At 40.6% G+C, this 72,089-nt stretch overlaps 1 protein-coding gene and 3 long non-coding RNA genes across 5 annotated transcripts in view; 1 reads left to right on the forward strand and 3 right to left on the reverse strand.

The window, feature by feature from the left end:
• Positions 1-1,723: 1,723 nt before the first annotated feature.
• LOC145449467 (uncharacterized) lies at positions 1,724-5,680 on the reverse strand. Its single transcript, XR_013918266.1, has 2 exons — positions 2,794-5,680; positions 1,724-1,995 (listed from the first exon to the last, which is right to left on the reverse strand). It is a non-coding gene; the product is annotated as an uncharacterized LOC145449467 (long non-coding RNA).
• A 9,253-nt stretch (positions 5,681-14,933) lies between these two features.
• Positions 14,934-16,016, reverse strand: LOC145449468 (uncharacterized). Its single transcript, XR_013918267.1, has 2 exons — positions 15,430-16,016; positions 14,934-15,328 (listed from the first exon to the last, which is right to left on the reverse strand). It is a non-coding gene; the product is annotated as an uncharacterized LOC145449468 (long non-coding RNA).
• A 23,962-nt stretch (positions 16,017-39,978) lies between these two features.
• On the reverse strand, positions 39,979-59,571 carry LOC145450138 (uncharacterized). 2 transcript variants are annotated; one of them, XR_013918430.1, is made up of 5 exons: positions 58,592-59,571; positions 57,987-58,121; positions 52,921-53,019; positions 42,678-49,506; positions 39,979-42,644 (listed from the first exon to the last, which is right to left on the reverse strand). It is a non-coding gene; the product is annotated as an uncharacterized LOC145450138 (long non-coding RNA). The 2 variants fall into 2 exon arrangements; XR_013918429.1 differs by lacking the exons at positions 39,979-42,644; positions 58,592-59,571 and having other exon boundaries at positions 49,314-49,506.
• Positions 59,572-65,031: 5,460 nt separating this feature from the next.
• The window catches only part of LOC145450508 (uncharacterized), a 12,209-nt gene continuing 5,151 nt past the window's right edge, over positions 65,032-72,089 (forward strand). The window contains exons 1-3 of the mRNA XM_080329026.1: positions 65,032-69,847; positions 69,904-69,969; positions 72,037-72,089. The exon at positions 72,037-72,089 is cut by the window's right edge and continues 4 nt beyond it. Of these exons, the coding sequence (XP_080185152.1) occupies positions 69,830-69,847; positions 69,904-69,969; positions 72,037-72,089 (137 nt within the window). The 5' untranslated portion in view covers positions 65,032-69,829. The remainder of the gene's footprint in view (positions 69,848-69,903; positions 69,970-72,036) is intronic.

The raw sequence follows: 72,089 nt of genomic DNA on the forward strand, positions 1-72,089 counted from the left end.
CATATGCATACCATGAGTGCATGATGTGCATATGCCGCTGGACAAGGAAGTGCAGATATAGCTTTTTACGGCTTTCTAAGTCATGCACCCCCCCTCCATGCTATCCCAGTAATGCATGAGCGCCAAGCAGGGAAGTCATGGATACCAGTGTTACTAATCAGGTCTTTGGTCTGACCCGGCCGGGAATCGAACCCACGACCTACCGATCAAGAAGCCGGACGCTTAACCATTACGCTATCTACTGGGATACTTGGTTACTTCAGCACTTCCAGTTATTATATACTCGAAATTATTTTAATTGCCGTTAGCCGTAGGTTGTCATAGCCAGTGGAAAAGCCGCCGTTTCTCCCTCCCATTTTCGACTTGAATATGCAGACTCTATACGTGCCACTACGTCTCATCAGAGTCAGATGAAAAGCTTTACGTAGCCTACGTGTCATTAGATAATAGGAATTTTTAGTGAGTAATATAACACATATAATTAAACTAACATTAATTCTAAAATTCTTTAAATAGGTTTGTGGCCCATCCTCAAATGCTCATGTGGCCCACCCTTTGAGAACCCCTGCTCTGGACTGAGGCAAGCAGTGATGATTTTAACGCATTTGCCGAGCAAGACACTTTAGATATTTTTATGGGAGGTAAAGGTATTTAAAGTAAATTTATGGCCAAATTCCCTCTGGTGGCAGACAGGCAGGATGAATGTAGATTACTGATTAGAACTTAACACTTAAAGGTCAACTGCATCTTATAAACAACTTCGCCTAATCATGTTCAGAATTTTTTTTCATACCGAAATTGCCGACTTTCCGTATTTCAAACTAATCGGAAATTGCCGTAATTTGGACTGAAAGTCCCAATATTGGTATGTTTACAGAAAAAGCGAAATGTTCATTGTGACGTCATGTAGTTGACATCTCTTCTGGCCGCTGCGGATGTATGCTATAGGGCTGTTGCTTTTTCAGTAGCAGGGCGATTATATTAGTTAGTTATCGCGGAGGTTTCGCTTGTAATGGATTCACCAAGTGAGTGCGATTACTCAGATGACGAATGTAAGTATGCATTTTGCCCTTGCTTACGAAAGTAATGTTTAAACTGAACAGTGAACACGTATCAAGTGTTGATGAGCTCAATCCCGTATCAGTGGAACTCCTTACTGCTCCGAAAACGAGTGGTCGTCTGAGTATGATTATTGATGAATAACCTAAGGAGGTTAGTAATATATAGTATGATCAGCCTAGCTTATTCAGCTGAAGCCGCTTGTCTATACCAAATGAAACACACCGGTATGTGTAATTTGGTGGAGTACCCTACCTCTTTTCAGTTATTAATCTTGGTATTATCAATTACAGGATAGAGGATGGAGGTTATTGCCAACTTATGCAAACTATTAGTGGGAGAGCAACTAACGAATTATTAGTGCATCACAGCATTACCAGGATTTCAATCAGTAGCTCAATCAGAGAGATATCTCACTATAGATATCATCAGGAATATTGTCATATAATTATACCATATAGTTCGATGCATGAGCGAATGAGTCTCATTCACATGAAACGTTGAGTCGGGTGCCAAGTAATTACCCGTCAGTAACACAATAATTATGCTTTTCAGGAAGCTGAGAAAAACTGTGTACGGAAGTTTTGTTTGCTGGCCATTGGGATTCTGCAACACAAACGAACGAGAAATCCTGTCTGTACATTCGATCAAAATTCACATTTAGTATTTTCAAACGATTTCAATTTTGCAATGCTTCGCGAAAGAATAATTGTATTGAAAATAATAAATGCAACAACCAATCCATCAACAGTACTACTGTGTCAGGGAGAGAAATATAGTTTTGTGTCCAACAATAGCTTCTTTTGTCCAGCAATGGCTTCAACTAATTTTCACGATGCCGCTAGTTGAATGAGGAAGCCATCGCAATTGACTTGGTCGACTCCGCCGTATCTGATCTTGCTTGAATACATGCGTCGACTTCTTCATTGCAGGAATCTAAAGCAGGTGTAAAAACATTGCAGATTTTTATAATAAAGTCGAATCAAAGGCAGTATACCAAATGCTGTTCCGAAGTATCATAAAAATGAAGGATTTCCAACTGCATCCTACCCAACTTTTGGACTGCTATGGTGATAGTGATACGTTTTAATCTTTTACTGAGTTGTCGATATCTTGAGAGATTTAGTCACTGATATCTGACAGTCTTCATTCAGTAACTTAAGTAACTAATATGATTATATGACTACACATGTACACAAACAGAAGTTTATTTTCAAAAGTAATAGCAACTCTTCCAATAAAATGAGCTCTGCGACATAACCATTATAGATCATGAAGTCAGCAGGTTACAGACTCCTATTAACTAATGCCTTTATACATCTTTTTTCTTGATTGATTTTTAAGTGGCTTTATTTCAGACTACGTACACTTCTACTCAAAGTTTTTCAAGGCATACTTATTTTAGTTATTTGCCTATATACAGTCCATCCTCAAGATTACCGGACCACGACTGATCTATCGATCTCGCTTCCCATGTCATGCCGCCCTAGTTCTTCCATAGACTACTCCTTGTTGCTTAGACATCTTCCTGACTTTTCATTGTATCGCATTTTTTGTGGTGTATTGAACTGATAAAATTGCTTATAAACGAATGATGATGATGATGATGATTGCACATGCACATGAGTGTAAACAATAACTATACTTTGATGACTACTGTACCACAGTCAATACTACTATAAACGGTTAGTTACACTCTTACAATACCAGCTAACACAGTACATTTTCACTAACCGATTTTGGACACTTTGCATGGCTTTAGAAGTGCGATCCTCTGCCATTACCACAATTTCACTGGTGCGTGAAAATAAAGTATGAACGGCACTACTGCAGTACGTCGGCACTAAGTGTGAGAGTTTCCGTGGTCAGCAGTCAACTTTATTGCGCGTTTCGTATCTCGGATACGTCATTGAAAATGTCTCTGCCTTTGGTTGTCTATTAAGTCCGCACTTTTGGTCGCGGCGGGGTGTCGTTGATTTGTACATGTCGCCAATGTCGACGTCTATCTATTTTGTCAATGTCGCCAATGTCGCCAATGTCACCAATGTCACCAATGTCACCAATGTCGGCTATGTCACCAATGTCGCCAATGCCGACATTGCCGACAATGCCGCCATTGCCGACAATTCCGACATTGCCGACGATGCCGCTCGGGGGCCGAAACTAGGGTAATGTAATGACAGGATTTTTGGTGACTCGACTTGAATCAATCTTATTGGTATTGACTTGACCTGCACTCGGCTACTCAAGCACTTCGACTATCTCGCTACATACTACGCGATTCTTGACGGGAAGACCTGCATGGCCACAAACGCAAATTATTTATAACTAATCATATTATTTATATTATTAGGCCTACGTTGAATTGAATGAACGTCGAAGTCTTTATACATTCCAGTGTAGGATTCGCGAGGAAAATACACGACCGGGCGTGGGTACGCTGGCAAAAAAGTACACCATTTCGCAGTGGCGGCTCGTGACAATATCGGGTGGTGGGGCAAGGGCTGCAAGCGACTTTTTATCAAGATGACGTCACAAGGGCGTTTTCCAACGTAAACAAGTAACTTAATGATGGTACGGTAACATGAATTTCCCGGCAACAGTGATTTTAACGTATGTGCCACGAGAGGTCCGCTGGTGAGCTGTAACTTGAAGTGTGGTAACTGCGTAAACGGCGTACGGAACAAAGATTCAACACGGTTCATGTTCGCATTAGACCTGACTAATTATCTGCAGAAATGGAAATGACTATAACTCGAGAGATAGCGTAAGCCTAATTGGAAAGGTCAACGAATTCGGACAGATACGCAATTGTTATCTCATAGATTGGGCCTGTCCTATTGAATCCAAAACATCATTCTAAAGAACTAAGAATAGCAGCCTCGGAAATTTGGTCTCGGTAGTCGGTACAGCATAAGAGATTTTGGCCTTGAAACTGGAGACTGTAACACGACACATACGTTTTTATTACTGTCTTATAGGTCTGCTGCGAAATCGCCTTTGGAAAATATATTACCGAATAAATACGTGGATGAAAGCCTTAAACTTGGTACACTGTTACATGACATTATCGAGAAGTGGCCTCATGGCCCTTTTCGGTATGGTACACTGTCAAAATTAATGCGAACAGACCAACACCGAATTCTGCGTAAAATTTACTGAGGAATAGGCTGATCAAGTAATCAGCTGTTAGCCGCCATCGAAAACCAAATAACTATCGCGCTTGACAGGGGGTTGTAAGCAAAGGGCTTGAAGACCACAATTTCACGGTGAAATTGACATTGGAGAATATAATATCAAAGTAAATATTTGAATGCAAACTGAGAATGATATCATCATCTCAGTTAACGTTACCGCAGATACACCGGCTTTTGGGTGAAATCCGCAATGTGTTGTAGGCTAAAGTGTCAGATCGGAGCACATCTTTACCATACTCGACCTTGATAACGAAATTACTGCCCTAATCATTGAGTGTCAACCTTGAGACTTGGCACAGCGTTCGATACTAAAATCAAGACATACCGTGCAAAAGCTTATGACGGATCTAGGTAAGGAGCATCGTTAAAATCAATAGAGACCAATACCGGCTTTGCGTATAATCTGTTAGCGATAAATGACGAGTCAGCTCTCACTCGAATTAGGAAACGAAATTACCACTAACACAGTTCAGTGACAAACTTAAAACTTGGTACAGCGTTCGATACTAACATTAAGACTTACCGTGCCAAATGTCATAACCGATCTCAGTATTGAACATCGTCAAAACCAATGGATACCATTACCGGCTTTTGAGTAAAATCTGTTTGCGATACATGACGGATCAGCACACACTCAACTTCGGAAACGGAATTACTACCCTAAACTTTAAGTAGAAACCCTGAAACTTGGGGCAGTGTTAAATACCACCATCACGACATGACATAACAAGTTTCAAGAGTTTTCATGGTGTGAAACCCCATTAAAATCGACCTATACCAGCAAAGGTCGACTAAACTCATATGACGGTAACAGAGTTTAGCTATAGATACGATTGTTACATCACACCTTAAGGGCACAGAGCTATCGTGCCCCGGTTGCTCGGTAATTTTATGAATAGGAGAGAGTAAATCACCGTTTCTTTATTGGGCGCGGCTTTGAGAGAATAGATAGTGAAAGCTTGTTATGAGCGCTACCGGGGCAAGCCCCGGCTAGGCATTCGCAAAGCGAAAACACAGAAGAGAATTCGATTTTCGCAGAGACTTCGCTATATATGGGCGTTTACAAGCGAAAGGACAAGAAGTATACGATTTTCGCTGTGATTTCGGTTTATATAGATAGGTGTGCGTTAGGGTTGTCCAAAATTTGGAAAATCTCAAAAAAGATGCGTATCCATGTCTCATTCTGTAGATTATTGAAAAAAAAACGTCAATGAACCTGCAATAAGCTTACAGGAAAGTCGTTAACATTTGTCTAAATGCGTTTGAAAGTAGTTGCCATAGAGTGGGCGTGTTAGCGACCATAGAACGGCGAAAAGAATAGTAATCACGAAATCACGTCTCTTGATTGTTTAATCAGCTATGCTTCAATGATCACGACCACGGCGGTTTGCTGATTATGTGCTTCTACTAGTTCAAGAAGTACGCTAACGTAGGCTTACCATATTTTGGAAATCTAAAAAGAGGACACTTTTTCAGAAATTTGCAACCTGCAAAACCGGAGTAGAATTCTCAAAAACCGGTGAATTTTTCCCACTTTGCGATCGGTTGACTAAAAAAAAAAGGTCATCTTTTCCGCTCAGAGCTCAAAATACCGTTTTTCTCTCCACATTGCCAGGTGGATGACTAAAAAAAAAAGGTCATCTTTTCGCTCAGAGCTAAAATCACCGTTTTTCACTCCGAAATACCCGCCGGAGCGTCACTTCTGTGCTAATTTGCGGCATATCACTCGCAATTTGCTCTAAATCTGGCCTAAATTTTCAAAAAAGAGGACAAAATCTTAAAAAAGAGGACAAAGGGGCGTCCTCCGAGGACACTTTCAAAAAAGTCAAAAAAGAGGACAAATCCTCTTAAAAGAGGACGTATGGTAAGCCTACGCTAACGGCAATGATGATTCTGTAAGCGCATTGTACGTTGGTTTTGTTTGTTTGTTTTTTGGGGTATTCATGGTGTTTGTCGACTACTATGGTCATTTACACCAGGCCGATATTCTTCTTATTTTCCGTAACTGCCGACTTATAGCACGGCCCACCTCTAGACTTTTGTAAGACACCGCTGACGCGGATGAGGTGGCGAGGATTGTACGTTGGTGATTAAATACTAAAATGAGACACTTGGTCATTGAATTTTACTGTTAAAACTAGATAACGATATGGTTCAGAACAATACCCTCCTTCAGGCATAACAGAGGTGAAACAGCGAATGCTTGTGAACTTATAGATCCCAGAAATACCTATCTGACATGATTGAGATTACGTCAAGTGTTCCTGCTTTTCTGGGTGCAGTGCAGGTATATTACTTATCGCCAAACTGGTGCAGCACACCATGTGTGTTGGATTCTGGACACAATCCCGTATGCTCAGAAGATATATGGGCCGATCAGGTAGCTTACATTGGGACTCTAAAGAAATGTAACTACCGCACCGCTTCAATACATTCTTTTTTACGTCCATGTCTGGTTTGATTCAAGCATTAGTCGTGATGCAGCCGGTAATGATCTATGATTCATTATGGACATGCTAAACAATGCATGAACGGTCTTCTTGCTGGTCCTACCTACATAGTCTATGCTTGCCTTTAGACCTTTTTCCGGGGCATCATTGAGGACTTAGACAGCACTCGCGGGTATGATTCATTATGCTGCAAGAATGTGACAAGTGCCAAGCGTAAATGGCTGATTCATACAGCCCGTACAGCTTTTAAGACTTCAACTATATAGGCTACTACGACAAGATAAGATCAGACACAGTAGTGTCAATGTCAAGTTTTATATTTGTATTCAATCATGGAACATCCCCTCTGAAACTAGAAGCTCGTTCGCCACTTGCATTTTAAGCGCCTTTGCAATATTTATTCTCGTGTTTTTGTGCTTCCCTCGATGAAAACAAGGCATACAGGCTACAACGGTTGCCTTCACAATAAGCCATCACGTCATGTATTTAAAGTTTTTGCGAAGCAGCTGTTCTTTGTTCATCATGTATCTCGTCACTCAACATGTTCTGAATTAATCTTAAATCATTATCTGCGGACCAACCTACAATGCGCTTACAGAATCACCGCCGTTAGCCGACTCCTTGACCAGCTGATCAGCAAGCCGCCACCGTCGTGATCATTGAAGCATAGCAGATTAGCCAATCAAGCGCCGTGATTTCGTGATTACTAGTCTGCTTGCCGTTCTATGGTCGCTGACACGCCCACTCTGCGGCAGCTACTTTCAAACGCATTTAGACAAATGTTAACGACTTTCCTGTGAGCTTATTGCAGGTTCATTGACGTTTTTTATCTATAATCTATAAAATGAGACATGGATACGCATAAATTTTGAGATTTTCCAAATTTTGGACAACCCTAGTGTGCGTCTATACATGGTAAAGAATTGTTATTTAACAGAATTTTAGGTGGGGCAATGCCCCAGTTGCCCTATAGGACGAGCCGCCACTGCCATTTCGCATTCCATTGGTGTCAGATAGTGCTCTGTCTGTGAACTTATCATTTGACTCCAAGGCCCCCAAATGAAGTGTGGACTGCGTCTCCCGAAGACAAGAAACCTGTCACCTCGATTATTTTCGAGCAAGCAAGATTATCTAACAAATGTTTATGGCATTTGCCTGTTGTGAGCGCGAAAAGACGAAAGATTTCGTGTTGACGGTTGAAACGCATTCAAGTCGAAATACAAGCAATTTCTTCTAAATCAATACTAGCCAGTCTTCAGGATTACCGGACCACGACCTAACATCGACCTCGCCCTCCGCCACATGCCACCCCATTTTGTCGCTTGCGTCTTATATTCTCTGCATTACTTTTCATTCAGTGTGCATGCCTCTTATTTACTTTGCCTAGGCTAAGGTGGGTGTCTGATCTTAATGGCTAATCCAAGTTGTTTCGACACCTTCCTATCTTTTCATTGTATCGCAGTCTTGTGATGTTTTGAAACGATGAAAATAATAATAAACCTGATTGATTGAGGGTAGAGGCCGACTTTTATCAAAATGACGAGTGTCAGCTGAAAATATTCGGGTTCATTTCAATATCAATATACTATTCACTTGGGAAGGTAGGCCTACTTAATTTGAAATTTCCATTCGTGTAAACCAGGGGTGGCCAACCAGCGGCCATAGAAGGAAATTTGTGCGGCCGTGGACACGTCATTCACTTGCCCTCTCCATCAACTCTACCGTTGAATAAGTTGAGTGACATCTTGAAACTGAATAACATCGAATCTGCGCGGTTCGCCTCAAACCGTAATTGGCGTAGGCCTAGCCCAGGGGTTCTCAAAGGGTGGGCCATGGCCCACTGGTGGGCCACAGGAGCATTTGAGGTGGGCCACAGAGCTATTTGGGATATTGTAGAACTAGTGAAAAGTTGGTTATATTTGTTCTGTTATTCGCTCAAAAATATATTCATATTATCAAATTTTACGTAGGCTGCCGTAAGTTTTTCATCCGACTCTGAAGGGACGTAAAGGCGTTTATCCCCCGGTTACGACAACCTACGGCTAAAGTCAACGAAAATAATTTCAATTATATATTAACTTGAACTTAGTGCTGAAGTGACCAAGTATACCAGCAGTGTCGTATGTCGTATGCCGTTGAAAGGGGTGTTCATTAAACTCGGACAGAAGTGCTGTATTTGATATAGATTGACGGTACTTTGGCAGGTCGTATTATTGTAATATAAGAATAGCCATAATCGCAATTTATTATTAATTCAACTTCCTATCGAAGTATACCGCACCACCGCAACGAATCGTGATGCGTTGAGGATTTAGAGCAGCACATTAATGTTTGGAGTCGGTTCAAAATTTTCGGCCTTGAAATCATAGTACATAATGTAAGAGTCACATGAAATGATTCTACCATTGGACTGATCGACTTCGCAACTTCAGTAGATACAGGACATATATGTAGGCTACATTGTACAGCTTGAACATTGAAATATTCTTTCTCTACATCTGTGCTGCAGTATCACCAAAGAATTGTTTGAGGCTGGCCCAGCCCCAATCCGCACCATAGTGGAACTAAAACCCCAATCACACCGTGGATACGGGGATTAGATTATTGAGTTTCGCGACGTGAGTGGAACAGCGGCCATATTAATGTACGCAAGAGTTATACGATCTACCAGGACCGCAACTGCCGCACCTAAAACTCCCAATTGGGGGAGCTCAAAGGGGCCCAAATTTCTTTGGTCGTTTGTTTGTTGGAGGAGATTTATTCAACTTTAAAATTTTCGTCGCGCTGGGCGCGATTTCATTGCTTTGAAGATCTACATTTGTAATGATCAGTAAGAGAAAAATGCGCATATTTTAGAGAAATATGCATATCGGCGCCAGCGATGACCACGCCTTGAACGGGACTATGAATCTAGGATAAGAGGTGGGCCACAGAACATTTTCAAACCGGAAAATGGGCCACGGGCAAAGATCGGCTGAGAACCCCTGGCCTAGCCTAATTGATATATCCGCTAATGCTAAAACATAACGTTCAGAAGATGTGTGTCAAGGCTCGAGTTATCAAAAGATAAGAAAGGGCTGACTTGAAACTTGAAATCGCTGTCTTATACAAAGCAGATTCCAATATAATCACTTCGATATTTTGATTTGCGAACATAGTTCGTCGTCGCCGAGATTGCGCCAAATGTGGCCCGCGACGCGATTTTGAACGGTATTATGTCTTTCTAACCAAGACGTACGCCATCATTGACTGCTTTTCATTTCTACTTACGCCATTATTGTCCGTGGTGTAAAAGACCAACAGGTGGTAAGTGCCAAATTTTTCTTTAAATAAAAAAAAGACCTTTGGAATCGTGTGTGTCTCACAATTTTTTTCGTGCGATTTAATATTTTCATGTGTCTTGATGTTGGCGGCCCCGTCACCCAACAAAATACGCATGATTTATGGAAATGGGAGACTTCGGCGTCGGTCAGTACTGCGCCACGACGCACCAAGACATATGAAGTTAGAAGCAATGTAACATGCGACTCCGTGAAGTGTGCCAGAACGATCAGCAGCGAGAAGACCTTGGCCGAAAAGGAATGCCCTTGTGCTGACCGAATACTTCGATATATATACATACATACATATTTGTTTAATTGTCCATAGGCGCCTCAATGGCTGGCGTCGAATGTTCCTGCCCTGGCGACCTTAACCCTACAGGACAAATGCCATCCCGCAAGGAAAAAATTATTTGCCAGTAAAGAAATACCAATATGAAATCATGTGCGTCTTTTAGTTTGGTACGTTTTGACGATTTCCATATCTTCTGTCATAGCAGATATAGGAGGTCACGAAATAGCATCATATAAAGAAGTCAATATAACAACGATTCCGCCCGAAGATGTTTAATTATTATTCTCAACTGGTATCAAAATGATTCTTTTCTTGGAGCGGGTCATTCGAAGACCATATACGTTCAAATATAGTGCAGCTTACACGCTATAACGTGACTAGAGAGTGTCGAGTAAGGCAGCGACACACATGCTGTATCGATGTGTTTTTTAAGCTTTTTGAGATATTTCAAAACCGATCGAGAAATTTTCAGTCGCCTGGCTTGTCTACTTCTGTTGGCGATAATTGTCGCCCAACTGCTCAAAAATATAGGACTGTCCACCAAAGTAGTCTAATATGAAGTGCCATTATGTTGGCAATGACATAACTATGTTAAATTGTTCATAATATGTTGATTCCTACTATTTTCGCAACACTCTCAACGGCAATGGAGTCACAGTGCTGTCGAATGAATAATCGTGAAGCTCAAACAACGCAGAATCTGAACGGCCATATACTGATAACTGGGTTAATACATTTAGTGCCTTATGCACCATTGTCAGCCCAGAGTTGATCGTGACCTGCGTTACCGTGATCAATGATCAAGTTCATTGTTGATCGCTTTGCACCATTGTCGCGTATGAAATGATCTCGCTCCGAAAGTTCATCATTTAACAATTTTTCGCGTCGACCTTGATTTGAACCACCGACACTGGCGGTTCAAATATCACCCAAAACCGAGAGAACTTGAACTTGCTTTACCTATCGTAAGACAATGATGAAAGCCGATCAGGCGATTTTGATCATTGTCAAGGTTCAACTCTCTCGGTGCATAAGGCCCCAAGTCATGGTTGCTCCCAGCAGCGATTATATATTTAGGTAAGCTATCAAAGGCACTGTGTAGAATATAAACAAGAGCTTAACAATTTTTCAGCCGTATCGAAAGTAGAACAGGGTGAATACTTTGAGACTGAGAACAGGGTGAATACTTAGCTTGGAATTAAAATGGATAGATCGAGTGTTAGCAGGACCCAAAATGACAGGATGTGCGTCTAAGGCCGTAGAACAGACCACGTGCCTGTTATAATTTGGAGTTTAACTACTGTGGTCAAAGTATAGTCAGCGTTGGTACTCGAGTAGAAGTAGAAGTACAATTTCAAGTAGTGATAGCGATTTCCAAAGATATGTCGAAACAACTTCAAGTATAAGAAGAAAATAAAATGTCTGAAAACTGCTCAGTCTATTATAGTCTCCTACAGTAGATTTGGTCGATGGGACGCATATCAGATGATTTCTACTTCTGAAAAAAATATTAGTTGCCGAAAATAAATTTAGTTATAACGTGGTATGCATACTACATTTTCACGCTATAGATCTCTAGGATAGAATAGCGAATTGTATACAACAATCTGAATTCCCGGATGAATGTTCACACCAGGCGTACGCAGCAATGTATCGTTTGCACAAATATTTGCTTGGACGAATGCATTGAATGCGACAATTGCAAGTTATGGGTTCATTCTTCGTGCACCAAAATAGTCAATTTACGCAAATGGGAAAAGCTGCTATATGTTTGTTCAAAGTGTATTCTTATCAAAGATGAAGATTTTAATTACGAATTGGCATTGAAATATTTGGAACAATCACCGAACAATTCGAAATCCATCAGACAACTTCTAGAACTGTATTCGGCGACGGAGCCGGATCTTGCTCCGGTTGACGTTGAGAGCACTCCTGCTGATGAAGTTGCTATGAAAATACTGGACTTGTATCACCCTGCAGCCAGCATGAATTCGAAAGCTTTGCCCGTCGTTGGAGACGGCAATTGCTTTTATCGAGCAATATCCTTGACGATTTACGGTACAGAGCAATATCATCTGCGGCTTAGGTTACTGACCGCCCTAGAGATAATAGAAAACAGGAAATACTATGACGAGAGTTGTAGAGGTTTCGTAGATCTTATTAGAGATCATCGTGTGATCGTGTCTGAATACACCAGTCTCGTCGAGAAAACTTGCAAACCAGGAAAATATTCAGAACTTCTGCATTTTTATGCATTGAGCGCTGCCATCCGCAAGCGAATTCGTTCTTACTTGCCCCCGGCTATGTTCAACGAATACTTGAGTCAGCCATTTTCAAGAATATGTTGTGGACGAGGAGTCAAGTCCTCCCAGTGTTGCTCCATAACTGTGATGTGGAGTCGGATGACTGTACCATCATATAACGAACTGTTTCAGCCTGACCATATTATTCCGATTTTTGAAAAGAATGCGGAAAAAAATATGGGTTTCAATGAAATTACGATTATATCGGACCCGTCAGATATTCATTCTGAAGAACAATGCCAGGAGATGCCAGAGTCAATCGATACTGCGGAAAAGTCAGAAAGCTTCAATCCGGTAATAATTGATTCGGAGGTAGGCCTACAACAGCAGAAGATACCAGATTCAATAGACACTGTCGAAAAGTCGGGCAACTTTGGCCCGACAAAAATTAAATGCGAAGAGGAACAAATTGAAGATTCTACAATACCTAGCGCAAAAGCATGCGGATCTCCGGAAAAATTTCCCATTGGTGGTAATCAGTTGCGGTTTGGGGAATATCTGGGGATAGACGACGTAGTAACTCTCCTGCTGGATGACTGCAGCACACCGGTAAAATGTATACCGTTAGGTAGAAAGAGCAACGTTTACTTTTTAGTGGACAATTCCCAAAACATAGATAGAAGGAGAACCAACAAGCTACGCATATTTTGGGACGACATGGGAGCTTGGAATGAAACAAAGCAAAATTACTCCCAATACGTCAAGTCGGAGAAAGCCTATACCATGGTCTACACCCCAAAAATAAAAAATGGGGCTTTTTGCACCAGAAAAAAGATGCCCGACTCAGACCAGCGAGGATATCACGAGCTCTCGCCCCAACCAGATCCTAAAAGCGTTATTAAAGTTGGAAGGTATTACGCAACCCTGAAAGGAAACAAATTAAAAAAAAGAATTTCCTGGATCGAAGATGAAAATGCGCCCCCCGTAGCTCTTGTTGAATATAAAGGTGAGACACAGGAATGCCAAGCTCACGGAAACAGCCGTAAAAATAAGGAAACCTATATTCGGACGCATCCTAACATTATGGCTGAAATAAAAGAGAAATGCCCCTATATTCCCGCAAATATACTTTACGGCAAGTTGCAAACGGAGGCGACAGACTGCACGAACAGGCCACGAAACCCATATCAAATCCACCATACCAAATATCGGACAAAACATGAGCAATCTGACAAGAAGATTTATACTAAGGGAGGGTTTGCTGACGAAATGCTGCAAGTGTTCAACATGGCACAGACATCCAGTTTTGTTAAAAAGGTAATCCATTCTGAAGACAGTCCCCCTAGCACAGTGGTTCTCAACCGGGGGTCCGCGGACCCCTGGGGGTCCGTGAAGCATTTTCAGGGGGTCCGCGAAGCCTCAAAATAATTGATAACCAAACTTGTATTTTTATTAATTAGAAAAATCACGAGGCAGTCTCGCTTCATTACTAGTAAAACTCCAGAGCTCACATCAACAGAATGCCGATCTGAGGTGAAATATCCTGCTGTGCAGACTCATTTTAATTCGTAAATTGCCAATTGCCCACCGATACAAAGATTTTGCTGTATAGAGATGTTTTGTTCGGGATCGGCGAAAAAAGTGGGATGGGTAACGTCAATCACGGTGACTTCGAAATGTTTATAAAATCCATTTTCTCCTGGAATATACACAACGGTCTTTCCATCATGAATTCACGATAAGCTGCTATATAGAAACGACCAGGCTTGACGTTATATGTTCATTAAAAATCTTTTTGGTCCCATATTTGTTGCGATCATACCCAAATGTGTCATCGGAAGCGTTACACGTTATTGCCACATTCACCACACATATTTGTGGTATTGGATTTTCGGCACTCGTTCATATCAAATCGAAGGCGCGTATTTTCAAGACACGGCCACGATTTCAAGAATTGTGGTTGCAGAATTAGCTTTGAAATAATAGAAGTGAGCCCAATTTATACACGAATAATGTGATCTTATTTTCAAGAACGGTCATTTTGTTGCTGTTTATCACTAAGCCTACAGCTGTCGTTTGCACAAGACAGAAGACAGTTGCAATTGAGCTAAATCTGAACTTAAACTTCGTGGGGTCCGCGGGGGTCCGTGACGATCCGAAAGGGGTCCGCGAAGACAAAAAGGTTGAGAACCACTGCCCTAGCATAATTTTGAACACTGACGAACAAATGATAGATCTGAAAAATCAATGCGTTACAGGTAATGCGGTTCTCGGCTTTGACAAAACATACAACTTGGGAAACGTCTACGTGACTGCTGCAGTATTTAAAAACATGAAACTAATCAGTGGCAGAACCACTGATCACCCCATCTTTATTGGTCCATTGTATTTGCACCACAAATCGGATACTGGAACGTATAAAGACTTTTTTAACCAGCTCGCAACATCTCTTGGTCCAGACTTCACTCGGTTAACCGTTGGTACTGATAACGAAATTGCTCTTCATACAGCCATCGAGAGCTCGTTTCCCAGGTGTACGCATATACTTTGCCTGAAGCATTTGAAGGAAAATCTTAATGAGAAGCTGCAAAATGGCATTGGAGTCAGCAAAGATCTGAGACTGAGTTTAGTCAAAAATGTTTTGAGTCTTCTCGACAGTGCCACGGAAGATGAGTTCGAACAACGTCAAAGTCAAGTGATTTCACGCTGCCATTCGGACTGTCCAAAGTTGATTCCATACCTTCAGAAACGAATGTTCAATTTGCTAAAAAACAAAGTTTGGAAAACTGGCAAGATATCTCCCGGAAACGCATATTGGACAAATAACAACAACGAAAGTATGAACCATGTATTCAAACGACTTACTGGTTGGAAACTTGAAAAGATTCCAGAACTGATTGACACCTTGCACACGGCAGTTTCGACGCAATATGTTGATGCTCGGAGAAGCATAACTGGGCCCTATCGTATGATCGGTTGCTGCGATAAATTTCTTGTCCCGCAGTGGGATTGGAGCGTTTTGCCCGATGAGCAACAGGAAAAGATTTACCATGATTTCCTGAAGTACATTCCCCGAAAAAATTTTCATGCTGATTAAAAGACGTCTGTTTCGAGCGATTCGAAGATGATCACAAGAACTCCACCAAAACGTAGTGGAAGTAAGCCTGGCCAATATCCCAGATCAGCCATCAAGCAAAAAACGAAGAAAAAACACTCGTGATCATTGATTGTTGTTAGTTGCTGTACAGACACAGCTACCACTTGATGTGTGTTGTTGAATAAAATCAGTTTCGTTTGGCTATATGGAATTGTATTATTTTTGAACAAGCTAGGGGTTCATATAAAACAGGGCTGGTTCTAGTTCTATAGTGCGCTTTTTGAAAATCCAGTAGTTTATACAAGTCTGATGGCAACAAGGAAGGTTTGTCACTACAGGGCACTTATAGCTACACTGACTTCATTTTAAATCTGGATTACTCATACGACGCACGTTGGCCATTTATATCAGAATTTCGTCAATAATATTGATATAGTTGCACATTTTATATCATACATTTATCGTTTCTCCAACCATTTGATCGATTTACAGATAGAGCTTATGGGAGGGGTGTCTTTGAACATTTAGCGCAAGTAATTGATATAATGATGAATCGGGTGGGCGCAGCATTGTTATCACTTTGTTGCAAGTTGTTATTACTTGACCTCCCATCAGGTTTGTCACAAAAGTCAAAATATATTGGAATTCTCTAAACGTACGAAAAAATTTGTGAGACACACACGATTCCAAAGGTCTTTTTTTTATTTAAAGAAAAATTTGGCACTTACCACCTGTTGGTCTTTTACACCACGGACAATAATGGCGTAAGTAGAAATGAAAAGCAGTCAATGATGGCGTACGTCTTGGTTAGAAAGACATAATACCGTTCAAAATCGCGTCGCGGGCCACATTTGGCGCAATCTCGGCGACGACGAACTATGTTCGCAAATCAAAATATCGAAGTGATTATATTGGAATCTGCTTTGTATAAGACAGCGATTTCAAGTTTCAAGTCAGCCCTTTCTTATCTTTTGATAACTCGAGCCTTGACACACATCTTCTGAACGTTATGTTTTAGCATTAGCGGATATATCAATTAGGCTAGGCCTACGCCAATTACGGTTTGAGGCGAACCGCGCAGATTCGATGTTATTCAGTTTCAAGATGTCACTCAACTTATTCAACGGTAGAGTTGATGGAGAGGGCAAGTGAATGACGTGTCCACGGCCGCACAAATTTCCTTCTATGGCCGCTGGTTGGCCACCCCTGGTTTACACGAACGAAAATTTCAAATTAAGTAGGCCTACCTTCCCAAGTGAATAGTATATTGATATTGAAATGAACCCGAATATTTTCAGCTGACACTCGTCATTTTGATAAAAGTCGGCCTCTACCGTCAATCAATCAGGTTTATTATTATTTTCATCGTTTCAAAACATCACAAGACTGCGATACAATGAAAAGATAGGAAGGTGTCGAAACAACTTGGATTAGCCATTAAGATCAGACACCCACCTTAGCCTAGGCGAAGTAAATAAGAGGCATGCACACTGAATGAAAAGTAATGCAGAGAATATAAGACGCAAGCGACAAAATGGGGTGGCATGTGGCGGAGGGCGAGGTCGATGTTAGGTCGTGGTCCGGTAATCCTGAAGACTGGCTAGTATTGATTTAGGAGAAATTGCTTGTATTTCGACTTGAATGCGTTTCAACCGTCAACACGAAATCTTTCGTCTTTTCGCGCTCACAACAGGCAAATGCCATAAACATTTGTTAGATAATCTTGCTTGCTCGAAAATAATCGAGGTGACAGGTTTCTTGTCTTCGGGAGACGCAGTCCACACTTCATTTGGGGGCCTTGGAGTCAAATGATAAGTTCACTGACAGAGCACTATCTGACACCAATGGAATGCGAAATGGTGTACTTTTTTGCCAGCGTACCCACGCCCGGTCGTGTATTTTCCTCGCGAATCCTACACTGGAATGTATAAAGACTTCGACGTTCATTCAATTCAACGTAGGCCTAATAATATACATAATATGATTAGTTATAAATAATTTGCGTTTGTGGCCATGCAGGTCTTCCCGTCAAGAATCGCGTAGTAGGTAGCGAGATAGTCGAAGTGCTTGAGTAGCCGAGTGCAGGTCAAGTCAATACCAATAAGATTGATTCAAGTCGAGTCACCAAAAATCCTGTCATTACATTACCCTAGTTTCGGTCCCCGAGCGGCATCGTCGGCAATGTCGGAATTGTCGGCAATGGCGGCATTGTCGGCAATGTCGGCATTGGCGACATTGGTGACATAGCCGACATTGGTGACATTGGCGACATTGACAAAATAGATAGACGTCGACATTGGTGACATTGGCGACATGTACAAATCAACGACACCCGTCGCGGCGTCCGGTCACCTGACGGTATACGGATGGATTTTGGCAGCGATGTAAAGACATTGTAGGCACGGCATATTGCGTATTGGAGCAACCATACGCGACATAACATCTGACTCTATGAATCACCTCCTTCACAGCCTTCATGATCTCACTCAATGACTCAAATCCACAGCAAATCTATGCAACTAATCCCACCTAACAGCCAACAGGAATAACAAGAATTTTTGTTGTGTCAACTACTTGACGTCATTTCACGGCTGGATGATTTCGGGTCCGTTTTTCGGAATTTCGATTTGTAATTTAAATTACTTGAAAACTATCACGTATTTTTCCTTTTCATTATTTTTTTCTTATTCCTAACCACATAATCTACGAAATAAGCAAAAGTCTTTTCCGACATGCAGTTGACCTTTAACCTTACGTTAGTAAAATATATTTGATTGTATTTTTTGCAAGAGCTTGCATTATTATTCTATTTAGCACTCCCTTAAATATTACTGCTGAATAAAAATTTTGCTGTCCTAGGTCTATTTATTCTCTGAGATTCTCTTAGATTACTGACTACACACGACACAGGTGTGACGCTGAGAATCGCCTTGGCACACCAAAGATATTACGCTAAACGTACCGGGATTCCAACCCGGTTTATGACGGAGACGTGATGAAACTGGTATCGAAATCTTAAGACACCCAATGTCCAATGTCACTGCAAGGTTTCCGATTGGATGTGTTTCATACCGTTTTATTACAAAGCATATGAAGGTTATTGGATAAGCTTGCCCCAATGATATAAATACATTTATATTTATATCATTGGCTTGCCCCAATAAGAGACCTTTTGAAATATTTCTAGACAATTGTAAGAAAAACTATTCACAATCTGAGTTTGTGCCAGTTGATAAGATACTTGCGACCTTCATTGGCAGATGTTCATTCAGAAAATGTATCACCAACAATCCAGCTAAGTATGGAATAAAAATTCAGGCATATCGTCCATATAGCAGAATGAAAACAAATCATAAATAATAACACTGTACTTTTATAAGACGTTGCCCATCAAAGAGGACAGCTGGAAGTTATGGCACCCTGATTTTAGTAGCCTACCGTACTCGAAATGGTATGGCTTCATGTAGACTGTATTAATATGTAAACACATTCTGAACAAAATCAGCTGGCCTGGAACTTGAATAGGCCTACTTGTCGTGCGATTTGTGAAATCTTGTTATTGCCATCTTGTGTATTGGCTAGCAGAATCAAGTGATCTGGGAAAGTGGGCCATTACCGATTTGAAGAATAAAACAGACATAGCATTTGATTTCGATCGAGAACAATGCGCAATGCGCATCCACCAGAGTGGAATTGGTGGCAAACGTCACGCGCAACTTTTCATTCAATTCTTTAATTATTCTATGGAAGAAACCCTTCTGTCACGCGCAACTTATTGACGAAAACAACCACTGATTCCAGTCTGGCGCATCCACAGGTTGAGAACAGTATATCAGTAAAATATGGCCGTCTCAGTATTATTACTTTTTTGTATATGTAGTCTATTCATATTTGCACGATCTGTTACTGTGGAAAGCCTGTCATTATCATGTTGTCAGAAGGTTAGAGTTTACTAAAATTTTTGAGTGCATATACAAGTTTTTGACGAAATATCTTAGTAATTTACAATGTTGTCTTTATCATACAGATTGTGAATAAAAGTAAGTCAGTTGCAGAGCTATCATACCGGTATTCAGAATGTCAACGTTTGCTCGAAGAATGATGAATAACCTGAAAAGTAAAGAATTTCGACAGTACTTGATGAGTACCCACTTTTGGGGGCCAGTAGCAAACTGGGGAATACCTATTGCGGCTATGGCTGACATGAAGAGATCCCCTGAAATTATCAGTCCAAGAATGACCTTTGCTCTCTGTGTATATTCCGGACTTTTTATGAGATTCGCATGGATGGTGCAGCCACGCAATCTGTTACTTTTTGCTTGTCATTTCACAAATGAAACGTGCCAAATAATGCAACTTGGTCGATGGACTCAATATGAGTATTTTTCTAAGAAAACAGTGGCAGAAAACGATGATTAATTCAGTATTTACCACCACTATGATTGCAAAATTGGTTTGTGAATAATATTTTGTTGTATGAAAATTGAAGACAAGGCATTTGGTTTACCTAACACAATGCTTTGATGTATTATTCTTATAATGGTAATTAAGAATTATATCTATATTGAACGTAATTGAGGCCAGCTTCACGGCACTCTCATTACTTCGTACAGATAAAGGAAGCCATTTTGTGAATCGACTATGACAGTGTTGAATTATATTTACTGTTGTGTGATTGACAAGATGTTCATTTCTACAGATTCACCAGCAATTGTTGTAATGAAATACAGCTCCTAGAATTGATTTATTGAATTCGTTATGTCGAATTAGAGCATGGTCGTGTCAATAGTGTAATATACATTATCATACTGAATCTTCCATGGTTTTTCCAACACCACTGTGTCTGTGATTTGACTAAGAAACAGGATGCCATTGCATTGTTGAATTATGTTATTATCTGGCCTTGTCTTACACTGTGGAGCTTTTACAGTGTCACCAGTATAAGTATGTGTATTTTTTGATTTAATGGATCCTTATGATTGTCTTGTGATAGTTTTGATGACAGATTCATTACATAACTGCAAGACATCATCAATTTACCCATCCTCCGAGTCCAACGGTCATATCATGCTAATATGAAGTGTCAGTATATTGACTTATAAATGAATCTAAATTTTTGTTGATATATTTCTGACACTGATCTGTAGCTGAGCATTAGGGCTGTTCAAAAATAACCTTTTTTCCCGGATTCCAGCCATTCACTGATTAAATTGTCAGGTTACCCTAAAAAACGCTGCACACCAAATTTGATTCGATTCTGACAAGTATAGGACTCCGCAGATCCAATTAAAATTTTTAATTTATTATGGAAAATTGAAAAAAAAAATTTTCCAAATTTTTCTGCCAACCCCATGAAATTGTTGAGCTGTCTTCAAAGACGTTGCAAAACAAATTTGAGTCAATTCCGACCAGTAGAAGCGGAGTTATGTGAGTTTTTCGTTGATAAATTGCGGATTATCCATCGATCAAGGATAATCCGAGAATTCTCATCGAAAAACTCACATAACTCCGCTTCTACTGGTCGGAATTGACTCAAATTTGTTTTGCAACGTCTTTGAAGACAGCTCAACAATTTCATGGGGTTGGCAGAAAAATTTGGAAATTTTTTTTTTTCAATTTTCCATAATAAATTAAAAATTTTAATTGGATCTGCGGAGTCCTATACTTGTTAGAATCGAATCAAATTTGGTGTGCAGCGTTTTTTAGGGTAACCTGACAATTTAATCAGTGAATGGCTGGAATCCGGTAAAAAAAGTTATTTTTGAACAGCCCTACTGAGCATGTTGCAATTGATTCTCAAATTTGGTAAATGACGCAAAATGTTTTCATTGACAGTCCCCACTGGTATATATCCATATTGTGTAATTTTCTGCTTATTGCATTTCCTGAAAACCGGTAAAAAAGAACATAGAATCATGTCGGAGACGGAGAGAACCAAAGTTGGCAAAGATATGGAGTTCTGCACCGCAAGAATTGGAATATTCAAGATTGCAACATGCGCACTCAGTTTGATATGCTTGATAGTGTTGGCTGCGACTCAGTTCTGGGCGACAACGGGTCTCGGTGCCCTGCAAGCTGCCAATTTCACCTTCAGTTTCATAACTGTGACGCAGCTGATAAGTTTGACGCTCTATTTCTTGAAGCTGTATAACATGCCGCTGTGCCAGAGACTTCCTTGGAAAATGATGGAAGTTGGATACGCAATAGTATGCGCTGTTTTACTATTCATATCTATGTGCATCTGTGCATGGGCTGCTGACCAGCAGACGCGATTTGTAGGGAATTTGGAGGCTAGTTTTATCTGCTGCGCTATTTTTGCAGCCGTGCTCATGGTGGGATTTGGCGCTGCTGCGTTCATCACATTGAGGTCTGACAAAATCAGAAGTCAACCCACTCATGTCAACACTTGAGGCGACAGATGATACCGTGACAAGATAGAAAGATACGGTATAATTCTGGGCCATTTCTGGAGATATCCTGTCTGGGAAATCTGCTATTAAATATGTAACCTGCCCATTAATTAACCTCAACCAGAATTCCAAGTTTACCTGTGGAGGTGATTATTTATACTTTGCCATAAGTAATATTGCTGCCTAGATGTTATTATTCATGTAACAACTTCTGGCTGTAAGTTACCGGTTGATCACAGTATTGGCGACCTTATTATGACCAGAAGTTCCTACTTTCTTGCTGACAATATTGCAAAACTCATCTCTAGACTTGAATTTTTAGAATCCTATTTTTCAGTTCGCTGAGTAGCTTCATATTCCAATATCATATCCAGAGGTGGTCAGGAACGACATACATGGTTTGGTAGGTTTTGCCATTTCTGTCTAACTAGTAACTACTTTGCGTTTACACTTTGGGTTTTGAAAATCGCAAAGTAATTTTGTGTTGGTTTGCAAATTCTAAAATTGTCATGATAACCCCGTGAAATAGGCCCGATTTCAGCGTATCGCAACTGAATATTTTTTTTCAAGATTACACTTATTCATAATGTCTTTAGTCACTTTCCGTCAGTCTCGAATTCAAAGACAGCCCCTCCTATCAACTGCAAACAGTATGTGACCCTTCAACCAAATCAATTTTTTAAAATTTGTTGTGTAGTTTTCAGCTTTCAATTTATACTTTCACTTCAATTAGTTTTGGCAGGTCTGTGAAGTTATCGCTTGTAATTGAGTAAAATTCACGGCGTTACTTCTATTTCTAATCGAGTAGCAACACTGACTATACTTTGACCACCTCTGATCATGTACAGGAAATGTGGTCCACAAGCGCAACTATTGCATTAAGCACAGTCATCTATTGCGTTTTTTGAACTATGAGTTCCATGTGTCTTTGCTTTTACTGCCAATATGTGGTAGGCCTTGTCTATGATCGCACAACTCTTTGAATGCTATGCCCCATTCCCGTTGTCCTGATTGATATGTGTTTGCATTACGATAGCACGGACTCTTGAGAGAAACGTGCCTTGTCATTCATATATGAACATGAACATTGAACAATGAACATTCTTCATTTAGCAACTAAAGCCACTGAATCAATAAAACTAGTAATATCAAGTATTCCTTGATTTTTTGCGTTTATCGAGTCCAAACAGCAGGTGCGTTGGAATGTTTACAGCAGGGGTGTCAAACAATGGCCCGCAGGCCTCGTCCGACTTGTTCCCGCTACTGCTACTGTTTCGGGGATTTATAACTGTTTTCCATCGTCCAATCATCTTGTTTTTGGTAATTACGTAGTTTGCGAATACAGGTGTTGTTAGAATAGAATTGAGCCCCTATGATCCGTAACACAATACACAGGATTGCAGAAGGATAATGTAGCTTGAGCGAGCGGCTACGCTACGAGGTAGCTAAGAAATGGTAAATACTAACCACTAACCCAGGGGCGGGCAACTTCTCCAAGTCGGCGGGCCGGATATAGGAAAATTAAGTACTTGGCGGGCCGGATTGCTGAATCGATACATTATTCGCCCATTTATCCACGTATACAAGGAATAAATCGTATTAAATGAATGTATTTTAACGACAGCAATGCAACTTCAAAGCCATTTCTCGCCAATAACGACGAAGACAGTGAGGATTTGAGAACAGCACTGTCATACAGCAGGGGTGGCCAATCTTTTTGCCAGTCACGGCCGCATTTCGACTACTCATGTAGCGTACGGCCGCATTCCAGGGAGTAGTCGTAATGAACTAGTAGGACGCCAAATACTCATGTTAAAGTGTCTATGTCCATTTCTGGCGAACTCCGTACTAATCTATAAAATAATGTAGGCTGTTCAGTGTTCATAGTCGCGCAAAGCGCGAAAATTTTTTCAGATTCATTCATGAATTTCGTCATTAAAATTAGTAGTTCTACATATTATTTCTCATCCCATGTGATCAGATTCACCGGTAGAGTTGGTGGAGGGTCGGTCAGGGCAGGCCAATTATTATTAGTCACTTTGTTGCATGCTGTTCTTTGCATGTCTTGACCTCCCGTCAGGATTGTCGATATAGTGAGGAGAACACGATTCCGAGTTGGTATTTCTATATGTGGCGCAGCTGTTCGCAACTGTACTGTGGGGCTCTGATTGCAAAGTGCGCAACTATATTAAAATCGAAAAATAAAGTCACATTGAATCGCGCGCTTCTGCGCGAAGAAACTTTCAAGAAAAATTAAAATCTTTCAAGAAATCGGGAGTCAATTCGTAAATTCAAATTATACGTCCACGGCCGCCAACACCTACTAATTGAATTACGTGTCCACGGCCGCACAAATTTGCTTCTACGGCCGCAGGTTGGCCACCCCTGTCATACAGGTACCACCATGTCTGCTTTTCTCTGATCAATCAACACACGGTGCAATCGTTCATTAAGATTTCAAGGCGTTCAATAAGCCCGGTACCCCAAATTTACCAAGATATCAATGCATTAGGGTTAAGTAGGTGACGAGATAGCGTGGTTGTTAAACTGTGCGAGTGTGCGGCCTGTGTCTATCTCGATATTGAATTCATGCGGGCCGCGGCCTTGAAATTTGAAATTGGCCCGCGACCCGTTTTCAGTTGGCGACACCTGGCATAATCGGTGTCTTACAAAAGCCTAGAAGTGTGCGCCGTGCTACAAGTCGGCGGTTACGGAATCAAAAATAAGAAATATCGGCCTGGTGTATATGACCATTGTCGTCGACAAACACCATTATTACCACAAATGACATTAGGGTTCAGTACATCGTAAATGCCGATAATGCAAGTCTTCTCGCTTCGACGAACTTGCGCGTAAGCTCCACCCTCGCTCGCTGTACGTACATACATATGTATAAAAACATACAATCACTAAAATGTATGTGAGCAAGTATAGTGGGGAATCTCGGAAGACTGGGCCGGCGGGCCACATTATCATGTAAGACGAAAAACTGTCCGCGGGCCGGACAAAATCTCTTCGCGGGCCGTATGTTGCCCACCCCTGCACTAATCAGATGCTTGAGGTTACCAAACCACCATCTGATACAGTGGTTCTCAAACTAAATAATCACGCAACGGTATCCTGGCATTTTTTAAATAGCTCACGACCCTTTGAAAGTCAGCTTAAAACAACACGTTAATTTTATGATATCAATGTACACACGTGACGGGTGTAGTAGATACTTTACTCCAAGCTCGGCCATGTTTGGATGCGTTTTTGACAACGCAACCCTAGTTGAAAAAGTATATCATAACAAAACAATCATCGCTATATTATCAGCAAAAATCGAACGATATTGGAGAGACGAGAGGCTTGCTGCAGACGAGATAGTTGAGGCCAGCGATGATAGCGGGTGCATCAGATTGCTGCGCACCATGCCTTCTGCAGGTGCAATTGATAGTCATGATAGCGCGCGCACATGAGATGTCAATCGCTCCATTTCGCGTACAAATGAGGAACAACCCCAGCAGCAGATCACGTGACGTTGTGCGTGTGTGTGTGTGTGTAGTAGTAGTCAATTTTCGCCAATTCGCAGTTTCACTGGTAATACGAAATTTCAAATGAGTTTTGAAATATTCAATATAAATCGGAATTTCAAATTGGCAGGGTTACGAGTTCGAAATTGTAGCTGATTCGACCCCCTTGGCTGCGCTACTGCAATTATGCGCTATGAATCAAGTCTGACATGAAGTACCAATTACCAATTCTAAATGTCTGCGCAATCGCGGCCCGAGAATCACGATGGACAGATATCGCAAACTGAACATATGTTAACTCCATCCGGTTCTAGTCCAGAATGAACAAATAAGGTCACATTTCCAACTATTAAATCAGAGGTCTCAAACACGCGGCATTTTGTGTGGCCCGCGATGGCATTTTGGATTTCGAATATATTTGACAATATTTAACTGCCAGGTATCTTCTTATTTAATTTCAGAACTGGAAATTCGCTCCAACACTACTCAAGAAGCCTGAAACTATACTGATCAAACTTCACTATTACATATCACTTTCAAAAGTTACCACGCAGTTAAAGATCAACTCTTACGTCACATTACTTGTTTATGATGATAAAACATGATCCGTTGATGATTCGTAACTGAAAATTGTGATTTGGACTTGGGCGCGACCTTTTGTAGAATTACTCGAACTCGGACTCAATGTGGGATAAATAGGGCAAGCTTTTGTTGCAGTTAAATCCGTGGAAAGTTGCATTTATCTTCCCCAAAAGTTGCAGTAAAAAGTTGCATTCATTTTTTCACAAAAGTTGCACTAAAAGACCACATTTTGGTCGCATGACTAAAAAAATTAATAAAAGGTCAACTTCCCACTTCCGCTCCCGATATACAGTTTTCCATCCACATTCTCCATTGCTTGACTAAAAAAAAGGTCAACTTTCCAGCTCAGCTCCCGAAATACCCGTTAGAGCGTTACTTCAGTGCTGATTTACGGTATTTCAGTCGAATTTGGCCGTGTATTTCACCAAAATTCTCAAAAAGTAGTGACATATAATTGCCAAATATTTCCAGTAAAAAGTTGGTTGCATGCAAAATCGAAAAAACTTTCATGAAAAGTCGAAAAAGTTGCACTATAAGATTCCTTCAGACAGCTTAAAACAGCATTCTACATAACTTCCGAGTATTTAGGAAGCTGCCGGAAGCGGTGAAAAAAAGTTGCAAAACTTGCCCTAGTGATAAAATAAAATTGACTCTATAGTTGAGTTGCGTCAAACGCTACAATCAGAAAAAGACTTATCGTGACTCGGAATCCCGTGACGTTTGGTACAACCACGGACGAAACAAACTATCAAACTGGTATCGGGAATGATAATATATCATACGGTCTTAGCTTATGTTGCGTAGCTTATTTAGATATCTAAGCAGGTCGGTATGGCAACCATTGGCATTATATTGCCCTCTTGATGTATAGTTAGTTACATCCTGTGTCCTCTTGGCCCTTGGGTATCTTCATCCTTGTTATTATCGCCAATTAAATGTGGCGAGTATGAAGTAGTCGTAGCATACGCTTCACAGCTGTAACACCAATGGATTCTTCGGTGATTGGACATATCTATTGCTATGGCACAGTAATCATCATATATGCAAGTTGTTATAGATCTGTGCCAATATTCAAAGGTAAATCTAACGCCGATTTAATTTGACTTCGGTAATGACATGATCAATATAGCCTAGTTATCAGGAGTTTGCCCGAAGCCAGGATTAGGCTGTACTGCTCCAATGATCTGATATCATATCATTATTTTTAAAATTCCTAAATATTCTACCTATAATTGTGGCCCGTCAAATGTCCACTAGCTGCAAAATTTTAACGCGACAGCTTTTACGATGTCCCGATGCATTTGTACTCTCGTATTGTGTCTACCACTAAATATACAACTATATGCCAAGTTCAGCAACAATTTTATTCAAATATTTTAAAATGTGATTTTTTTTCGTGCCAGGCGTGAATTCACAATAGTAAATCACATTTTCACGATGCGTGTGGAATGTTAGTCTGCAAGGTCCCGTCAAATAAGGCCTACTCGGAAATATATTGAATCCCCCTATCATTGGTGCTGCGGCCTGCGGCGCTATCAAAAAGTAGGAAATTGGCCCGCGAGCACATTTGAGTTTGAGACCTCTGGATTAAATGATGAAGAGAAATGTTTGCTTGCGACATCACAAATGGAATGTAATTTACAAGTTTGATACAGTTGAGATAAGCATGATACCATATTGCGCATACGTTAATAACCTGCTCTGAAGCATAAAGTTGCTTATTGGTCCATTGCAACGCGGATCTGGTACGTATAGGCTATACCCCATCCGGATGGTAGGCTACACCCTTAAATAATTATGGCATACCCTAGGGCCTAGGCTATAGGGTTTACGATACACTCGGTTTCAGAGCACTGTCTTAGAATCATTCGATCGGTCCGGCTCGCAAGCGTTCAAAATGGTTTGAATCCGGCCCTCGACCCAAGTTGAGTTTGACACCCCTGCAGTTTACTTTACAGCAATGCTCAGTTCTCCTATTTGATTCAATGCTTGTGCTAAGCAGGTATCTGTAGACAGAATTCGGAATTACGTTCAATGGTCAGGGTCGCAAGTTTAGCCGAAATTGTTTGAGGATGTAACTATGACAAAATAATTGGCGATAACGGTAGAATGAACACATCTTGCACAGCAACTCGCTGCTGTCGTAGACGCAGTCTTTCTACACCTAACCTTTTACACCACCACTATCTATAGATAATAATACCACGGGAGAATGTAGATTAGTTGAGACAACCGGTTTATATTAGGGATGGTGTGAACGTGAGGTTCGCGTTCGCGTTCTGTGTCTGAACCTCCGAAATTTAGAGGTTCACGTTCACAAACGAACCTAGGTAGGTTCTGCACTGTGAACCTTTTTCATATATTACAATTTTCACGTCATTATACCATAATTGGATAAAATTTATTGCACTTCAACTGCGGGCCACTCTATGCATAGCGCTGGCAGCATAAAAAATCAACACTAAACGGGTATGCACCTTGACAATCTCAAAACGTTTACCTGCTTTCTGCTTCTGGTATTATTTAGTGACTCTCGGCGGTGGGCTTGACACGCAATCCCATAACATCAAGAGCGAAATACGCTACATGTAGGTAGTCAGCGAAAGATGCTTATTCGACCAATCAATAAAATTGATATCGTTGTCTGATGTAAAAAATCTAGTAAGCGTTCGGGGTCCATTTCATCTGTTTATTGTATCATAAAATCCAATTCCGTGCGATTGGGGAGTTGGTTACTGCTGTATAACTTGTTAATGGGTAAAACCTGTTTTACACTCTGCTCAATATCAACGTAGCAACACTCAGACGCTGAATTCATTGTTCGGTCTGGCCTAGACCGCTGAGGCGTAAGCTTAGCCTATATTCCCTTGCAAGTCCTCGTTGAAATTGTTGGCAAAGCGACGGAAGATTATATCATTTGATTGCTCCAATTGATACATCTGGTGACATTTAAAAAGTCAGTATGCACTTCAGCATTGTGGAATTATGTGGCCCGAGACGTCGCTATCTATCGTATCACTTCACTTCACTGAAATACAGGGTTGAAATTGGCAATATGACGTCGCGTGACGTCACGAGGTTCACGTTCGCGTTCACACAGAACCTTTCAAAAAGGTTCACGTTCACTCGAACCTGAACCTTTCTAGTGAACCTACTGATTAGAAAAAGTATACTAACGCTCTGTCCTAGTTATGGCATTAAAGCTATCAAATTGGGAAGTCTCCCGTTCACCTATGCTGACACGTTGACAACTGCCGAAAGGATCTCGCGGTCTCAATCAATCAATCAATCAGGTTTATTAATATTTTCATCGTTTCAAAACATCACAAGACTTCGATACAATGAAAAGATAGAAAGGTGTCGAAACAACTTGGAGTAGCCTTGGAGTAGTCTAACGGAGTGGTTCCCAACCTTTTTCGACTCATCGCCCCCTTTTCAAGCTCAACACCGATCATCGCCCCCCTAATTTTGTGAACCGAAAAATGGGCATACAAACTGTAATCACCGGCGGGTTGACTAAAAAAAAAAAAGTCAACTTTTCGGCTCGATGTCGAATTTTACACTTTTGCAACTAAATTTTCGTTGGTTGACTAAAAAAAAAAGTCATTCCTCCGATTTGACTCCAATATAGCCGTTTTACCGCGTCATCGCCCCCTATCGCCCCCCTATCGCCCCCCTATCGCCCCCTATCGCCCCCTTCGTTATTTTCGCCCCCTGTCGCCCTCCTTGACCATTTTCGCCCCCCTATCGCCCCCTTCGTAATTTTCGCTCCCCTAGACCGCCAAATCGCCCACGTTGGGAACCACTGGTCTAATGGGAATCGTCTTCGCAATTGGTTTCTCTCGTTCCAAATAATTATATTGATGTATAAAACTGCATAATGCCTTTGCATCAACAGGCTGACCCGTGCTGTGACTTTTGTCGTGACTAGTGTTGCGATGACTCGCGTCAACTTTTTAACTTGACTTGGCTTGACTTGACTCATGGTTTCAGCATAGTGCCCTATATCGTGTGGACCAGGTTTGCCAACTGCTGGTGGTCCAAAAGACCCAAATTGCTCTCCAAAATGTGCTAAACGGCCCTTCAAGGAGCCAACTATGTTCGATTTCAACCAATATGCTTATAAATTACACCTGATGTGCACTTTTGCATTAGAGTGGAGTGAAAATAACTTTTTTTTAATAAAAAAAGGCGGTTCTTAAATCCCGACAAATGACCTGAAACTTCAATAAAAATGGACTTTAGGGAATTGCCCCTATTTCCAACCAGCAACCCCTCAATTTCTGTGCACGAGGGGGTCAAATTGCACAACTCGACAACCACTATTCGTAGAGTCATGATATATAGCTTAAAAGCGGCCAAAACATCATGTTTCTATCTGTCTTACGAAGAAAGTTTTCTCTATTGTGAATACAAAACGAGTTACTGCCAAACAACAGTAAAATATCGAAACGGGTAAATGGCGAGAGTAACTAAGTTACATGTTGGTGTGATTTATAGAAAAACAGCTAAATAAAGCTATCTCATTATATAAAATCTCTCACTGGTAAGAACTGTTACTCCATTTTTTCAGAACAGGCCCGCGGGCGACTCATCTGTTCCTTGCGGACTACCTGGGGCCAGCGTTGGTGACCTCTGATCTAGAATATGGAGCATGATAGAAGCACTGTGATGACAATAAGCCGCTCAATGATGACATAGGCCTGCAAATCCCAATATAAAGGGTTAGAGCCAGAACTAAAGAGGAGCGGTTAGACTTTACATCAGTTTTAATTGGTAAATAATTTTGTAGTAAAATGCGCCAAATTGGAGCCAACGTGCCAAACGTAATTTTTCGTTGCCAGTCGACCTTTAAAAGAGCCAAATTTCCGAAATTTGACTCCCAAATGCGCCAATTGGCAACACTGGTGTGGACACAGCGAGAGTGAACGACTCACTGATTTTGGGTTACGTCATATTTTCCATTTGACCAAAGGTAATTTTACGGCCAATTTTGACCGGCTTGTCGAGCGCACAAACCGATAAAACGGATATCAATGGAAAACTGCTGATGAACTGATCACGAAAATTTAAATTTTATTCTTTTCACGGCCCTGGCACCCCTAAAATCAGTCTAGAAATTTTCATTGTTATTGACTTTTGTCACTGTGACGGAAGAGGGCTGTCTGGCTCTTTCTTCTCAGCTTCACTCTCGTTTTGCCAGATAGAATTGTTGCGTCACAATGCCAAAACTCGATCACAATGCAAATTGCTAGGCTGATTATGGGGGGTTCTAGGACCATGAACAGGATAAAATTTATTATATTCTTTATTCACAGTAAAACTGGTAGATACACACATAATCCAGGGAGCAACCTGCCCCCAAAGGAAAATGGCGAGATTGGAGTAAATTTTTAAAATTTCAGTAATACATTCAAATTGTTATTCCTATGCAATACACGGAGAAGTCAGATTACAGAATTGCAGCAGATGAAGAATTGGCAAGGGTTACAGTGCAGAGGTAGAGATGATTGAAGATGAAGAATCGAAATTACAGAAATTATGCTGTGATTCACAAGTGTAATTTTAGTCCAGTGGTGCATTCAAGGCCTTCCGAAGAATGTGCACAGTGCCCAATAATGTGATTTTCTGGATCATGTCGAATCGAACGTTACCCGGAATTTGTTGGATATGTCTCATGAGTTTTTTGCTCACGACCCCTGTAGCACCAATGACTATCGGTACAATGTTTATTTTGCATCGCCACATTTTCTCACATTCCATTTTGAGGTCTGCGTATTTGGAGTATTTTTCTGATTCTTTTTGCAGTAGGTTGTGATCAGCTGGGACAGCCAGTTCAATGAATAAGCATTCTCTTTTCTTTTTTAGTTTGACGATTATATCCGGGCGGTTGCTCCTGATTTCGCGGTCAGTTATAACTGGTACATCCCACAGAATTTTTACTTGTTCGTTTTCTGTCACTGGTGCTGGGCTGTAATCATACCAATTTTTTTTCGAAGTGGTGATGTTAAAATGTTTGCATAATTCAAGATGAATGTAGTGACCAATCCTATTGTGTCTCCATGTGTATTCGGTAGCTGCAAGTGCATCACAGCCGGACATGAGATGTGCTACAGTTTCATTTTGGTTGTGGCACATTCTGCATTTGCCGTCCGTGTTTTGCTTCAGAATTCTTTTGCGATAGTATTTTGTAGGAAGCGATTGGTCTTGTGCCGCGAAAATGAATCCTTCGCTTGCCGGTTTCAGGCCAGAGCTGGATAGCCAGGTCCATGAAAGCTCGTCTACATGGGGCTGTGAAGTTAACTTCTTGTGCTGTCCATGAAGAGGCATCGATTCCCATATCGTTTCTCTCATTTTGAGCATTGCATTTTTGTACTGGACTCGTGCTGCTTTTGCTATTGTTGTGGGTTTGGCAACAGTGTTTTCAGCAGTGTACAGGTTAGCTGTTTCCATGTTGACTTCTCTGACGTACTTGTCGTGACGATAGCTCAGAGATTTTGTTTTGCGCTGTTTGTCTTCCTGTGCAATGAGTATGCAGTAAATGTTTTCGCTGTTGTTGATGTACTGTGACAAGCCGATGATTTCTGTTTTGAAAGTTTGTTCAATTTCTTGTAGTCCTCGACCACCTTTTTTTCTGGGGATGTACAGTCTTTGTGTATCAGATTTTGGGTGATGCATGTGGTGCATTGTCATCAATTTTCTCGTCTTTGTATCCAATTTTTTAATTTCATCTTTGCGCCAGTTCACCACACCAAAGCTATATCTCAAGACAGGCACTGCAAGACTGTTTATGGCATTGATTTTGTTTTTGGAATTGAGTTCAGTTTTGAGAATTGACTTGAGCCTGCTAATGTATTCCTTTTTCAGGCTTGATTTCATTGCAGCATGTTTAATGTTGTCGTTTTCACAGATCCCTAGATATTTATAGTGATCTTCGGCATTCAATTCTGTTATGGTTTCACCCAGTTTGAAGCTCATGTCGCCAGTGCTGGTGACTCTTCCACGTTGTATGGTAAGTTTTGAGCATTTATCCAAGCCAAATTTCATTTTTATATCTTCCGAAAACTCATGAACAATTTTTATTTGGTTATTCAGGTCTGCATCGGATTTCGCGTACAGTTTCAGATCATCCATGAACAAAAGGTGATGAATCTTTTGACCTTCAGAGTTTGCTGCTTTTTTCATCACGTATCCTGTTTCATTTTTTCTCAGCAACTCACTGAGTGGAGCTAAACTGAGGCAGAATAGAAGTGGTGAGAATGAGTCGCCTTGAAAGATACCATTCCGTATCTGAATTGTACAGGTTTCTGTTTCGCCTTGGTCATGTTTGATCAACAGTTTGGTATGCCAATTTTTCATTGAATCTTCAATAAATCTGATGATGATCGGATTCATTTTGTACATACGCATTGTTTTCAGTATCCATGTGTGAGGGACTGAATCGAAAGCTTTTTTGTAGTCTATCCATGCCATGCTGAGGTTAGTGTGTCTCCTCTTGCAGTTTTCAAGAATGGTTTTGTCAAGGAGCAGGTGGTCCTTACAGCCAAGGGCACCTTCCTTGCATCCTTTCTGCTCAGGCGGAAGAAGGTTTTCTAGGTGTTTGTAGCTTCGTTTTGCCAGGATTTTGGTCAGTGTTTTGTACATGGTTGTCAGGCATGTTATCGGCCTGTAGTTCTTGGGGTCCCTGGTGTTTTCATTTTTTGGAATAAGATAGGTGATCCCTTGTGTGAACCAGGCTGGGATCTCGTGCGAGTTGGTTGAGGATAAAAGCTCATTGTAGATCGCCGCTAGGTAATTATGTGTTGCAGTGATTATTATTATTATATTCTTTATTCACAGTAAAACTGGTAGATACACACATAATCCGGGGAGCAACCTGCCCCCAAAGGAAAATGGCGAGATTGGAGTGGATTTTTAAAATTTCAGTAATACATTCAAATTGTTATTCCTATGCAATACACGGAGAAGTCAGATTACAGAATTGCAGCAGATGAAGAATTGGCAAGGGTTACAGAGCAGAGGTAGAGATGATTGAAGATGAAGAATCGAAATTACAGAAATTATGATGTGATTCACAAGTGTAATTTTAGTCCAGTGGTGCATTCAAGGCCTTCCAAAGAATGTGCACAGTGCCCAATAATGTGATCTTTTGGATCATGTCGAATCGAACGTTACCTGGAATTTGTTGGATATGTCTCATGAATTTTTTGCTCACGACCCCGGTAGCGCCAATGACTATCGGTACAATGTTTATTTTGCATCGCCACATTTTCTCACATTCCATTTTGAGGTCTGTGTATTTGGAGTGTTTTTCTGATTCTTTTTGCAGTAGGTTGTGATCAGCTGGGACATTATTATTTATTCTTTATTCACAGTAAAACTGGTAGATACACACATAATCCGGGGAGCAACCTGCCCCCAAAGGAAAATGGCGAGATTGGAGTAAATTTTTAAAATTTCAGTAATACATTCAAATTGTTATTCCTATGCAATACACGGAGAAGTCAGATTACAGAATTGCAGCAGATGAAGAATTGGCAAGGGTTACAGAGCAGAGGTAGAGATGATTGAAGATGAAGAATCGAAATTACAGAAATTATGCTGTGATTCACAAGTGTAATTTTAGTCCAGTGGTGCATTCAAGGCCTTCCGAAGAATGTGCACAGTGCCCAATAATGTGATTTTCTGGATCATGTCGAATCGAACGTTACCCGGAATTTGTTGGATATGCCTCATGAGTTTTTTGCTCACGACCCCTGTAGCACCAATGACTATCGGTACAATGTTCATTTTGCATCGCCACATTTTCTCACATTCCATTTTGAGGTCTGCGTATTTGGAGTATTTTTCTGATTCTTTTTGCAGTAGGTTGTGATCAGCTGGGACAGCCAGTTCAATGAATAAGCATTCTCTTTTCTTTTTTAGTTTGACGATTATATCCGGGCGGTTGCTCCTGATTTCGCGGTCAGTTATAACTGGTACATCCCACAGAATTTTTACTTGTTCGTTTTCTGTCACTGGTGCTGGGCTGTAATCATACCAATTTTTTGTCGAAGTGGTGATGTTAAAATGTTTGCATAATTCAAGATGAATGTAGTGACCAATCCAATTATTATTATTAGGCTATTATTATTATTATTATTATATAATTGTGTAAATGGGACATTGTGGCGCTTATCACCTTATCGGTCTAGTGCGCCACGACAAAGATTTCGTATTACATGTCGCAAATCGTGTACCTATAATAAAAAATAAATTACTTAAATCAACACATTGCTGGCCAGGACGAACTCAACGAGAGGCGATTGATACCCGTTTTATCCAATTTTGCACTCGGCAAGCCGGGCAAAAAGGGCCGTAAAGTTGCCTTTGGTCAAATGGAAAGTATGACGTAGACCAAAAGCGGTTAGCCGTTCACTCTCGCTGTGTCCACACCCTATAGGACACTACGATTTCAGATATGTGGATTCAAGTGAAATTTACGAGACAAATTCAAGTCATCAGGTAATCGGTGCTGTACCAGTGTACATTAGGGCTGTTCAAAAATAACTTTTTTTTCCCGATTCAAGCCGGTCACCTCTTAAATCGTCAGGTTGCAGTAGAAAACCTTGCTCACCAAATTTCACTCGATTCCAACCAGTAAAGGCCTCCGCAGATCCAATTAAAATTTTTAATTTATTATGGAAAATTAAAAAAAAAAAATTTCCAAATTTTTCTGCCAACCCCATGAAATTGTTGAGCTGTCTTCAAAGACATTGCAAAACAAATTTGAGTCGATTCCGACCAGTAGAAGCGGAGTTATGTGAGTTTTTCGTTGATAAATCGAGGATTATCCACCAATCAAGGATAATCCGAGAAATATCATCGAGAAACTCACATAACTCCGCTTCTACTGGTCGGAATTGACTCAAATTGGTTTTGCAACGTCAGATCGCAAAGTATTAAAAAGAGCAACTAGAATGTTTGCAATCGATCAATGCAATCAATGCAATGTTTGGTGGCATGGGAGGTATTATGGCTCTTGAGACACTTCTCAAATATGGAATTCCAGTTGAATACTTTATTAAACATAGCCATGCGCAATGATCGCACGTAGCACATAGATATTTTAGCGATTTCGGTGCCTAACCCCTTCTATTACCCCACTTGAGTCTGACCATAACCTAAATCAAAAATCAATAGCAGTTACACGCATTTACCGGTTACACTCACTTCATTCAGGGACATCTTCTTATTAGTGCAAGGTTCGGTATCACTCAAAATCTTCGTGAGTGGATGGTACTTCGGAATTATGACATTTCAAAACGAAACATAGGCCTAATTAGGACTATTGCCATTGTTGAAATTTGGAAGTTTCAGCACAAATTAAACTCATTCCAAGTTCAAGAAAATATATATATCGGCTTTCAATTAGATAAAAGGGCAAAAGAAAACAGGAAACAAATGAACATCAAGATAATCAGTTTTGGGCCCTTATTAAGCGCCTCCAGCGTGGGCGGTCGTGGGCGTCTTCGAGCGATAGCCCGCGTTGCGCTAGCTCGGTCTCTATTGTTGAGCGCCATGTGGTTCTATTCCAGCCACCTCTGCGCCATGGCTCCGTCGGAATGTGGTTGATGATGGCGGCGGCTGGTTAATCGTCTTGATGCCGCACTAGATGACCGATTAAGCGTAAGCGTCGTTCAGCAGCCAGCAAACGGCATGGGACTGTTTTTGTGAGTTTGCGAAGAGCATTGGTGGATATGTGCTCCGGGTGGTGGATGCCGAGTGCGTAGCGGAGGAGTGCATCGTAGTTGGCGTTGAGTGTCTTAGCCAGCTTTTCTGTCAGCGTGAGTGATTCTATTCCGTAAAGAAGAACCGTCTCGACAGTGGCACGGAAAATGCGGGTCTTGAGTTGGGGTGAGGCACTTGAGTGGAAGAGGCAATGTAGCCGTCTTGCCGCACCCCAGGCCTTTGCTCGCCTCGCCTTTCAAGAAAAATCATTTCTATCAGGCGGATTCTCCCCACCCCAGTTTGAGAACCACTGCATTGGAACGTCTTTCCGCTGTCCGCCCACGGGAACCGCGTTGGTGAACTAAGCAGAGGAAGAATGAGCAACAGCTTTTCTGGCCACAGATGTTGGGTGCTCACTCTCCTCTCAGTCATCTGTAAGACGTCAACCGGCGAATGAAATGTCCCCGTTCACAGAGACCTTACCTCAGATGAAGCAAGATGCAGGGGCTATTGAACTTGTCCTATATCGTTTGAGGAAATGACGCCATTCGTCAAAAATATAGTGAAGAGGGTTGCTCGTGTATCTCTCAACTGGATTAACAAGTCCGGGTGATGACGTAGTCGAAATGCTGGGGAGCAGCTGAAGTTAGGATGGCCATGCAGATCAACCTGGATGGAAAGTCAGTGACGTCGACCATGGTTGTCATGTCAAAGGTGAAAGCCGTGTCATCGCTAAGAAAATGTCCTAAGGTCAACAAGTAAAACATTCACATTATTGACTCATAGAAGTTGTTCAACCGACTGATCATTTTCACCTTACGGGATATGGCAGTTGAGACAAGCTTACAGTATAAGTTCACTCCTTTCCCGCTGTCCCTGTTCATCAGCAACAAAGATCAGAAGATGAACAAGGCTAACAAGGCAGAATTTTTGAATACAACCGTGAAGGCCTCAACTGATGACTTGAAAAACCCTGAGCCTGATGAACTATAGTAGTTCACAAGCTGTAATTGTCATAAAGATTACAATAACCGGATATGCAGCTGCATGAATAATGAGGTCACGTGCATTTCAGCATTGCATTGCGGTCACCATAATGTTGAGTCGGAAGAAGGCATAGGCAATGCCTGTTGAAATGTCTGGCATTGCGTATGAGAAATAACTCTTCAATAAACATAGCTATGTGAAATAAAGGCTATTTTGCGCATAATTATAAAAGTGGGTAGGCCTATATGGAGTTTTACAACAAAGCAGAGCCTGTAGTGAAATAGAAGTGTTAACAACCAATTGGGAATCATGTTAAACCATTATTAAACCCGTCCTAAGTTATTTATTGACGAAAAAGATTTTTCATATTATTTTTATATATTTTTTTATTCGTCAAATTTAAAAGCTTTTTGGGAGGGTTTCCCACAAGAGTTGAACTTCAACATTTTAACACATGTTATTTCACACCTTAACAAACATATTGGTGAAGGAATTTATTGGTAACAATATAGTTCACAGATTTTCATAAGTTTCCCTTACTAGAAGCAGTTTTGTTTCGTAACTCCTAAAACTCCAGGGCTCGCATGAGCATAATGACCGTTTGAGATGAAATATATTACTATACAAACGCCATGGGCAGGGTTGTAATGACTAGAGTCATGACTCGACTCGAGTCGCGATTTTTTGGTGACTCGACTTGAATCAATTTCTTAAATAACGAAAATGGCTCGTCTCGAGTTCGTCAATTTGTGTATTTACTCGACTTGTAGCCTACTCTAGTAATTGCGCATGACTCGACCAAGTGATATGATTCGAGAGTCGGACGGTAAAGACAGGCATTTCATTGTACCTTCGAAGAACAGTCAAGTTCCATATGATTGGTACAGGGATATATAGAACTCCGGGATGGCTGACTGCGTCAATTGCGTCATCGCCGTATTACCTAAGTAGGTCCCGATTCGCGCATTCAGTTTTGATGCACGTTCTGGTCAGCCGCTTCATCTATCTGTAATTTTGAGTCTTTGAGAGCGGTAGAGGCATATAATATCCATGTTTATGTTTTTTTTTATAAAGCTAGAGGTTAACCAGGTCATGAGATGTTCAGGTAGTCTGAAGCTTTGCGGTATTGGCCTTATTCCTTCAGCAGCAATTTACCGGTATACTCGCCTTCGGAATATCTCTGCTTCTGTAGTATCTTATGTAACATGTTTTGCTGCGTTAATAATCCTGAGAAGATAACAAAATGTACAATAATTTCCAACGTTGACATTGATATCAGCATTAGGATTTCGATTACGCCTTGCGGTATGTTTTTCATTTACCGGTATATGTTATGCGAATGTATGTCACCATCCAAGGTTGTACATTGTAATAGTACAAGTGTACATTTACACTGTGCCGTGTCAACTATGAAGGCGACCGTTAGGAGGGACTTCGTCTGTTAAGATCTTGTGCTAATATGTGAATATGCAGGTTGTGCTGGTATTGCAGGCTCACCGGTATTCCAGATCATTGCTGTATTATTCCTAGTATAAGAATTGGAGCCACTGAGTACACTACCAGTGTGCAAGATTCAAGAGGCATTTCAATTAAGGATAACCAACCATTTGAATCTAATACAAAAACAACACGTCAAGGTCGTTGCAGTTGTAAGTGTCCATAACAACTGTTGAATCCAATCTCTTGTTACAGATATTATTCATCAGTTACGTGTCTGGTAAAACAAGGCAGGCATATGTTTGTTAATGAACGGCACCTTAAGGCTACAGTACTGGAATTATACTTCAACAGAAGTGCACTGTTGTGAACTGCCAACGGCTGACTCCCAGAATATGGCCATGACATTTGTTGACCATTGGCTCTTACTGAAGCCGTGAAGATGCCCACTCCCTTGAATGGATAAGCCAACACAATCGTCAGGACACGATACGACCCTGAGATACGGCCTGTCTTTACCATATAAACACTTATAGCCTATAGGCTATAGGCCTGTACGACGAAGGAAGAGAAAACTCTGAAGATTGCTTTCAATTTGCAAGGTTTCGTCAAATCGTCGCAATAACGCATGGAGCTCTCCTCAGTCGGCCCAAGGTAAGTTTGGCTGATTCTAGTGATACGTTATTAAATGAGCTATTTACATTAATCCTGATGTGGTTAAAGTAGTCTGCATTGCTACTTAAGTAACAGTCGTATTCCCGGGCGTACTGGTATTTAAACTTCCTCAAGTAGCTGTAGAAAGTGAAATGCCTGCAGGGTACTCAAGTTTGGAGATGGCTGCTTCAAAATTACAAGATGTATCTTCGAAAATAGGCAACATCTACTTGAGTACTGCAATGAAGTAGAAGTTCTTCACTACTGACCAACTCTGCTTACATCTATATTCTATATATATTCTTAAGGTGAATTTGTGTCTCTAAATACATCATTTGTTCATTTTAGTTGCAGATTCCAGAAAAACAAACGCAATGTTCCAGCATTTGCATCATGTCAACAGTGGATATCCTGATATATTATACTGGGCACATCCCATTGAAATCTTGGCAAAGATGGCCACAATCTGAATATTTGGATCTCCTGCCTCCTCACCGAGATGTTTTTTGACATGGAATCATCTATCGCTCTATCGGAAAATCTGCAAGACAATGATACTGAATATTTCTTAACTGATAAATGGCATGAAAGGCTTCAAGGAGGCCCATTCGTGATGTACCGTTAAGCCATGGTGGTAATTTATTCACTGCGGTCATGAAACTATTTCTCGGTGAACAAAATATCAGCTGAATTCAACAACTGGGTCTACCGAATGCTTCTTAAATTGATAATGATAAGGACCAAACTTCTACCCCCCGAGACTGCATTTGAACCTGAAGAGAAGTATCAATGGTGTGTTGATTTCTTGATCAACTTTCATTGAGTGACATAGAAGATTACAATGCTGCTATCACAATTTCGAGTCCTTACAGGCCGTCCTATCTTTTCGTTATTGTAAATGCTCCATGGTAGGGGTGCATTTATAACAAACGGTGTTTGAAATACCATGTTTAAAACATGCTTTAAACAGTGTTTTAAACAGAGGCCCTTTAAAAAAATTCTTTTCATGTTGTAAAATTATGCCATAATTGTGTAAATACTTTCCAAAATACGTGTTGTATGAGCCTACAGACTATTACCACCCGATATAGCCGACTAATATCGATGTGGGATGGCTGGAACCCTCAAAATAGTCGGTTCAACAGCAATAGCACAGATATTTCGTCAAAGGAGCTATATCTACACTATATTTTCAATTGTCAATCTCAATCCAATATGACGTCACTATTGAATATTCTTGACGTCATGGCTTAAAAAAAGTATGTTTTATACAAGGTCCGCCTGGTTTTAAACATGTTTGTTTTAAATGCAACCCTATACTCCATGGTAATTGTTGATTAACGCGAATTGAAATGGTTGATTTAATCAATCCTATAACCCCCCCTCCCAGCTGCAAGGATTCCGACAATGGCTTGTAAATAGGTAGAAGACGCTGATATTATTCGTTATTCACTCTGTTATTTATGGCCTGGTGCAGATTATATGTGTAGAAATTAAACACATTCCTGATTTACTGAAATTCAGAGTTGTCATAGTTTACTTGGTTGGCTACACAGCAGTGTCATACTTTACTAGGTTGGCCATACAGCAGTAAGGTTGTGATCTGGGAAGAATGTCTAGCTTACCAACTATTCTGCAAAAGGTTGAGGATCATTATTCTAGAAACAGCTGTATCGCTAGCTTGCATAAAAGTGGATATTTCGAGGCAGATTGCAGGTAACTTTCTGGACCTACTTAGGTAAAGGCTAAAATGAAGTCAGCCATCCCGGAGTTCTATATATCCCTGGATTGGTATTTCGTCTATCAGTATATTCGTACATAAATATTAGGGCCATACTTATTAAGAATGATGAAAATTAGCATCTATTATGAATGCGAGGCATTCGATATCACCCAAGCAGGTTGTAAAAAATGGGTTGGACATTACTTGAGCTTGAAACTGAACAGTGAGGAAAATGATCGACTTGGACTAGGACTAGAGTCTTTAACCTTAGACTCAGACTCGACCTTCCCCACCACGACTTGAACTCGGACTTGACTCGGTGATGAACTGGAAATGACGCGACTTGACTCCAACGAGTCCAATCTATAAAAGTCAGATTGACTTAACCCTGAAAAGCATATATTAATTGCGTATCCAAGGGTTCTTAAACTGAGGTCCGTGGACTCCTTGGAAATCTGCAGGTCAGTTTAAAGGGGTTCGTGGAAGGCCAATGAAAATCGTTGGGAATAAGCTAGAAAATCGAGAATACCGGTAATTTGAATCTTGGATTAACGGAAAATCCGTTGAGTGATCAACCAGTGATCGTAGGAAGTAGAAATTCCACAGGCCAAAAGTGGGAATTCCGATAGCAGTTGAAATACGTGGATGAGTTTTCCCCTGTGGATTTAGCAGTTTCCTGTTGTCACCGACTTGATTCTATTCGATTCAGTCCATTTCCCGAGTTATAGTGAAGGCTGTGAGCCAATAGTCTAAGCTACCCTTGTTGTGTTGTTGTGAGAAGAAATATTGTGATGTGCGCATGCCGTTAATCAGGGCTAAAACTGCCGCACTCAAACTCCACACTTAGGAGTGGAAGAAGAAAGAAGAAGGGGGTGGGGCTAGTGCGGAGCATGGACCGGAGCCGGATTGGATATCCGGCCGGATTTTTTCAATTTTGGCCGGACCGGATTGGAGCCGGATTAGTACTTTTTCTGATACGGCCGGAGCCGGATCAGTACTTTTTTGATAAGGCCAGAATCTTTATGGATAAGCATGACGTTTGTAACTAAATAACTACCAACCAACAACACGCAAGTAACCGTCAAGCCAGTGCGAAAAGAAACGAGCCATATTTTTAAATTCACGGAACCACCGTACCGTGTTGAACCGGATTTCCGGCAGGACTTTTCCAATTTTGGCCGGAGCCGGATCAGCACTTTTTCCTGATACGGCCGGAGCCGGACCGGAGAATTGGCAAACCGGATCGGAGCCGGACCAGAGAATTTGTCGATCCGCTCCGCACTAGGTGGGGCACATTGTTATCCAAAGGCAAATTTTACAAAATATTAAAAAAAAATCAACGGAAGAGTGCGCAGAAGCAAGATTGCAACTAACACTTCCTTCATAAACATCCCTTGAAGTGTCACGCAATAAATTGCGAGGACATCAAGGGTAGGCTATATGTTCCGACCCTTATAATCAATGTGGATAGACGAGCAGGCAACGATCTTCATGTAAGTTTCATTACGATCCAAAACTTCGGGATGTGCACTAAAATTGGTCATGGTCATCGACATCTGCCGATCTGTCCTTTTCTTCAACAGTTCTCGGTTTCTTGTTAACTGATGAGGCGTTAATTTTTTAATAATGTTCAATTTTTCCGCTTGTTCCATTGCGCACGAGTCCTTTCGATATTTCTTCGTATTTTCAAATCATTTTTCTTTGGCAATATGCGTTTTATGTTCATCCATCGCCCATTGTGCTCCATTTTCCCTATGAACTGAATGGCGCCATAACATTGATAGTAACGTATGCTAGTGCAATTCATTCATAACATTTGAAAATGTTTCACTCCTTGCGCGATTAGAGCACAATTGCGTATTAGTGAGCCGACGGAAATAAATAAATATATAAGTCCTGGGTTTGTTATGGACGCGTACGAAGTTTATGTACTGGGTCACATAAATTTGTTTCAACTTTCTGAAGTTTCCTACGTAGCCTATATGTTGGGTGTCAGTTATAGACTGAGGCTAAGTGATAAGTATCCAGATACAGTTACCTTCAATGCCTTATCTAGGTAGTTCAGCATTTTCAAGCAGCAACGAATATGACTTCACAATTCACATTGCCTAAAACTGAATATTTGAATGAGTCAAGGACGCCATTTGTCCCCCACTCGCTACTCTCGTGTCATTTCTCAGTATACTATAGCGCGCTATAAGAGTCGTGTGCTAATTTCGTTTGATATAATTTGCTAGGGTGACGAAAAAGAGACTTAGAGCAAGGTTCTGCATCTTCACCAACGAGACTATTGAAATTTTGACTCCAATTGACGCATTGCCCAGTGACTTTTCGATGAGAAAGAATCTGGTGATCATGGTTATAATAATCGAAATTGTGGGTGGCTTGACAATGAACAACGATTTACCAAATTGGGGATTAGCTCTCATACTCGCGGCGAACGAGATGTGATGGGGTGTGGGCACGAAGGGCTGTATTTATCATTTGACTATAGAGACTTGTGCAACTCTCTACCCATGCACAATGGATAATCCATATACAAAAAAGAATTTCGTTAACGCTGTCGCAATTACAATAGGTCCTTTGTATAGTTTGTGTTTGTCAAAGCGGGACCATTTCATTCAATATATATCCCACAAGATCGACCGCAGCCCTATCTTTTGATATGAAATCGATTCGCTGAGGCGATTACTTGATAACTCTTTAACTGGAGCTAAAGTCACTTTCAACGATCAGATAAGTCGATTCGTGTTACAGGGTAGATGTCATTGACACATTGCAAGTTTAGGTACGCGCGTTCTCTGCTAGCCAAATAATTGTGCGCTGATATTACTCAAGTATAGGGAGTGAAACTAGTGTTTCAAACGCAGCTGTGTAAAAAGTATATAAGGCTACGACAAAGGTACGGCCTGAGGTGTGATTTGGGGACCGCATTCACGGGCTTTGACATAATCCATGTTATCGTTGCGATGGGACAATTCTGCTCACAAAATCAATATTGCGTACAAGCGAAGAGCATTCGCGATTGGTGGTTATAGGTTATAGCAGGGACGTGCGTTGATTGAAGAGGCAGATGCTCGTTAAGATTTAGATTCGCAAATATATAAAACATAAAAGGTATGCTGATTCAGTTCACGACCTGTTTCTTATCACATTAGCACTCTTCACACGTAGGTTGCTTAAAATTATACTAGGTTACCAATATTGAAGGTATGGACAATCCATGACAGCTACATCAGTCAGAGAAGGGCGATTGCTCTGCAATACACGGGGACGGTCGCAACTTCGCAATCTATATTCCACCGTTGGTTCGAGAAGTCGCGATTGTCGGGTTGTTAGGCCAATATTGTGTCGCACCTTGTATTGCTTAATGCAGTAACAAGGTCAATTTTCACAGTCCTCGGCGATTTCTGGTAGTTCTGGTGCCCTGACAATATTAATATTTAGATTTTCGGTATCAGTGCGACAATAGCATTCGATTAATACCAGTTATCATAAATTCGGAGCTCGGTTATAGCTATCACAGATGAGACTTTTCTCGTCGTCTCTATAAATATGCAAATTACGTGACTTCGTGTGTTTAAAATGCTTAAAATTAGTTATTCATGACCATCTGTAGACAAATACCAATAATAATTGAAGTTTATCCCTATTTCTTTTAAATTCATCCTGACGGTAGGTGAATCACTGCTTCACTTGCCTGCTCTGACCGCAAGTCCCTGTTGTGGAGCTCGTATGTTGACGAGACAGCGACGAATTGGTTCAATCCAGGGGCATGGTATAATTAATTACTTTTAGGTGTACACTACTGGCTGTCCCAGCTGATCACAACCTACTGCAAAAAGAATCAGAAAAACACTCCAAATACGCAGACCTCAAAATGGAATGTGAGAAAATGTGGCGATGCAAAATAAACATTGTACCGATAGTCATTGGCGCTACAGGGGTCGTGAGCAAAAAACTCATGAGACATATCCAACAAATTCCGGGTAACGTTCGATTCGACATGATCCAAAAGATCACATTATTGGGCACTGTGCACATTCTTCGGAAGGCCTTGAATGCACCACTGGATTAAAATTACACTTGTGAATCACAGCATAATTTCTGTAATTTCGATTCTTCATCTTCAATCATCTCTACCTCTGCTCTGTAACCCTTGCCAATTCTTCATCTGCTGCAATTCTGTAATCTGACTTCTCCGTGTATTGCATAGGAATAACAATTTGAATGCATTACTGAAATTTTAAAAATTTACTCCAATCTCGCCATTTTCCTTTGGGGGCAGGTTGCTCCCCGGATTATGTGTGTATCTACCAGTTTTACTGTGAATAAAGAATATAATTATAAATATAGTTGAGCAATATGCTATCCCTTTCCCATCAAAATACCGCTGTGAATGTAGGTTTTCAACAACGGTAATTCTAAACCCGTGGTTCCCAACGTGGGCGATATCGCCGGCCGGTGGGCGATTTTGAGAAACAAGGGACGAAAATAACGAAGGGGCGATATGAGGGCGAACATGTTAGAACGACTATATTTAACTAATCGGCACGAAATGCACGTGAAAAACGGGTTGTTCTGGATCTGCCTCGAAAGTGGACTAAAAATGGGCAAAGTCCCGCCGCTTATACGTGGACACGGGTCTTTCAGGAGTCATGTCGAAAAATGACCTTTTTTTATGGATATTCAATACGACATGCGGCTGGCTCTTTTCACCACCAAACCAGCAAATAAGACATTATCAAAAACAAACAAGCTTAACCATCACATTACCTGAATATTTATAACTAATTTATTATACAGTAATTATTGTACTATAATCTTTATTGTCTGTTGCATTCATATCATTTTATCATTATGTATACTGGTGTTGTAATTAAATTTACGGTTCTCAATTTTTTCAAAAGGTTAAAAAATATAGGGGGGTCGTTGCTCTTTCAAAGTGCGAGGAGCGGGAAGGTTGGGAACTCCTGATATAATCCAAACTTTTTGTTAAGAGCGAAACGATTAGTAGGCTGCTAGATTATGCGAAATCACGATGGAACCACATTTAGCATGGAATTGGATAAAGAATTTCCTAAATCACCAACTGGGATATTCAAAATAGTGACGGTCGTCATTTCCGTGGTGTGCATTGTGGTATTGGGATCAACTCAATACTGGACGTCGGAGGCATTACAAATACTACACGTAGCGATATTCAGCTTCAGTTTTATTGCGATCACGCAAATTACAAGTTTTACGATCCATATATTCCGAATGTACCAAGCGAAATATTTTCTGAAGATGCCTTGGAGGCTACTGGGCATTGTACATGCCCTTATTTGTGCAATACTTTCGTTGCTGACTATGGTGTTCTGTACTAATATATCGAGTGATGAGTCCTTTTTATTACGGGTGGATTTATCACCGAAAATGACGTGTTGTGCGGTGTTTGCCGCAGTTTTACTACTCGCATTTGTTGTTTACGCCTTTATTATTTTTAGCAGAAACGCTGTTAGACGCGAAATACCGCGGGGCGTAAATGCGTGATTTTGAATGATATCCAATGCGTCGTTTCATCAAGTATTGTTTTAATTTTCATTGAGTACTCCACTGTGCATAGACGATGTATACTTTACAATTTCGCCATCGGATTGTTTTCATGTCGATATATAAGAGTACAGTCGCTAGTGGGCGCTCCATTAGAAACACATGTCACAGTCACATAGTTCACAAATACCAACCGCATATAGCGGGTTCATAACTGCATATATACACGACACTGCCACAGCACAGGTGAATACCAAACCATAGGAATAATTGGGTATAATATACACACGTGCGTAATTGAAGAGCATATTAGCTCATTGTTCAAGCTCACCTTTGAATACGCCAAGGATTGTAGCTCAAGAACATATACATTGAAATGTCGCCGAAGTTACGGAAAAAATTATTATGTGATTTTCGTTTCACTATTGATTGAAAATGTTCCGATCACTACGTTGATCGCTTGTCGTTGGGAATTGGTCGAAATAATTAGGGTGTGGATTCCACATGTTGAGATACCTCATTAATACTCGAAGATAAACTTGATCAATCATGCGAATCGGTACGACATCAATCGAATCGCTACGACAGATGTTACGCAATGACTCCATGACATCCCAACTTAAATATGGAATTCTTGTCACAATGATTGGCGTTGTAGGCAATATTTATTCAGCCCAGTAAAACAAAACAGAATATATGATTTCAATGTCTGGGCCAAATGCATTTTCATGTTTATTTTCAGTTTTCGGTGATGATTGAATGCATACTTTTAATTTCTGCTATTTTGCAATTAATTATTAAATTAATTATATGCTTGAGCTTGTACAAGGCATATCAGTGTGGAGCGCATGTACCGGTGTAGGGCACGCGCGGTTGTAGGCCTACAAGCGGGGAGGATTGCAAATATTCGATTTTGCGCAATAGCTTATAGCGAATAGACTATAGAGGATGATTTGATATTGCTGTGTTCAAGAAAGGAATAGTCAGTTTTGGTGCGTGGTATACACGTTGAACTGAGATATTTTGGAATCACAACCTTTTGCAGAGCATGACGGGTACCGACATGAAATGTGAGGTGTAAAGAAGCACAACTACTCGCGACTGCATGGCGAAACGCAATGCAAATTATATATCCCGTTCTCGTATTTTGTGATACGATTGTTGATGTTCTTTCCAATTTTCTGCTAGTTGCTGACGATTACCCCTGACGAATATCAGCCGAAAATATTCGGGTTCATTTCAAGATGAATATACTATTCAATTGTATACATCCCGTTTTCTGGAATTCCGTCGACTGAAGTGCAGTGAGGCATGTCGTTCCTAATGATCAGCCCTAAGTATATAATGACCTCATTTCATCTTAACAGCGCTGGAGTTTTTTATTTATATAGATGCCTCGCCTAAAAAAAATCACAGTGAGATTCATCTGGTACATTCGAGGTATCGGCTGTACTATTCATGAAGATGAAAATGGCATTGTTGGCTATTACAAGTTTACGATTCCATGACTGCAGAGCCAAAAGCGTATAGTTCTAATAGCTAACGTCACCTGTTTTCGTCTTATTTTTTCTTTCGGAATGTATCTCATGAGAATATCTTTCCACCAAAATGTAGGATATAAAAATGCGTTTTGTTCGTTAACCAAATATTATTTTCGATTTAAGTCACTTTCATTTACTAATATGCTGCAGCGTCTGAGTTACGGATATGAGAGATTTATTCAAATAACGGACCTAACACGCCCACGCCCATGTCTGCATTGTGCGATCTGGGATTTTCTATGGAGGTAATGATTCTGTAATTATCGTGATGATGACCATCTTACTGTTTGCTTGACGTCGGAATGAAGCGCTGCATGTACACTGTACAGCTGCATAATGTAGTTCTCATGGCACTCCCGGGTGATTCCACGATACTATCTGGCAGCACTAATCACAGCCTTACAACGTAAGGCTGATTTCTAGAGCTCAAGCATGGCAACTAAATAAAATAGGTTTTCGAAATTAATTAACAGTTGCTTCTGCTTACGGCACTAACTGATCACCGGAACTAGACGACGTTATCTATATCTTCTGCATGTAGGAATAAACAGACGTAGATGAATGTAGGTCATAAAACTTCATTGTTCCATCGGAACATAAAATAAATACGTTATGCCTCCAGATTTATACAAAGAGAAGTAGCAATATCGAACAAAGCATTACTCAAGAGATGCAACATGAAGAGATCAATCGAAAGCTGACACGCCAAAGCACGTGATTGTGTAGCGGCAGAAATTGCAAGCTCTTTTATCTAAACAAAATATAACAAGCTGTTATCGCTTTTTACGTCTGCCTAGTTGATGGTCATGGCCCCTTGGTTAGTTAGTTTTAGCTCCCCCTTTCAACGCCTTGTGGGGTAGATTTGGTAATCTGTTGCACACGTTGACATTGGTCAACACAATAGATTTTTAATAACTTTTGGGCGCTGAATTCAGAAATGACTTTCATTTTTCTCTATCACGTCACGTTTTTGGGTTAGGCACCCACCACATTGTCTCACGATCGACATAAAAGTACTACTTTTAATATTTTGTGTTTATTCTATAAAACGTTTCAAAAACCACAAGCAGTGAGAAGTAAATCAACAGACTTCAAATAAACATTTGGACCGCTTTATTTGGTTGATTCAAACTGATATTGCTTCTGCAGGACAAATAAAGTGCGTGTTTCAGGGTCCAAATTTACGCTAATTGTGGATTGTCTCGTTTGATACTCGAGCAATAGTCAGCTAACAAATGTAAGCTCGAATCTCTACTCTGGTATCTTACCCCTATCTTCTTTAGATATCGGGGGACACTTTCTCCTTGCCCGTCGCTGACCATGCCAAGGTTTTCCGGGAAACTATTTAGATATTTATAATTTTTTGAATACCCGCTGTCCGACCTAACATATGGCAGTGGCTCATGTGTAACAGGGTTACATGTACATTGTACATCCTTATTTTACAGCTGACACATATGATCCAATCGTGCTTGTGATATTGCAACAATTCAATGTTTCTGTATTATTCTCAATGTTTCAGTATTATTCATGAAGACTAACTTAAAGTGCAATTGCTACTGCACCTAAGACGTTACTATTCTGGACAATGCCACACTTTAGGATCCTTTTTGAGCTACCAATCGGTATTTGCCATTCACTTGAGTTGTAATTCGAGATTCGTAACTCCTCCAGCAACCCATGGTATCAGTATCCTGCCAATGCCAGTATTCGGGCAATGCACAAAGCTACCGAAAGTAGCCCTACGATGAAAATGCCTGTTCTCAAGATCGAAAGTGAGATATCTTCTCTCTATCTCTTGCCAAGTAATCTTTTCTCAATTCGCGAGGATGCTAAAAAGTTCCGAATATTTCTATTCCAAGTCTCTACGCCTACGCCAGATCATTTAACTTGTGCTGATGGACTACTCTACGTTCTTAATCCTCTTCGATTTCAAAATCTTCATCATTAGGCCTACTATCCGTAAGATCTTTATCTTGATCCAAATTATGGAGCGTATATGAGGTTCAAGTCACACGGCATAAGCTGAATGTGGCGTTGAACCTAAAGCTGATACTAAATACTAAATATTTTTCTTGCCATATCCTGCAGTTGCATCAAATATGTGTGTGAAATATCCTCGGATGATTGCATCCTCGAACCATAAATGGGTGAAAACATCGGCATGGATCGATACCAGTACCTTTTTTCTTGGTAATTCAATTGACCTCTTGGCTAGATAACTTATTATATAATAAAAGTGTGGATTTCTATATGATATGGAAGAGTAATATGGCTAAATTCGTGAAAATCTGCATATTTTGGGCATATGTCGTAGAGCAAAAACTTGACGTGATAGAAGAAAACCAACGGCATTTTTGGAATCAGCATGTCAAGATTAGCCTGAATCAATTGCAAAAGCAAAGTCAACGAATTTTTCGTTAAAAATTGTTGACGAGCAGTGTAATTAAATCGTTGGATTTTCTGATGAATTTAGATGATAGCTTTAGCTATTGACTTGCAGCCACCGATCGCCCATATTATATTACATATTGGCTAATTCGTTGCATACAGAATTTTCAAGTAGAAGTCGAATTATTATCACGCATATTTAAGCAAACCTCTGAAACGCGCTAATGTAGTTATTGTGAAGACAAGTCGGACTAAAAGAAAATCACCATTGTGTAAATCCTTCTTAACTATACTTAGTCCAGTGGCTCTCGACCTATTTGAACTTGAGGGCCGGTAAAACATCAACAGAAATGTTGCGGACCGGCGAACTTTAATAATCAAAATGAACATAAACCGCAATTTCGACAAATGTATGCGACTAAAAAGTCAAGTACTGCTTTTCGATATCAGACGTTTATACGTCGTTCCACTGATGTTTATGCAAAGCGTAGAGCCCTAATGTGGTTGTGATTGTTCGGTTTCTTTGAAAGAATTCCAAGTTTGTTGTTGGCTATCCTTTATTCTACTATTAAATGTCGGTAAATTGTACTGTCGAAATTCGACGAACTCTGTGTAAACGACTTCTTATAGCTTTCACGTGTCCCTGAATCTAAACGACTTACAGGCTACTTTCTAAACAGGCGTTCCCGAGCTAGGGGTCATTTGTCTATTCTCTGGGGTCGCGGAGACAAAATTTGAATACCAATGACTATCACAAGAATGCCGATTAAGCGGATGGTAGATTGCTGGCTCATTTCTGAATGGTCTAGTTCATTTTTTTCAAAATTAAAGAAAACACAGTCTGTGAAGAATGCGAAGCCTGTGAACAAGGTACAAATCGTGGAAGCGTCATTTTAAAGCTCCACCTATACTATAACTTGGCGTCTGGCCATCACTATGGAGATTAAAGTGTCGGGAGAGTAAAAAAATCAATAAGTCGGTAAATTTTCCTTCTAGGAAAACTACAAGTGACTGGTAGTCCTATGCGTTGATAGTTTAATACATATACAGTATGCATACAAGTTCGGCACGGCCAAATAACTTATAGATTGTTATCTGTACTGCTCGTGAAGTAGTATTTGACATAGCATAACTGGCTATATGCCGATTGGACATAGATCGAAATCGTCCCAAAAGACCTATATATGTTGTTGCCATAGTCGTGATTGAGTTTCTTAATCTAACGACGGAGGTTGACGAGTTCACAATTGTTATTTCTGCAAACATAGTCGTCAGTTTCACACACATAGGCCGTGAGTAGGTTTGTGCTAAGGTGCTGAGCATTTTATTTTAGTAGCCAGCGCGCCAAATTGAAAGGTGGCGTCGTGCAACATTTTCAAATAAAAATTTGGGGTCACCACCATATAAAGTTTGGGAACCCCTGGTTTAAACAGTTTTGTGCAACACTTGTCACATTGTTACGCTAAGTCCAAAACAGACCATGAACTATATATTACGACACTATGCGGAAAATACGTTTTGAATTTCGGATTCAATTTAAAATTTAATACTTCATTTCTCCAATTAATGGACAAGCCTCCAACGTCTAGCATTTTGGAATTGAAATATAGACTGATATACTTGGCGGACCGGCAGGGACACGGTCACGGACCAGCGGTTGCGAACCACTGTTGTATTCGATGTCAAGATGTATACCGAGGATGGGTAGGTTACGCTGATTGTATTTTGCCCAATTTAGGACACCGCCTGATTGAGATACCTATAGGCTATTTACCGGTTAACTTTCGCCTTCGCAGGCATGGCGCACCGATGTACGTATTTCTTCTTACGCGGCAGTACCGTCGACAGAGGTTCCTAACATTGATTTCGTATCCTGCAAAACCAATGTGAATGTTTCAGTTAGCTATGATTTGAGGAATAACGCATGACTAATCAGTAGGGCAATTTTTTTTTGACATGTCAAAAAAAGTCAAAATTAGGTCAAAATTGTAGCGTTAGGTCAAAATTTGTCAAAATTGTTTACAAAGTCCAACATTTTTTGACCTGTGCATTTCGTTTGTATCGTAGATTTTGCGCTGTCGGTGAACTTATCATTTGATATTTTACAGCTTGTAGCCTACTTTATAGGCGTACCGTTGTAAACGGACCATCGTCTGCTCATTGTGAATCATAAATGGTCAAATGAAACAAATAGTTACATGGTTTTATGGTCAACGTACCGCAATATCCTAGCTGAAGCAAGTCTGCTTGGACATTGCATGGTTCTTATATCAAGAAGCGCAAGCTGAAAAATTGTGATATAGACAACATTGTCAGAATGAAGCAACACGGTTTGTCACCAGCAGTGTGCACACAACTTGAGTGTTGTCAGCCAACAAATGCTGCTGTTGAACGTTCTTTCTCCGTTCTTGGCAAGCTACGTAGTAAGGACAGACACTTTCTACCCAAGAATGTAGGAAAGGATCTTTCGTTGTACTACAACAAATTTTAATTATTTCCACCAGAATACGTAATGTAACTACTGGAATTCTTCATAGGGCCAGATTTCGTTAAAATACTAGTTTTTCATGTAAAAATCTGTCAGTTTTTGAGCCAAAAACGTTTTTTCAGGCCAATCTACTTTGTAAGGACAGACAGTTCCAACCAGAAATGAAGATAAGTAGTACAATTTTAGCATTATATGCGAAAACACCTAATTTGCATACGTGAGGTCAAAATTTGGTCAAATTTCAGTTTTTTTAGGTAAAAAAAGGTCAAAATTTAGATTTTTTAGGTCAAAATCTTCCGTTTTTTAGGTCAAAAAAAAATTGCCCTACTAATCAGTAATCATCCACGAGTTTATTTAAGCAATCTTCTGATACATGAATTCCGCCTCTTTTCTGTTTATTCTATTCACACACGTATACGTAACAGTAGTACTTTTCATGTGCGCCACGGCGGTTCAATAACGTTCTCGATGACTTTGAATCAGTCAGCCCCTCCGTTTGTCAAGCAACTGTATCTTTGTCACCGCGGATTAAGAGTCGGCTCAGCTTCATTCAATCCAAGATTTTTCTACACTGCGTTCATAGACGATGAGAAGCGCAGACGAACCTCTGATCAATAGGAACTAGTCTGAGCCATAAGATAAGTATACCTGGCCCATGGGTGTCGTAAGTCGCTACTGTGGCGATTAGCCAACTAAACCACTCGAAAATGAGGGATGTGCTATAAATAACTAACCTACTGTAGGTAAGTTATCTATAGATGTACTGTACTCTTTACAGCATTGTTGTAAATATTTTCTTTTGGAAGCATGAATAAGATTACTTTGCGGATTGAACTTAACAAAGTTGCATATGATTTGTGGCCTGAGCGGTAGTATCTTTACCACTGTAAAACTGTTCTTGAGCTGTGGTTGTTATTGTTATATTCTTTTTTCATAGAAAACTGGTAAATACACACATAATCTGTGGAGCAACTTGCCCTCCAAGGAAAGTGGCGAGATTGAAGTAAATTTTTAAAATTTCAGTAATACAGTCAAAGTTTTTATTCCCATGCAATAAGTGAAGAATTCAGATTACGAGGGTTACCATACGTCCTGCTTTAGGAGGATTTGTCCTCCTTGGGCAGGTTTTTGAAAATGTACTCCGTTTTTTATTATAGATCTACGTAAAGTGTGGTAAAAGAACTGTATTTCTGAAGTTGAGGGGCCTTTTTTTAGTCAACCGACCACATTGTCGTGGTAAATTTACCAATTTTTCTGGATTTTAAATTTTTGTCAAAGCGTCCTCCTTTCCCGATTCCTAAAATGGTTACCCTACAGCAGGGGTGGGCAATTATTTTCCTCCGCAGGCCAAATGAGAAGCAGAAAATATGTTGGCGGGCCGAGAAATTTTAACTGTATTCTCCAGCGTATTGATTTTATTTTTAAATTGAAAGCTTCGCCGTCAGACCAGACCCATCAGGATGCATGTTTTTAACACTACTCCTGAGCGAGATTTCTTATATACACTAATTGGCAACGTTTTACGCCCTAATCGCGCGAAGCGCGGAATTTTTCCATGTTTCATGATTCAATTAGTCAATAATATTCGTAATTGCATACATATAGCTATGTTTTTTAAATCTCTTTCAGCCCTCGTACTCAGTTTTACCGCTAGAGCAGAGTGAGGTGCTGTCATGGAAATAATATTCCAGAGTGCCTGTTGGTATAATTACTTCGTTACATGTTATTATTTCGTGACTTATACCGTCTGCTATGTGAAAAGATATTGAAATCACCAAAGCGTACCAAACTAAAAGACGCACACGATTCCCAATGGATAGTTCTTCACTGGAAAATATTGCCCATGGACAATTGGACATCGTGGTTATTAGTCAACATGAGAGCAGTCCTTTTGGGCCAAGGCTTTCTCGCTGTCGAGCTTTTACTTGGTTAATTTGATCAGCAGTTGCAATTGCATTGCCTTCTCAGAATCCCGTGTTGGCCTAAACTTCATATATCTTGGTACGTCGTGGCGCGGTAATGGCTGACGCCGAAATACCCAATTCTATAACCATTGATCTCGAAATCGCACCTAGCGCAAGAAAAATTTGAAAGAAGTTGCATAAATTTTCAAAAAATACTCTATGATTTATGGTCATTCACGAAATAATTTGGGGCGCCCTTCGAGCTCGCACCGCAATTGGGGGTTTGGCGTGCGGCAGTTACGGTCATGGGAATGCTTTAAAGCATATTGTCTTGGTAGCTGGTTTCCGAGAAGTGTGCAGCTTGCTGAAATGGCCTTGTTAAGCCAAGCCTGCAGTTATTGCGAAATTCGCCGTCCCTTGAATGAGTGTAGGTCCTATGTCTTCGTGTTTTTGTCATGGAACCGACTTGAATAATACTCCTTGAACACGGCGACGTGCTCGGCATTAACTACTAAAAAGACTGGTAGTCATCAAATATTTAGTCCTCCGAACCATCTTTCAATTTCAACTTTCGGCTTTCTTTTTTGGCATCCTTTATGGGTGGTGATATACTCATAGAAATCACGGGCAGTGAATGACTTGTTAAGGATTTGGAAACACAGCACGTAGCAATTTGAAACACAGACCGTGTAATTCGTAATGTGACAATGGCAACAAAAAGGTTTTGTGACTTGTTGTGACTTTAATTGTAACGGAATAATTTGCTACATTGACTTTACTTTGAATCTGGATTCGGCACTTGACGTATACGTAGGCTGCGTAATCGCGGCATGTTAATGAACAGGCTTGATAGTAAACGAATTTCCGGTTCAGTTTATACATCCTATGGTTTTAGTCCACGCAGCAACATTGAGAAGTAGGTTTTATATTTTAAATTTCACGCAACCTTTCGCGGGCCGCACAGAATAGCTCCGCGGGCCGCATTTGGCCCGCGGGCCGCACTTTGCCCAGGCCTGCCCTACAGTTTACAGAATCGCTGTAGGCGAAGAATTGGCAAGGGTTGCAGAGGTAGAAATGACTTGAAGAATCGATATTACAGAAATTATCCCGCGATTTACGTGCGCAAGTGTAATTTTAATTCAGTGGTGCATTCAAGGCCTTCCGAAGAATATGCACAGTGCCTAATAACGTGATCTTTTCGGTCATGTCGAATCGAACGTTTCCTGGAACCTGTTGGATATATCTAATGAGATTTTTTCTCATAGCTCTTGTATTGCCAATAACTATTGGTACAACATTATTATAAGTATAGTACAAGTGTAGTGGCGCTTATATCAATTATAAAAGCCTGGTGCACCACGGTCTGTAATTTCATTGGAGCACAAATTGATTTTTAGGCTATATACAATTACCCAATGTCGTCTTTTCTTGTTGTAAGCCTAATGATGCCATCAATAAAACATGGCGGGAAGGTTTAAATATCCACCATCAGTTGTAGCCCGTTGAATTCGGACCGACTGTGACCGTACTTCTTATAGCACATTTGGAAATATCGGTAAGTATTATGATTAAGCAGTGTTGCTTGTTGTAGTAATGTTATAAGATCTGTTGTGAATTGCTTTGCTATACTTCAATCCTGGCGAACAGAAAATAAATTACACAGTATATTTTGCTGACTTCGTCACCAATTAAAACGATTAATTTCATGGGGCGAATTAAGCAGTATGTGTGACGTTCAATTTTCAATATCCATAATCCCGAAAACCCCTTCGAAGTATCTTTTTAGATGGTAGAAGGATGTTTTATATTCTCGAGAGATACGCATGTATCTGCGCAGAAATGACATCTTCATTCCAAATTTAACAGTCATTTGTGTCGTATATTCACTTCACGTCTGAGTTGAAGGCTGGTTCATTCATTGTGTGTCCATGTACAATGTACATTTCTTTGTCAAAAGAATAAACAAATGCATCTACTGAACCGTGATTTGGGCTCTGAGAAATCATACAATATTTCACTCCACGCTTCTGGCATAGAACGGGGATGTAGCATACTTCGCAGAACCAACATAATTATTATACGAGCGACATCTGTGCTCTCTTGTGGCCAGGAAAAAAATATTTTGGTGGGATGGGAGTAGGGGAGAACATTTAACCATGACGTGACGCCACGAATGTCCATTGTCCAGTCCATAGCAATGAAAACGAATAAATAATTGGAAATTTGGAGGGGATATGGGCGGTCGACCAAGCGAAATGTATTGCATAGTATACGATATAGGTACGAAATAACGGTATGGTTATCGTACGAAAAACTTTCGTGGTGCAAAATCTGATAGGTTTTATCTTACTATACCGTATTGGTTCATTCGTTACAAGATCCCGTGCACCTTCAAATTCAATACGGTGATATCTAAGCTATATACACGTTAATACCCATTCTATTCACCTGTTCTTCTTCGTGATTGAATTCCAATTATACAAATTATCATTACGATAGCAAGGAGCGTTGCTTGATGTTTCATGTTGGATTACTTTAGATTCTTCTTCACGAGGCCCAAATTCATATCAGAAAAGCATATAACTGAGAAAATATAAAGTTGTATAAGAGGAAAGCCTATGGACTGGCCTACTTGCCCGAGAAGCTTACTCTAACATTGTCTATGTTTGTAGAAGCGGAACATATATCTAATAACTGCGTACAGAACAGAACCATAGAAGCTTCGATATCCTATTCACAGCTCTTATCATAGACCCTGTGAATGATTTGGTTTTCTCTCGTTATTTGTATGAACTCACAGCATTCTGTGCGAAGAAATACGCCTACGCACTTCGCAGTCATCGCCGATGTTTCTGCGAAGTGGAGCGAGACGTCATTCACTACCGGTTGCGACAAAAATGACAAGTTACCGGTTTCTACAAATTATTATATCAATCTGCACGCAAGCTCAACTAGCATATATATATGTGATCCTTTCACCGTGTCCTCTTGTGAAGACAGCAGTTTGAGCAATTTTTGTCATAAAATTAGTAGTAGCATGCTATCAAAATCACCTTACACGTCGGCGTCATAGGTGTCTCACTGTATGACGATTCATGAGAACATGGTCGAACAAAGTATTGGAGGTGATGTTGTGGACCTAAATGTATAAATGAGGATTGCAAATAGTCCTGTCTGCATATAGTTGCACGTGCTGCACTTCTACGAGATACAAAGTTTGCATAGATGCGAACAAGGTCTATTCAGTAATGCAAATTAGTGCACAGAAACGCCTGGGAACTAATAACTGCAAAAACAAGTGATGGATAACAGACGTGCCAACGATGACTTTCGATAATCCCCTGAATGACAAATAACGTAGGCGGCGAGATAGCGATATATATGTAGGCCTATTGGTTTGAGTATCAAGTTCCTGCTGGTCATTGGTCATCCATGTTATTAGTGTTTTTTGTCTTTATCAAACCACATATGTAGCGGCGTAGGCTATAGGGCAATAAAATATATTGATGGTATGACTTCAAGAGTACACGGTACAATGGTACATGTACTTTGTAGACTGTCGTACATTAGTACACAGTACAACGCACTGAACGCAGGGTACACTATCTGCTTTGGGGAATTTCTGTTCGTTTGACACGATTCGTCGTGTTTGGCTTGACTCTTGTTTGAATAGTGACGTCAAGGTCGAAAATCATCAACTAATAAGGACAAAACGTTTCACACATCAAAGACCTACTACAGAGTTGCCGTTTTACTATGTATAGTCGGATAGGTTGTGCCATGTCCACATCCAAATGTAATCGCTAGCAACATGTATAATGTGTATGCTGCTGCCTGATATTTTGCTATGATCTTATATTCGGTAAGATTGATCTCGAGTACAATACGAGCTGTTTTATAGTTCTACTACCGGAAATAATTTGCAGTGTATACAATGTACTACTAAGTAATAGGTGACGTAATTGCATTACGTGATATTGCTCTATTCTCTATTCAATTAATCCCATCGCGTTTTGAATTGACAAAAATAATACAAGGTCCCATTTCCCTGAAATTGTGTCCACAACTAAATATCGTTGGGATCAAGATGGTATCTGTTGAAATCTGCGGGATCCCGCTGTTCCGTTGTGTCCGATTTAAATAGATCCGCGGACTAATAGGATTCTTGCCAGGTGTTAGTGGATATTAAAATAAATCTCAATATTCTCGATAAAGTAGGTCATTCGCTTCTATAGACACAAACAGAAACTATCGCCGCAAGAAATATATTCGTGGATAATGGATATGCCGCCATAATAGCCTGATACTTATATAATTCATATAAGTCATGGAAAATTCTCCTGGCAATGCACGAGACTCCTAGATTATCACATGTCGGAAATGTGGTCTACATGTCGCCAATGACGATATAACCAATATCAATATAATCAATGCCTGAAGCCATGGAATTTCCACTCGCAATAGGCTTTGCAAGTGGGTAAGTTATCAAACACGAAGCTGAATAAATCGACAAGCATATTGTGACGTGCGCAAGACGATTACCTAATTATATCTTAGTAATATTGCATCAGGCTCCGAGGCACTTCCATTCTCTGTTATCAATTAGACACGTAGTGGAAATCCACGAGGCCTCCAAACTCGTGATGCAATCACTATTTTCGAATATACGAAAAGCGGCATTGCATATTGCATGCAGATTTTGAAAAAAGGAAGTGCGCACTCCGCTGAATTACAGGAACTGGTAAATAGCGTCAGTGAATGCCATGCTATTGAGTGGAATTGGTCTGGAGTTTCCCCCGTTGTGAATGCTTGCGAATTGTATATCTAGCATGCGTGCATCATTTACATCAGGGGTGTCAAACGTACTGCCCGCCAGACGTTTTCATCCGGCCCGCGAAGCAATTTTAAGGAAATGAAAATAATTCTCGTAATTATTCATCACATATCTAATAAATGCTTTGATTCTTAGGAGGAAATACTTTAATCAATTAATCCCTCAGGACAGCAAATGTCGAGATGTTCAGAGGCCACATTATAACCGCCCGACAGCGGTGTTATGGTTTCACCAAGTCGCTGGCATTGACATCCACTTCCACGAAGGAAAAATGTGCATACTGAGGTCAGAGATTTGAGGACAAATGGACCAAAAAGTAATTATTCACAGAAGCGAAAACATCAATGCGAAACCGTTATACGCGAGTTACATCATGGAGAATAAAATATTCACAAAATATAATGTCACACTACTGCATCCGTTTTGGCTCAAAAGGTCCCTGGCCTCCATGGAAACCTGAATCGCGATTTAATCTAATCCTGATGAACCAAATTCCAACGTCCGAGTTTACAGTTGAATCTCTTGTACTCCTCACAAAGCACACCCATGGCTAATGCTGGATTACGACTATAGCAAAGAAAGCATGGAAATATGCAAACTTACGTCGTCGCTAGAGCCACTGTTTTAGGGGTGTACAGATGTATTCAACCGGCCAATCATCCTCGTTTTGTCAATTCCATTGCTTGTTTATATAAAGGTGTTGCTAGAAGGGAGTCCCTTGAATGCAATATAATATCAAGTGTATAGGCTTGGTAATAAGGTATTCAAGTGACAAACAAGGGCATGGATTTTGAGGTAACATTTTAGAATCATTTGACTAATCCGGCCCGCGAGCGATCTGAAGGTTTGAATCCGACCCGCGACGCAAGTTGAGTTTGACACCCCTGATTTACATAAAGCGATGGAGACATTCTTGATGGAAGCTCGCAACTTCCCGAAATCAAGTTCTTCGGCCATTTATTCAGCGAATGTTAAGTTGCAGCCTTGTGATGATTTGAAATGATCAGAATAATACACAAAAACGTTAAAAATGATAAACTGTTAGGTGATGGACAATTTATTCTCAATTCACCACTTCAAATTCCTAGTACGTTACACAAGAAAATCTGCCATTGCCTCTAACTATACTCTAGTAGAGCAGTGGTTCTTAACCTTTACTAAACTGGGAAACACTTACGGTAATCTGCTAGCATTGGCGGAACCCAAAATAAAAACAAAAATCTTCCACAATACACATCTAACAATGTACCAGTGCACCAATCTCCCACTCGTACGTCATTTGTTGCAATATGTAGTACGAGCGAAGAGGTTCCCTCGAACAGGCATACCTATCACGGTGGTGATTCAAATATATGCCCCTAGTTTACTTACTGGCTATTTAAAGTCACAGTAACCCGTTTGAAGTCCAAATACGATTTGAATGGATTGTTTTCGCAAGTTGCGACGCAGCGACCCGGCCGAAAATTCTTTACGAGTAGTCTGAAGTTTACAACGGTGTCTGAATTTATGTAAACGTGATTCCATCGTTCTGATATCGCCTGCATGCTTGGTCACGGATGGCATGCAATATTGTACTATTGTATTCCCCACGTGGTTGATAACATGTCGATACATTATGCTCATTTTTCTCGTCAATCTACCTGCGTTCATTACCAGGTCTACCAAAATGATTGGGTATCCAAATGACGATAATCACTGAGCACTAAGCATGGAAATGCCCCGTAATAGAAATCGGTTGAGTTCGTTCCGTAGATTTCTCGTGAATTTCAATGCGCTTACCCGTGTACGTCACAGCGCCTGCATGACGGCTCTGTGTCGGTAGCGCATGGATCAAGATACCGCAATACTGGTAACTGACGTAATGCACGCCCGAATAATCTTGATAGATAGGCCTAGAACACGAAAATAAGTGTGGAGTAAATCCGTAATTTCATTCGCAAACAAACTGAATTCATAATAACATGTGACAGATCATTCAGTGTGCATTTGTGCAACTGTGCATGCCTCTTCTTTACTTCGCCTAGGCCAGTGGTTCCCAACGTGGGCGATATCACCCCCAGGCGATTTGGCGGTCTAGGGGGGCGAAAATCAAGAAGGGGGCGACAGGGGGCGAAAATAGCGAAGGGGCGATAGGAGGGGGGGCGATGACGCGTCAAAACGGCTGAACTTTTTTTTTTAGTCAGCCCACGGAAATTAATTTAGTTGCAATAGACATCGAGCCGAAAAGTTGATCTTTATTTTTTATTTTTTTTAGTCAACCCGCCGGTGATCACAGTTGGTATGCCCATTTTTCGGTACACAAAATTTGGGGGGCGATGATCGGTGTTGAGCTTGAAAAGGGGGCGATGGGTCGAAAAAGGTTGGGAACCACTGGCCTAGGCCAAGGTGGGTGTCTGATCTTAAAAACTACTCCAAGTTGTTCCGACACCTTCCTATCTTTTCATTGTATCGCAGTTTTGTGGTGTTTCGAAACGATGAAAATATTGATAAAACTGATTGATTGATTGCTTGAGATCGCAAGAAATAACCAACTGCGAAAAATCACGATGCGCAATTGTGCATTCATGACAATAAGTCCTGCTTCGACGAGAGTACGCATATTTTTCTGATTTTCTAGGCATGATTACATTTTTTTAAATACAATGCACAATAACTGAAATTATGTAGGCTATTTCACTTAATATACCTACCGTACAGAAGTAGCCTACATCCCTACATGCATGGCTTTCGATTCGTATCGGATTAGGATTCGCGATCAGTGCAAAACGTTCCTTTTATGTGAATGAACTGCACGCGGTATTGAGACAGATTCTCCGTACCAGTTGTAGACATGTAGGCCATCGATCAAAGAGGGAAGACAGAAGAAATGCACGTTCTGACATTGTCGTATTGGAATCGTGATGTTTAGAGTAAATAGGATATCTCCATACAGTCATTGCACACCCACTCGATATAACAAGCGACGTCTAGATTAAGAAATGGATGTCTCGTGTAGAAGTTCGCAATAGACCTGCAACAGCAACATATACGATTCAACCAGATCAATCTTAGTTTTTTTTTCTGTTTATGGATAACTTCTCATAACATTGGAGGTGTTGCTATCAGGGGTGGGCAGACCTGCTTCATGCGCGAGCCGCGTATCAAAAATCTTAGCCACAGCAATTCAAAATTACGAATTTATGACGTCACAACGAAACGAATAGGCTGTCGAATGAAGTTTGTTATTGTGTGGTGATACCAGGGTGTACTCACTGGCGATACGAAGCGTCTCCACCTGGGTTGCAAGGTGTTTGAAATCAGGCTGATATGACGTCAAAGCAGTGCAGAGCAGTTCCTTCGAGTGCTGATGAGAATTTAAGGAAGATTTCAGCTCGTTAATCTCGACGACATTTTCGTGGCCAAACTCTGCGTGCTTGCTAGCCTTTACAATACAAACGGAAGACCCATATCGACCATTGCGCTGGCGTAATTAATTATTATCAAGTTCATTGGTATACACGATGATTTATCATTGATTAAACACCAGGCATCCATTGTTGCGGATGAAGCGTTATGTCAGTGTTATATAACCTGGACGCCAGCGCCCCCGAAGGGGCGATTGGGATTTTGAAGGGGTAGAAAACGCTCAAGGGACGATATAGGGTGGGGAGGGCTGAAGAAAAATGGATTCGTATGGGTGCATAGTAGGATTTATGATTATATCGTAGAACAACAGGTATGTCCATGAGTTCTCATTGCAGATTAACATTCGACAAAATCCGTCAAAACTCGAAATGTTTCGTCGCGCTATGTGCGAAAGATATGCCGGCAATGTTTGTAACCATGTTTGCAGCCATGTATGTAGTTGTTTATCATAATTCATGTAAAATTCATTGCGCGTACTTTCAGATCACCAATTCCCCGTTAAAGTACTCCGGTCACGCTAGCTCGGGTAATTTAACACAAAATGTTTCGAACTAGGTATTTTATTCCGCAGCGAGCATAGGGTGTCGAAATCGAAGAAGGAGGCAATGTACCAGTAGTGAGAGCCCTTTGTACATTAGAGATGTTTGAAGCTTTTTGGTCAACATGATTACCAAAATTTAATCGTCAGAATATTTCTTCATCGTATCATAAAGGATGATACTGTTTAATCTTGTGACTAGGGCTGGGCACAATGATTCGAGTACTCGAATCTGAATCGAGTATTAATTTTAATGATTCGAGTCGAGTAGTAAAGGACCGTTTTTTCGAGTACTGAAATTATACGCTTCTCGCCACTGAAAGTTAATTTAGCAACAAGAATTATAGTTTCGATGCTAATTTTCACTGTTGAAGCCTTGAAACCTTGATTGGCGGTATCGTAGCATACGAAACATATAGTACAAACTATGAAGGTTACTGGACGTAGCACATTTCCGAAGTCATGATAATCGCACAACATTGTCGCCAAGTGGAATGAAACCGGTATGGTTGAAAAATACCAAAGTATCATTTATGAGATGGATGAAAGACATATTCTTTGTGGTGGCATAAACGGTATATATTTGAACTTTGACGTATTAAATTCTGTTATGACGTCATAATGAGTGATACTCGATTACTCGACTCGACTCGAAGCATATTACGTGATTCAGAATCGAATCACTCAGGTACTCGATTTTGCCCAGCCCTACTTGTGACCCGCAACCTCACACGAACGTAATACGATATAGGTTGCTTTGTTTGGAATATATTCATGTTAAAGTTAATAACTGGGTGCAGTATTATATCCAATGTGAGCAAAGATCTCCACCACTATCTCAGTTTGTTTGTTTTGATATTCATGGTGTTTCCACTACTTTGGTCATTTTACACCAGGCCGATATTGTTTATTTTTGATTCCACATTTACCGACTTGTAGCACGGCTACTCCTAGGCTTTTATAAGACACTGCTTACGCGGATCGCGTGGCGAGGAGGACTATCTCAGTTGATTTACGAGTCATAGAAAGTAATAAAATATCGATACAATTAACGTCCTCGTATTGCCAGTTGCAGAGGTGAATTCGGGACGTTTACACCGGGCTCGAGTCAGAGGATATGAGCTCATACCCGATGGTTGTTATAACAACCTTGATTTTATCCCGACTGTAGCACATACAATCATTATAGCGGTAATTAGTCGAGTGGTCATCGGGATCGAATCAGGCTATTTCCAATAGTGAAGTCCCAACCGAAAAAAAGCGACCCGACTTCGAACTCTTACCGCTTGTTTCTACTACCGTCCATAAAATATGAGGGGCGCCATACCTAGGCAATTTTCGAAAGGGGCAGCAGGAAAATTGGTTAAAGAAGCACTGGTTTATGTAACCTCGGTTCGAGAGTTCAATTGCAAATTTCTAACCCTGTAGTGCCAATTTCCCTAACATTTTACAAGTATTGCGTAAATCGTGAGGAAAGAAACATCACGAAGACAATACGAATATTATTAATACGCGATAAAAGCATCAATTCATAATCTGGTTAAACATCTCCAGCAAAATGGCGAGACGCATGTGCTGTGCAATTATTAAAGAGCCGCAATCAAATGCTGAAAAAGCTGAGGAGCTCCTAAATAAAAGTGCGTGGATTAGCGGTTGTTTTGATGCGGCAATTACAAGTATCCATAAATTTGACGGCATATTACAACACACTACAAGCAGTATAAGGACAGAATCGAACGGGCAGTAGGCTACGGAAATACTTTTGGGATAGGGAAAAGTTGACTTCATGTTTTAGCCATGTCGCGCTTTAGCCGGCGAAGCAAGAATTAGTCATGCGTGTGGTATAGCGAATCCAATTACATTGACGTTTCAACAGCTGTAGAGGTTATCGTGTTGTAACCATTGTATTCTCATCTACAACTGTCACCGGTCGTGCCTTCGTTCCCAGGAAAAAGGTGAAGACTCTCGGCGCCTGACTTTCCTTAAACTCAATGCGACATATTACCTTCTTGTGTGGTTTTCAAGACTACGTTGCTAAGATATAACCCATTGACCTACAGAAAACTAGATCATTATTGAAGGATTAGAGCAGGGGTGGCCAACCTGCGGCCGCAGAAGGAAATTTGTGCGGCCGTGGACACGTATTTCAATTAGTATGTGTTGGCGGCCGTCGACATTAAAATTGAATTGGCGAATTTACTCCCAAACCTTTAGGAGATTTTGATCAACCTTGAAATTTTCTTCGCGCTGCGCGCGATTCAACGCGACTTCATTTTTCGATTTTAATACAGAAGCGCCCTTTGCAACCTGAGCACCACAGTACAGATGTAAACAGCAACGAAAAATGATGCGCCCCATATAGAAATACCAACTCGGAATCGTGTCCTCCTCACGAAAGAAATTTGTTTTTATGGTGCGTTTGGGTGATTTCGATATCTTTCCAATATACCGCCAATCCTGATGGGAGGTCAAGAAATAACAAAGTGGCTTATTACAATTGGTCCACCCGTAGATACATCATCATTTATAACTTGCCCTAAATTTTCGAAAACACATCCTCCATCAATTTTACCGGGGAATCTGATCACATTGGCTGAGAAAGGATAAATGTTTGATAGTAATATGTGATACTACGAATATTATTGACAAAATTCATTCGCGAATCTGAAAATTCGCGCGCTTGGCGCGACCATGTCGAAATTAAGAATCTATTCATAACATGACCATGACCACTCGCGATTTTGGTGCGTAGCCTATATAGTAAGCCGATATGAATAAAAAGGTTAGTCTGAAGCTCACCGAAAATGGACATGAGCAGTTTAAATGGGGTATTTGGCGTCCAGTTTGTTCATTACGAACTATGTCCTGGAATGCGGCCGTAGGCTATACATGACTAGTGACTACTCGAAATGCGGCTGTGAATAGCAAAAAGGTTGGCCACCCCTGGATTAGAGCAATTAGGCTGACTGTATAAAAGGAAAACAAATCAATATAATTGCGACGTATGATGTAATAAAACACACACCCAGCAAATCATTTAATTGTCGTACATTTCTTGCACTGAGCCAACAGTGGTGCATACGGCATAGCCACACGAAAGGCGACTTATCGGTATCTCAACTCACGTTAACGTCACAAAATAGGTTTATTGACACAACAATATGTTGCGAAAACTTGCGCTTAAAAGAGGGACGTCCAGCCCAGGAATGGTATTTCAGCAGAGATGTCACATTATATTATACGTGAGATGATAAAAGCATTAAAGTCAATGTCCAGTTTCCTGGTTATGGAGGTTGCAAACAATATTGTTTTTTTTTAGCCTAATTTGTTTGTTCCAGACCCCAATACTCGCCAAGTTGACCTTCGCAATATGCGCGGAATGCTTCTGCCGGCGTAGAAACTATAATAATAACAACGGAGCGATCGGATTTTTTTTATGGAACCCATGGACTCCTTGGAGGCTCGCGGGTTAGTTTCCATGGCTCCGCAAAAGTCCGATGTTGAAACTACAACTTTAAAATTGCGTACTCCGTTGTAATATATCTCCTAATCTTGGTCACGTAACTGCGACAGACTCTGAACCAAATTTCCCCTAATCTGGAAAAGTCATGCCGAATCCATCGCAACAAGGGACGCTAGTGAAAGTGAAACCATTTCCAAGTCAACATCTGCCCAATCTCTAAACAAAACATGCGAAATTCATCAATTCAACTAAAAGTCATCGCAAGCGAACTTGGTGATTTATTTTTAGTCAACAGCTACGGAGTTGGGAAAAGTCTTAGCCAAATTTAATGCAATGTTTCCAAAACGTGAAGTGAAGATATGTTTCATCCTGATTTTTCTTCTTTCCGGGCAATAGTACATCCGTGGTAAAAAGTGATACGGAAGTGGTCACCGGTACCTTACCAAAGTGTAATGCTGTCCACCTATACGAAAGAGTTTAGCATATCTATTATAGAGTCATAAAGCTGTATGGTTCCCCGTCTCATGTTTCAGACAACAGGTGTTGACGCGGGAAAATGACCTTTTTCAGTCCCCGGGATACTTTAACTTAGGGGAGCGCGGGGATATATGTTCAAATATCGACTAATGTGGCTCACGAGACGGAAAAGGTTTGGAACCACTGGCGTGTGATGTTACATGGTGGCCAGGGCCATTCATTATGTTGTCTGAGAAGCAATATCGAGGCGAAATGAAATGGCTACGATTTTTCTGTGATATCGAATGCAAGGGGAACAAATAAACCAGTGGTTCTCAACCGGGGGTCCGCGGACCCCTAGGGGTCCGTGAAGCAATTTCAGGGGGTCCGCGAGACCTCTGAATTTGCAACGTGATTAAAAACCTGATATGTAGTTTTTTTTTAAGTTAGGCAAAACATGAACAGTTTCGCTCCACAACTGCTAAAACCTCATGATCATGACTGACATCATCAGAATAATCGTTTGACATGTAATATCCTACCTCGCCAATTCATTTTGATTACCAAATTGCCAATAACCTACTGATACAAACCGTTTGTCTGTTTGAGACGCTTTGAGGTGTTTGTGGAAAAATAAAAACATAGAGATAGTAAGGTCAATCAGGGTGACTTCGAAATGTCTGTGAGACCGTTTCGACTTGAAGTTGTCCGTCTCATCAAATTAGTGACCACTGACCAGTCGTTTGAAATACAAATTCCGGAAGTATTTCCCCAAATTTGTCCCAATGAAGATATTGAAACATCGCCACGAAATTAATTTTATCCTGTGCTAATAACCACTATTCCAGAATAACTTCAGGATGAAATGCCAGATAAAAATGACTAGGCTGAACGTGATATGTTCAATAAAGATATGTTTCATTCGAGAATATTACATTAGCCTCCATCAATTTGCGCAGAAATGGATTTTCGGCACTCGTTCATATCAAATCGAAGATGCAGATTTTCAAGAAACAACCACGCACTCCAAGACAAACAGCTGCAAAATTAGCTTTGAAATAATAAAAGTATCTCCAATTTCTACATAAATAGTATGGTGTTATTTTCAAGTAAGATCATTTAGTTGCGTTTTATCACAAGCCTTTGCAGTTCATATTTTCACCAGACATATGACGGTAGCACCATAATTGAGCCAAATTTGAAGTAAAACTCGAGGGGGTCTGCGAGGGTCCGTGACGGTTCAAAGGGGTCCGCGAAGCCAAAAAGGTTGAGAACCACTGAAATAAACTATCTAATGTCGAAACAGTGGATGTAGTTGGGTGAGTTACAGATCCATTTCACCATAGTTACCAAATGCGTCTCAACAAATAGGGAAACTGTCAAAAGCCGCTACTTTTAATGTTTGCACAATTTCAATATGTAGCGAAACTAAATAGAACCACGGCATTGATTCTCAAAGACCTAAATTTCGAAATTAGTGTTTTGAGTCAATAGAGAGGATTCCTTCCGCCTTCAGCGAAACGCGGGGAGTCATCGCCGCACTTTACTCAGCTACTGCCAACATTACTTCATACAGGCACCTCAAGGATTCATGTATGGAAACAGAAATTCCGGTGAGATATTCTGTTGTTGTCATGCATCGTATATATTTGTTCATTAATTTATTCAGACCCGAATGTCCCACACATCGGCTGAGTCTGACGCGAGGACAGAGAATGGAGACGGGGCCTATAAAGTGAGTTATAAATAATATAAGTATATATACTTCCGGTATAAAATAGTACGTACTATTTAGTATAGACAGGCCATGGCCGTTTATATCGCTATTATAAAATGGTATTGAGGCAGGCTTATGATGCCACTTTCGTGACATTGATGATTCATTTCGTTACAATGATAAATAACAATCAGATTCTATGTTCTATGATTCGCCTTATTTGTATGTGTGCAGTTTTTTGAGTACGCATGGTATTTTGGAGTTACCAGGGTTACAATATGTAGGCTACTCCTTTAGGAGGATTTTTTATCTTTTTTCAGGAAATCGAAAATGTCCTCCGCGGACGCCTAAATGCCCTCACTTTTGTAATTCGGCCTCCTTTATAGCTTTGACAGTCGGGCCACTGTACAGACACAACTAAAAAACGCCATAATGACGCGAAATCAATAATGTGGATGTTCAAGCGCTTCTTTCTGGAGTAGGACTGGAAAATTGACCTTTTTTAGTCCACACAAGAGGATTTCCGTAAAATATTTTTCAAATCAGCAGTTTTCTAGCGCGGTAATCTAACTTTCGTGATCTGTAAAAAGTGTCCTTCTTTTCCGGATCCCAATATATGATAATAATCCATGAAATACTAAAAACATGGTAATGGATAACCCTATGTGTCAAGAAGCGCATACATGATCTATTCAATGTACTCATGGTTTCGTTCCATTAAGATTGGAGTCGGATCGGATTCGGATCCATTCTTTAGTAAGCCGGATCGGAAATTAGTCGAATCGGGAAATTAGTAGGGATGGTGTGAACGTTCGCGATATGTGTGCAACCTCAGAAATCCGGAGGTTCGCGTTCGCAAACGAACCTTGGTAGGTTCAGTGTGAACATTTTTCATTTCAATGCGATTTTTCATATCATTATTACATCTTTGCTTGAAATTCTTTGCATTTCAAATTCAGACCACTTTCTGCATGGCTCAGGCAGCATGAACATAAATTCAGCACTACACGAGCATGTCCCTTGCCACTTTCAAAAAGGATATTTGCTTTGCTAGAAAAGTTTGCCCGCAATGCAGCTTTCCGTTTGTGAATATTTAGTGACTCTCTATACTGCAGAAGTGTCAAACAAACGGCCCGCTAGTCGATTTAATCCGACCCTTGAAGCAATTCTAGATCAAAAAATGATTGTAATATTCAACATATTTTTTTTTTAATGTAGAGATTCTTAGTAAGAAATTCTGTCAATGATTAATTCCCCAATAGAGCAAATGTCGAGCATATTCATAGGCCATATTCTATCAACCCGACAGCGGTGTTGTGGTCTCACCCTAGTCAATAACAGGGGCAAATCGGTGTCAAGTACGCAGTCACACCATCAATAAGAAACATTTGTATATGGAGGTTAGGGAGAATATAATAGTTTCACAAAATTATAGAATTCAAATATTCAAATATATGTGGTCGCACGGCTGTATGACGCCTGACTCACAGTCACAAGGTCCTTGATCTCCGGAGAAACTAGAATTGCGAATGAATTTAATATTAATGAACCAAATTCCAGCGTCTGCGTTTACGGCTCAATCCGTTGTCGTCCTCACAAGGCTTACCCAAAATGAGCGTGACGTCATAGGTTCATGTTGACGTTCTCGTTCACTTCACATATAACCATTCAAAAAGTTTCGCGTTCGCACGAACCAGAACCATTCTGGGGTTCGCACCTTTCCTGGGAATTAGTAGCTACGTGTCACGTTATTGATTAGTCACGGGTATAACCTAAATATTACGTAGCAACTTCGAGGGTGACGTGTATGAGCTATTACGTTTGTATAGATTTAAACAGGGTTTAGAAAACGAGGTATGGAAACGGCCAGATGTCTTTACAGGCCAAAAGCTTGCAACTAAGTAGGCTACCGACGGTATCAACCTATCATAAAGTCGAAATGATGGGGTGAACGTTTCGGAACTCCAAAATCGATTGCATCAAGCATCGTTTTTCCGGTTCTGAGACTATAGAAATGTTGTTCAAGGCCCCCGATATTGTTGTCTCATATGCGTTTTAACTCTATTCAATCTTTCTTTTATTCAGCTATTAGCTCTCGCTATCCCTGACCATGTGAATGATGAAAAAGTCGGCCATCG

This window comes from Botryllus schlosseri, chromosome 11 (assembly GCF_051294905.1).
Source record: "Botryllus schlosseri isolate E-star chromosome 11, Bs_hap1, whole genome shotgun sequence".
NCBI classification, from domain to species: Eukaryota; Metazoa; Chordata; class Ascidiacea; order Stolidobranchia; family Styelidae; genus Botryllus; species Botryllus schlosseri.